Source organism: Microchirus variegatus, assembly GCF_963457635.1.
Source record: "Microchirus variegatus genome assembly, chromosome: 13".
Classification (NCBI taxonomy): domain Eukaryota; kingdom Metazoa; phylum Chordata; class Actinopteri; order Pleuronectiformes; family Soleidae; genus Microchirus; species Microchirus variegatus.
The window spans coordinates 3,436,123-3,505,417 of record NC_139814.1 but is presented as its reverse complement, the minus strand read 5'-3'; the positions used below and the strand labels follow the sequence as shown (position 1 = coordinate 3,505,417).

Genomic DNA, 69,295 nt, shown 5'->3' with positions numbered 1-69,295 from the left:
AGGGGGGAGCTGTGCTTCTGAGTGCGGGTGTGCTGAATATGTCACTTCCGGGTACTGGCCAATCACAACACACTCTGTCTTCTGGGTGCGAGTTGAGTCTGAAATATCGCGGCTGGGAAACACCGTCAGAAAAGAGGATTTCTATCGGCTCGTTTACAGCAACTAGGAGGTTTTTGAGCATAAAAACAAGTTAATGTATGTAAGTAGACCTCCATAACTAACATATATGTGCAACAGGACCACTCTATGTGAGCTTTAATAGTATTTTTAATTGTAAACCGACAAAGCATACGGTTTCTGATGATCAGTTAAAGATGAAGACAGGAAAATAAAGATTTGCTATCAGAATGGCTGTGATGTGGTCGTAGGCTCAAGGCTGAATGCCACAGATATGGGTCATAGGTTTCACTGGCTGAATTACAATTGTTTTTTCAAGTGAGAAAAGTACATGATTTTAATACCTCTGTGCAGCTGTTCCACATATCCACACCCTTAACACTTTGCCCATAGAATGGTCCTATCACACATACTGTATGTGAGTTATGGAGGTCTACTTGCATACATTAACTTGTTTTTATGTGCCCGGAGCAGGAGGATTGACTGGAGACAGGATCCTTACGTCACGATTCCAGGCTTTTTCAGAGCACTAGCCCGAGAATACTATAAAACCCTAAGTTCTCAGCAGTGGCTCAACTGTTTGTTTCACACTTTAGGGCTTCATAAGCGAGGTAATGGTGCAGATACACACCAAAAACAGCATTAATTGGAACTTCTGGTCTATGGGAGCTCTAATGTTTGTCCTAAATGCTGAAATGCTGTCCATCTGTCTTACTCTGTCACTTAAACTGACCAGTCACCGGCATCGGCTGGGTCCCACGACCTGTCCGTTCACAGGCATTGGTCGCGATTCCACAACCAGCCTGGGCCCCGGCTCCAGGACAAGCCCTCACTAAATATCCCTTTACCATAATGCTTGATGTGGCAAAAATCATGTATTTTAAACTGTCTACTGTGAAGGTGAGGGACAGGTTGAGCTACTTGGTGCTGTCTTTAAGGACCATAATTCATAGCTGGCCTCCACCGCTGAATACCCGTCTCCAGCCCCCAGGGTTCCTATGCAGCATGGAAGAGTATGGAATTCAATTTGAGTCATTTCCAGGTCTGAAGGAAAAAGGGAAAAAATATGGAAAAATGTTTGTGTTGTTTCCAGACTATTATCTCACGTTGTTAAATATATTAATATATACAAATCAAAACAAGTTACTAACACAACATAGCCTACCTGTAGATGATATGAGACTATATAGATATAGATATAGATAATATAGATAGAAAACTCACTCAGCAGTTCACTCACTTCACGCTTACTCAACAGCCACTCAGAGAGTGAGAGAGTATGGTCTAGTTTGATGTTCATCATGTGTCTCACATGCTGTGGAGAAGCTGTGTGTCCAGACACTGACAGACCTTTAGCTGCAAACAACATCATGTCTCAGCAGGTACTGGAGTAAGGTCTTTGGGAGCAATTTCTGCGCCCCAGAGTTTTGCTATCTTTTGTATTGGAAGGGTGCTCCTGTGTGCATGTACCATTATAGCGAGAGTCCATCGTAAAGCTTTGTGCACCCCAAAGGAACAGGAAATACACATGGTAGTCACGGACTGTATAATGTGTAGCTCATTTATTTAAATTTTCAATGTTTTTCTAAATTATTTTAGAAGATTCCTATCTTCTTCTTCTTTGTGTGAGACTGGCGAGGTGGCGCCCTAGCGCCCTCTATTTAGTGTGAAAATTGTGGACTTCCCTGATTTAAGAGGGTTTGTAGAATCAGTGATGAATGTGAGAAAATAAGGCATGTTCAAAAGACAAGAAATATACTGCTTCAAAAAGATTGTGTCAATGATGCTGTTTAAACCTGAATCGTGGCTTCAAAGGGTTTCAGTCCCTCTTCTGTTGAAGCAGACACATATTAAAGGTAACAGTGCACTATGAAATGTGAAGATGGTTTTAGTAAATGTCTATGCTCCAGTTGTACAAAGTGAATGTTTACGCTGTTTGAACATGTTGTGTGATGTTTGATTGTTCTGATGTGTACTTTTTTATGGGAGGTGATTTTAATTAGACAGAAACCATTAGGAGCCACAGCGTCATCTGTGAGACTCAGGCATCTGATAGAGACGCATGAGCTCAAAGACGTGTGGAGAGGTTTTTATCCCACAGAGAGACAACACTCCTGGGGTTTGTTTCACAAAGCAGGTTCAACAAACTCTGAGTCTAACCCTGAACTCTGAGTTGATCTACTCTGAGATAAGAAACTCAGAGTTTTCACTTTCAGAACAGCTGATTTGAGTTAGTTTGTTTAACTCAGAAGTGTTTTATTTCTTTCTGCAATTCCTTGAGACATTGTCTGAACAATCCGACAAACAACAACAACACCAACATCAACATCAACATCGTAAGAGCTAAAACAAATCTGTAAATTTACTGTGTGTACAGGTGACGCTCCTTGACCTTTCTCAGGATTTAACCCACAGTCCACCAAGCATAGCACCCCAGTGGCCGAAAGATTCTAATCAATGAGAGCATTTCCACTGAGCGCTGCGGCGCGTCTCAGCAGCGTCCCAGAAGCGGCTCGTCGAGCAGATCACACCAGACAGCAAGTCCAACACAGAATCAAAGTAAAACATTTCCGCCCCCCTTTCACAATAAAACACAATACGCAGGTCATATAGTCTGTCACAACTTCACATCAACATTACGTCGTGACCGGTGCTGTCAGGTCAACAGTCAATTAATCAGAGCGTCTTGGAGAGTCATAATGTACGACGAGAGACTGATTGTTGAAGTGGAGAAACATAAAATCATTTATGACACCAGATCAACAGTTCTTCCACGTCGGAGAATGAAAAGAAGCTGTGTTGTTGTTGTTGTTGTTTACTTTATACACACAGTCTATCGAGGGATCTCGCGAACTCGCATCCATTCAGGATTATAGCGTAAACTTCCGTGAATACCGCTGACTCCCAAGGCACCGCTGCGCTGCCGTACCGCGCCCGGTGGGGATTGACGTTGGGCAGAGGACGAAGCAAAACCGCGCCACTGACGTTGCGCTGCTGTAACGCGCCCCGTGGAAATCCGGGTTTACCACACCAACGAATGTAGGATGTGACTGCTTGACTTAAACCTGAGATCCAGTAGCCGTTGGCCCGCATTTCATTGATGGTGAAGCCTTTGCCCTGGTGCTTAACTCTTTCATGATAGTGTGCTATTATCAGTTTTGTGACATAGTGCTGTCTGGGGGTGACTGCCGGGTGTTTGACTGTTCTGCATCTTGCCGTTCCTCGACTGTAGAGTGTGCATTTTATTTGTCCTTGAGCCTGAGTCTGAGGCATGCCACAGCACTGACAGACTTCAACCAGGATGAACATTTCCCCAGGCGATCAGTCAGACTCACTTCTCCAGTAGTCTTTGTCAACAATGATTGAGCCTCTCTGGGTCTCCTATTGGAAGGTCCAGAATCACTGTCACTGAAGGAGGTATTTCCCTTTTCCACAGGAACTTGGGACCTGTGAGCCAATCAGATGACAGTAGTCCATCCACTGTTGTTCCCCTACATGCATGGTATGCAGGGTTTTCCTTGGTGGAGACATACAGGCCACTGCTGGGATGTTGTGTTGTTGTGAATCTTTTGCACTAGATTTGCAACAAAAGTTGCAAGGTGAGTCCAAAATAACTCTTCCACAATGCTATGAGTTAGCTCTTCTCTGAGCATATTACTCACTGTGACTGAGACTGTTGCTGCTGTGAGCTCTAACCTTGGAATAGTGGAGACATTTGGGGGCGACAAACAAGCCTTTGCCATGAAAATTAACTTGGGTGCATGGAGGACTTAACTCAGTTAACTCAATTAACATGGACAAATTGGAATTTATCCGATAAATATGACTCAAGCCACTCAAGTGACATTTCTTTAAGTCTGTTCCAATCTCTGCAGTGGCATTTTATGATCAAGTGTATTAAACACAGCAGGAAGAGTAAAAAGACTAAAGCATTACCTGAGACTTTGAGAAGTTCATATGCAACTTTTACAGATCTAATCTAAATGCTGACAACCGTCACACAGGCTGCTGTCACGAGTTTCCAAAAACATGGACCCAATAGAAGGGTCATAAAAAAAAAAAAAAAAAAGTGTATTTGAATGAAAATACAACTAAACAAAAGAGGCAAAAACAAAGCAAAGTAACAGGAGAGGGTAAAGGTGAAATATGAACACAATTTTAGAGATGATAATTGGCTGAAACATCTGGGTCAGGGGTAAAAAAATTTTAACAGCGGTTTAATTACCTTAAACCTTAAAAACCTGCATTACAAAGCCGCCTGTGAATAGGGATTAGGGTTCGGCTATCTTCATTTTAACAGAAATGTATATTCCTGTTATGATATTGACTCTTATTCTAATGAGGAGATCGGAAAAAAATCACATTTATAAGGATTATAAATGTGAATTCTCTTTCGGCTTCTCCCTCTCTAGTGGTCACCACAGCAGAATCACCAATAGCAGATTTTTGTTTGCTGGATGGATGCACTTCCTGATTCATCTGGGCTTGGGATCAGAACTAGTACGCATCCAGTGTGTGTGTGTGTGTGTGTGTGTGTGTGTGTTGATCCAAGGACCCCGAGGTTACTGAAGCCTGTGTCATCAGGGATGGCTGATCTCTTCTGTACACTCCAGCCTGTGTTGGCATTCACTACGTCTCCACCCCTGGAAGTATGTGCTTCAAATACGCTTTACAGAGTGTGCCTAGCACCCAGGTGTTTAGGATTGATGACTCTAAAACAACACATGGAGATGCTGGGTTGGGACAACACTACCTAATTTAATGGTTGTGGCAATGATTTTTGGTTGTATGGTTTTATGTTTGTTTTATTGACAGAAATAAGAGTTTATGAATGAAAATCAAGAAATTGGTTGTAGGATTATAGGAATAAAGTCAGAGTTGTGTCACCATTAAGTTCATTTACACTCCATTATAACCTAAATCAGATATATCAGCCCCAGTCCTCACATTTTCCTCTTCCATTTCCAGGAATAAGCCACCGAGTAGTTACAATGGAACAGGAGAGAAGCGCAAACAGCACATGATAATGGTGAGTCGCAAGTCTGGAACGAGTCAGTAGTGTAGAGGTGTGTTTGCAGACTCCCCCTCACCCTCCTCTGATGTCTGTGTGCCTTTGTTAATGAAGAAATTCTGTTACCTCTGTGAGACATTGCTCTCAGCTGAGCAGCCTGTGCCGTGGCCTCTCAACCCCTGCACAGTCATACAGCTCTCACACGACCACCGCAGTCCCAACAGGGCTTTGGAATTGGTCATTTAAAGTGATACAGGGCATTATTTTCTATTTTCGACTCGCAAGCGCCCCCACAGTTGCAGAGTGTAATTGCACTGCCGTAAATACCACTCAGACACCGTGACACGCCTCCACCCCAACTGCTCCTCAGATCGGCAGAAAACAATGATGTCATCCGACAAGGTACAGGAACATATACTTATCTCACACAGTTGTAGTAATTGTAATATAATTGCCTCCACGCTGTCCTCCACTTGCACTTGCCAATATGACCAACAGAGGCCGCCAGAGCTTTAGAGGTGAGCTCATAGAAGCTATGACTGTGAGGAGAGGACCGAATATCGAATTATGTGCTGACGTAAACATTCATCTACATCATGTACACTGCACAGCACGTGTTACATGAATTATCGTGGATATCATCATATCATATCGTCATATTACAGATATTGATCACAGATTATGACATTTGTAGTTCGTATATTTGTAGTTAATTCAAAATGAATAACTTACAGTGGTTAGAATCTTTCACAACTTTCTTTCTCATGGTTTTATCTCAGGATTCTGGACACTCTCTCACCTCTCACACACACTCTTCACAGTCAGAGACCACTTGTATGACACATTTTGTTATGTACCTAGTGTATCATGACCTAAATAGTTATAGATTGTCATTATGATATTTGTGGTGGAATTATAGTTCAAAATAAATGACCTCTCTTTTGTTATGAACTCACTGTAAACACCTTCCTAAACACCTGAGGGTCCATAGATTCCACTATATCTACAGAAGCAAGTGGTACATGGAAAATTTGGTACATAGTAGTATATACAATTAGAGGCAGGTATGTATTGTTACTACAGGTGATATTTTACTGCCAACAGTGGTGGAAAGTCAAGGAACAGAACACTGAAGCAGATTGAGTCCACTATTGATCAAATATAAACATGTTATTCTACAAAGAGACTGTGAACAGTTTGAATTTCTCAATGAGTTTTAGCTGAGTTGAGTTCTGTTATGATTATCTCTTAAGGCCACATTATACTTCTCCGACTGCGTAATGCGTTATCCGAATGCGTAACCACGGAGACCACTCAAGCCTTCATACTTCTCTGTCGTGGTGACGGATATGCACTGCAATTTCCCGCCCGATCAGTAGGGGTCGCTAGGAAACAGTGGCCGTTTCTCACTTTTCTGTGTCACTGAACGCAGTTTTAAGATCATTTGAGGCGAGAAATTGGCCATTTAGAGTCTAAACATGTGCTGTGTGTGTTTAGATATGACGTATTTATAGTTTGGCAGCGACGTTGTCTGCGGTGATCAGCTCCGCGTCTGTGGACGCTCGGTGCTCACTGTGAGCCGGCACAGAGCAGCTTAGCTCGGCCTGTCCTGAGGACCAATCGCAGCCCTTGCCGTCTCCGTTGTCCCTTGACGGAGTGACAGACACTTAAAAAATATTTTGTGCAGTCGGAGACGACGCAGAGGCTCTTCAACAGGCTCTGTGTCGACACAGAGGGCTCTGCGTAACATACGCAGAGCACTTTACGCAGGAGTATAAATTGGGCTTTAATCACAAGCCTAAACTATCCTACACTTCAGCTGTGTGTGGTGTCAGTGTGTCAGTGTGTCTTGAACAACACCCCTGAAGTCCTTTTCCACTCTGCAGTCATACAAACAATCTGAATAACAGCCAAACTCAAGTGAGTGAAACAACTGAAGACATAACGAGCCAGTGTTATATCAGTAAATGTGACCATCAGAATATCTCACCACCTAACCCTCAAGCAGACTGTGGTGAAAGTAGTTTCAAGTTTGATATTCAACAGATATTCACGCTCCACCTCCAACAGCGACTCATCCATCACTTTTACTGATTTGCTCCATGATCGCAGATGGTTATATACACTTGTTACCTGACGTTTGCTGCAGGATTATATTTTACAGCACTCACAAGACCAAAAAACAATACTGTGAATATCACTGGAAGCAGCTGCTCTTCTCTGCCAGTGTTTACTAAGTGACATGTTCTTGCCTAAACCCAAACAAAGCACTGTTTCAACCAGGAGCCTGTGCACCAAACTAGGATAAGGGATTAAACCAGGCTATATTGCTTATGCTGGCTAAATTTAGCCTCAAGTCGGTTGCACGAAAGCATTGGGGCATAAATTAGCATAGCAATTTATTCTTTGTTAATCCTGCTGCTCAATCTGTCCAGTCAGCTGTTTATCTGCTCAGAAATAAAGATAAACGTTACATTATTATTATTTTTATGTTTTCTTATTCACATGGACATGAAGTGAAACATGTAAATAAAGACATACTTTACATCAGAACTCTATATGTGATTTTTCTGCATATTAATACAGGAAAACTTTATCTTTCATTCAGCTGGTTTTAATGCAGATAACGTCTATTCAGTAACTGTAAGCACAACACCCTATAGCACCTCCTACTGGCCATAAACTGCTATAACACAAAGCTCATGTTGTGTCAGCACAAACATGAGCTTTTTAAAACCATCATTTATATGATACTAATTTTCATGTTTGTTTACTGTCCTATTTTTATGTGTGTGTGTGTGTGTGTGCGTGTGTGCGTGTGTGTGTGTGTGTGTGCGTGCGTGCGTGTGTGTGTGTCAGCTCACAGTCTGTTTCTCAGGATGATTTAAGTCCAGCAGATGAGTGATTGTGTGGAGGGAGACGAGGACAGAGTCTCCAGGACAGGATGTGGACCATCACCATAACTCATTTGATAATGAAGATTATTGAGTTTAACTCTCTACTGTCCCCTGCAGGTTTAAGAAATCACGGTTTACACTAATGTTCTTGCTTTTCTATCATTATTGTTCTCTTCCATGCAGACGATACACTTTCCTTCACAATCATCACAGTTATTCTAGAATGATTCAGTCTTTCAAAATAAAGTTATTCAATTAATTCCAGTGAAAATCACTGTTGTTGTTCATTTGTCAACAAACAACATAAAGAAACACTGACATTTTCAGTTTTTACCAAAATTGTGCAGACATATTTAAAACTTTGTAGTTTTTCTGTGACTTTGCCTCTTGTCTTTCAGCAGATGTTGTTCAGTGGTTCTAGATGAACATCAGTTCTGATTCAGATGAGTCTGAGGAGGAGATTTGAACCTGTGACTGAAGGAACCGATGGAACAGAACCCTCCTGAACAGGATCTTCACTGAATACATCACAGAGGAACAGAATACTCTCCCAGAGCTGCAGCCTCCGACCCTCATAGATATTTTGCTTGAAATATTTAATATTTTAATTATATGTGTGACAATAAATTGTGAAACACAATTTCCAAATAAAAGTGATTGTTTTAACATGCAAGAAAACATAGATGAAATATTTGTTTATATATATATAGCCAACATCACAATTTGCCTCGCAGGGTTTTACAACAAGTGACACCCTCTCTCCTTAGACCCTCATCAAGTGAGGAAAAACTACACACAAATTATTTTCACAGGGAAAATATGTGAGAAACCTCAGGAAGAGCCACAGAGGAGGGATCTCTCTGAGACCAGGACAGACAGACGTGCAGTAGGTGTCACATACAAACAACTCAACAGATAACAGACAAAACTTCATACTTACAAAGAAAGGAAAGAGAAAGGATAGAGAACAGGGGTCCGTTTCACAAAGCAGGTTTAGTGAAAACTCTGAGTTTTCCGTTTCACAAAGGGAGGTAAGTCAAACCAGAGAAAGAGGAGTAACTCTAGCCTGTTTCACAGAGAGAGGTAACTTAATCTCTCGGTCAGTTACCATGGTAACATGCTCTTTGAAACTAACCTGGTCGGGACCAGGTTTTTCTCCGCAAACCTTGAGTTTCTCTCTGTCTCCGCCCTCTTTCAGACACACACGGTATTTGATTTCCTCATTCATTCAGTCAGCAGAGTTTTAGCGTAGTATAGTTCTGCGTCTGTTCTGCGTTTACATTACAAGTTATATTAGGTGGAGACTATTTTCACAACCATGTCCTTTTGACAGTGATCCTGTGGATGAAGGTGCAGCATTACTGTGCAGAGAATTAAATATTCGTCAGGAGATGATTATCAGACCTCATAGATGTTCTTACATTTCCAGACACTTTTCTTTTAGAGCGGAACTGTTTTACGTCACAGTTCATCATTTACATTCACAACCTAATCCGTCCTTACATTTACAACATTAACAACAGAAGTCATGCTCTCACATCACAGCAGAAATGGTGTGTTGCGCTGCGGTTTAAAAAAAATACAATAATTTTTACTTACAAATGTACACATTTAAATTTACGCATTGACCTGAGCAACAATATTCTCAGACACCGTCTCCCTCTCTTTTGCTGCTGTTACACTTCCTTCTAAAAACATGCTCAAACTCACCGTATGAGCTCATTAATATTTTCCAACTCCAGTGGGTGAAGAACGTCACCCTCCGCTTCCCCGTTGTCATGGTGACTCGTTGAAATGGGGCTCCATTCATGCTGTCTTTTTATACTTGTGGTGCACGCGCTTAACTCCAGGTGAAACTACTAAGAGTTGAACAAACTAACTCAAATCAGCTGTTGTAAAACTGAAAAGTCAGAGTTTCCTTTCTCAGAGTAGATCAACTCAGAGTTCAGGGTTAGACTCAGAGTTTGTTGAACCTGCTTTGTGAAACAGATCCCTGGTAAATTATTTGCCAAGCTGCAATATAATTTCTACAAAAAACAGTGATTGATCTGGTTAGATATGTTGGACTGCTATTTTTTAAACAACTGTATGTGCTGTATTCATTGCAATACTATCACATAAATATCTATACAATTACAATAAGGTCTGTATTCTAAGGCTACGAAAATCCATCCATCATCTACCGCTTTATCCTCCACCAGAGGGTCGTGGGGGGTGCTGTGCCTAACTCAGCTGACATTGGGCGATAGGCGGCGTACACCCTGGACAGTTCGCCAGTGCTACGAAAATCATACAATAATTATTATAGGTAATTATACAATACTGGTGTCATTTGTATGGATAGTAAATTAGATTTTTGCTAATATAGCCCCAGAAATACTGCAAAATGTAACTTTAATGTTTAAATTCCTTTATTTAAAAAAAATCCCAACATCTTTTAGTCAACATGCAAAGAGATGTGTGCATTTAAGCCATCAAACCAGTCCCTAAACACAGTTACACAACAGATGCCATATCCAATAATATGGGGGCAGGTTGCCTCACTTTTCTTTCCCATATTATCCTCCAGTTTTTGCAGGTGAATCTGAAGAACGCGTCATCCTTCAGCTGAACTTGGCTTTAGAGAAGTCCATCTCTGGGTGCTGAGACATGAACCTACAGACACCACAAAATATCATGCAGTCTCATCAGTTCAAACATACAGTAATGTGCAAAAGTCTTCAGCCACCACCAGCTCGTCTACTCCACTCATTTGGACAGTCTGAATTAAGTGTTAACCTGAACCTAACACAATACAAGTGCTGCCTTATTGGGCCCATGTTTCAGCCTCCACTGTCCAGCCAAAGTTAGTGTTTATGCCAGTAAAGGTCCTCAAGAGTAGTAGCAAATATTACACACCTTGAGTTTCCAATAAAAATAAATAATTAAATAAAACACAGAGAAACAGAGCCAAGTAACAGAAATACATGAGCTTCTATGAAGAATCTCCCAAAACACCAGCTGACAGAAGATACGATGTATGCAGTCTGATGACATGAGACAAACCAGGTGTTAACTGAACCACGTACTGTAATATTTGGCAGTAATGTAACAGTGAAAACTCACTTTTTAAGAATGTCTTGTTTCTTCTGTTCTTCAGATGTAGGCAGACCCATTGATTTCTGCCTCTGGTCATACATCATCTTCTCCACCATACCACGTGTCTCCCCGTCCAGATCGGACAGCTGCTTAGTGGAAATACTTGTCAGTAATCTTTTAGGCATTTCACTGTCACTTGCAAATACCTGATATTGGCAAACGTTACCTTTGAGTTCTCTGGGGAGACTTTCTTGGTGTTGATTTCTGGATCTGTAGTAACGATCTTGGTCCACCACTCCATTTTATTAATCTGACATTAAAAGGAAAAATAATTATGAAGATTAACACCACAGCAGACCACACAACCAGAAAACAATTTGGTTTTATGTCATTACTCCCTGTCATTCAGTTGTGTTGCCACAGTTGTAACGCTCAACCCAGCACTCAGCATGAGCCAATGACACGCTCACTCATGATTGGTGACATATTGACAAGTGACAAAAGTCCACATTTTGGTGTGCCCTTTTATTGTCCAGACCATAAGGAGTGTCTGTGTACTGGTCACACATATTGACCACCACTCTGTCATGCTCCATGACTCTGGTGAGTTGAAATACTCAATCTGAGATTATAGTCAATAGGACTGGCCAAGTGACACTGGACTACTGGGTTTGAGAAAAACAAATCATTCCATAAACAAATGCATCAAGAATCTGAGCAAATGTCATGACATTCTATTTTTGTTCACCATTTCAAGTTTGTGCGTCTTTATTTTTGTTGAGTATACTTAATTTCAGCCACAGTAGATTCTCGCGTTTATAATGAATTATAAACCTCTTTCACTTATCAACTGTGTGATTTGGAGCATATTAATTCGATATTTAAGCTTTGAGATATCTGTGATAATTCGTTTCAGGTATTCAACTGTGATAAATGTTGTGTTATTAAAGCAACCGTGTGTGTAAAATAGGTTTTAACGAAGATAATCGTGATTAGTCGACAAATCCAAAAAATAATCAATAAATTAGTCAACAACAAAAATAATCGTGAGTTGCAGCAATAGTTCTCTGACAATATCAACATGGCAGCGTGCACGGAAAACAGCAAGAATGTTGTCACAGGAAGAGCTGGGCGACAGAAGGAACAAGTGGCAAACTGTAGATCACTTAAAACTAGTTAACAATCCTAAAAACGTGGGTTTATCTCCAACAACTACCAGGGAAATGTCTACAATCTCAATATTTAACAGTGGAGTCTGGTGTGTTTATGGACCAAGCGGCGAGCCGAATAAATCCTGCTGCTGTATGCGACTGTTTCAGACCGAGTCTGTGCTCCGGAGACCTCCGTCACAAGGATCAGATGAACAGTGCCAAACTGTACTGAACAAATGCTTTAAATTACAGAGTTCCTACACATTTTCCATTTCAAAATTCCATACTATTCCAGACTCAGAGGACTTTTCAGTCAATATTAAACATCTGAATACCAATTGTTAAGACACTTATTTTGTAAATAAATGGTTTTAAAATCCTTCACTAATTTTTCATGAAGCCAGCCCTCGGAAAACTTGCATCGACCCATGACACTGTCGTGGCCGACAATAGGCTGGTTTGACGACACAGATGGAAAATAATAAATAAATGAGAAGAGGCCAGTAACAGTAACCATGGTAACTCGACACCATTCTACAGCCAGCTCGATTAGTCTCATATCATCTACAGGTAGGCTATGTTGCGTTAGTAACTTGTTTTGATTAGTATATATATTAATATATTTAATTTTACAACGTGAGATAACAGTCTGGAAACAACATAAACATTTTTCCATACTTTTTTCCTTTTCTCCATAAAGACCTGAAAATGACTCAAATTAACCACTTCTTCCCTGACCCTCTTTTTTGAGTCCCTGCTCGAAAATGGCATGGCCAAACTAAATAGAGTCTGCAGTTACAAGCTCTATGTGGATTATCTTGGTATCAAAATAACACTTGTGAGATTCCACCAGAGGTGTAAGTTTCACTGTAGATGGCACTGTGTCAGAGTAAATGTACATGGAACACAGCATAACTGAAGGATTTTTTTCTCTTGCCTAAAAAATATTGCATTTTAAAGCAAATATCACCTTTAAAATATGCAGTATGAAGCAGAGTGAAATTACAGAGGTTTTAGTAAAGAGATGTCTGGGCGTTATCTCTTTCGGCACAGCTTGGCACCATCTGTGCCAAATTATTAAAAACCCATTTAATTTTATTTATATGTCACTACAGATCTAAAAAGAACTTGTTTTGAAAAAAAAGAAAGAAGTATGATAACTTGCTGTAAATCAATGCTCCCTGTGCGGTGCGTAATAACTCTGTGGCTCTGTAGCGTCTTCAGTTACGCAGCGCCATAGCTCTGGCTTACCTTGGTCAATTAGGGTGATTAACAGCTCGTATTAAAACTAAACAAAAAGAATCAGACTCCAGTCTCTAAATGCGTGTGAATCACTTAATTAGCGAGTCAAAAGGACAAAAATGCATATGACGCATTTGTGCGGACATTCGCCTTTCTCTAATCAGAACGATCTAATGTCGCTCTGTAATGATCAATCAGATCGGGATTTGTTTCCAAAGCATGCTGGAAAGTGTAGTTCTTCATTAGAAGTGGTTTTGTTCTGGTGGAAATAACTTGTTTTGATAAACAGCAAAGGTAAGACGACATTTCTGCTTGTATTTCTTGAAAGTCAGTTGTTGTTTTGCTCTTATTTTGGGGCTGGATCCGTGAATCTTGGTCGTAGTGTGATAAATATGGTACTGCTGGAATCTGTAGATTCTCCACTGTCCAATCGACACATGTTTTTTTTGTTTACATAACCACGCTGACGCTCCAGTGCCGCTTTTCAATGTGTGCACTGTGACGGTTTTTTTCCGCTCCTGCTGTTTGATCCATCTGTGTTTTTACTGTGTTTCATGAACATAAGAATGGTTTATATGAGCTTTTAGCTGAGTTTCTGACCTTTCTGTGGGTATGCAGCATGTCTGTGTTTGTTAAAGTTAGATATGGTTTTATGACGCGAGGAGACTGAAGTGAGTGATGAGATCCTGAGGCTGCTTAATTCGGACAAATTAGAGGACTTTGATGGTTTTAGTGCGCAGGAGCAAGATGAAGAAGGCGATCAGTGACTTTTTAATGGTAATGTTGTACTATCCTGGAAGTAAGGAGTGGAAAACAAAATCGGAATAATTTTGTTTGTATAAAACATTTGAAAAAACACTGATCAATATTTTTATGGACCAAAACATTACTAACTTAATCTAGAAAATAAACAGATTATTTGATTATGTAGAACTGTTCTATATATAGTGAACAGTTTTTTCTCACACACACACACACACCACATCAACACTTCTTACCTTTTCCAAGTGCACTATAACCACCTTGCCATCATCAAGGAGCCAGGAGCTTTCTTCTACCTTCACCTCATTGTAGAGTTGGCCTTCAATAACAGGAGGGTGACCTTTCAGGCCGACTCTGATGGTGCGGCGCTGGATGTCTACCACCACATCTCTCCCCTTAATTCGAAACTTTACATCAAAAGGCACCGACAGCTGTGGCAGGGGGTTGAAAACGTTAACTTGTTAGATTCTGTTAAGTTCACAGGCATCAAGATTTTCAGAGCGTGTAGAATTCAACACAGAAAAATCCTGTTGCACTGTGTGAAACAACTACATGATCAACTATGCCATGAATCAGCACACTGGATTAAAATACAACTAATAGAAGATACAGTGACTACAGGCTAATTACAACAATGACAGTGTGGGTGATGGTCAAGTTACTTACAATTAGCTTTGGAGAACTTACATAAATAATGGCTAAATATAACATGAATGTGACATCCATGCTCACTGCTGATGCTAAGTGAACGCACAATGTGTACACAAAATGAAGCCTCTGCTGTCCTAAAAAATGTAAAATCACAAAAATCTTATTATATCACTCCATTTATACTTTATACTAGGGCTGTGCAATTAATCCCCCTCCCCTCACTAGTTCTCTGACAATATCGACATGGTAGTGTGCAGAGAAAATGGAGAGAGTGCCATCACAGGAAGAGACGTCCGACACAAGGATCAGGCCGAACAGTGCTGTAGATCAGTTAAAACTAGATAACAATCCTAAAAATGTGGGTCTCCAACAACTACTAGGAAAATGTCTAAAATCTCAAGAGTCTGGTGTGTTTAGGGACAGTGGCGATCAGCGAGCTGAATAAACCCTGTCACTGTATGTGACTGTATCAGACTGAGTCTGTGCTCCGCAGACCTCCGACATAAGTATCAAACCGAACATTGACGAAATGTAGATCAGTTAAAAAGACTAAATTATCCTAAAAACGTGGGTTAATCTCCGACAATGACGAGGGAAATGTCTAAAATCTCAATATTTAATGGTCCACGACCAGCAACACACTGCCACTGTATATCAGTTCACAGACTGTGCTCTGGTCAAGGAGGACAACCTGAACAACTATTTTTAAATAACGGACACTGAAAACAACTGCTTTACAAGTCACTTGTGTGTGTGTAACGTCATTCATTTGCACATAGTACCCCATACAAATAATTATTTTGTCTTAAAGCTATACTTACCTTTCTTGCATCTTTATACTTTTCTTTTGTAATCTTAAATTGATCTATTAAGCGTATGGCACTGTAAAATGTAAGATAAACCCACCAGGTTTTGAAACTCATCATTTAATAATCATCATATTATTATGATAAAAGTATGACCAATTCAATTATTCGGACCGAATAAAATAATTAGCCTAGCTTCCTGTCCATTATCTGTCGCGCGCCTCGCCAATCGCTGTCACAGCTTGCGAGTCGCGCGCATCTCTGACAGAGCAGAGTTGCCAATGTGGCGACTTTGTCGCTAAATCTGCCGACTTTTTGTGGTGTTTGGAGCCTCTCATGTGAAAGCACTTATCACTCTGCAGTTACTGTGCTCAACAAGCAGTGTGTGTTGTCGGGATCACCTCCCAAAGTACAGTAACCTCTGTAGTCCCAGCCTACAGTCAGAGTAGAGACGAGGCTGCTTATGAACTGTGCATGGCCGCCGCCAGGCGAGGCTTAGAGGGTGGCAGAGTCGTTTATGGTCAAATTTTTACTAAGTGCTGTGAGACATGCAAGAAAGGCAAGTATAGCTAACAAACAAAAAAAAAACGATTACAATCGAAAATCAGATCTGGGGATTTTATTTTTAGGCCACGTCGGAAGAAGGGCTGCAAAACTAACTCAATGGTAGAACATACTGTATCTCTTCTGTTCTTTGTCACAAGTTAGTCATACTGAAGGAATACAAAGAATTTTAAGTGAGGACAAAAGAAACTCACATCAACTTCAGACAGTGTCTGTGTCCACTTGTAATTGGGAAGGTCAGCGCCGTTTCCTACATTAGGCTTCAGTTTAGCTTTGTCCTTCTCATCTTCCTCTCCCTCAGAGTCAGACTGTGGACAGAGACATTAACAGAAACAAGAGTCAGGGACCGGATTTGACATGAACATTTCCCTTTATAAAATAACATTTCTGTTCCCTCACCCCCTTCTCTCGTTCTGCATTCTCAGGAGGCTTGTCTCCGTTTGTTGATGAATCTTCGATTTTCTTTTCTTCGTTCTTTTTCTAAAACGCACATCACACAAACAAATAAATGTAGCAGCATAATTACAGTTGTGTCATACCATCAAAAGACAGAGATTCAACCTTCTCAAGTTCAGACTGAAGTTTCTCTGCTTCTTCATCTGTCAGTTCCTGAATTCTGGGGCAGTCATCCTTTTTCATGTTCCTCTGTTCCTCTGCGAGCCTGGCTGCTCTCTCTTCTTTCTCTTTCTTTTCCTTTTCTTGTTTTATCTGCTTCTCTTTGTGGCTCTTCAGCGCCAGATTACTGTGGTGGGCTAAAGCATCCTTCACCAACTGAAAAAAGGAGAAAATTGAGGGACATATTGATATATGTCCATGTTGATATATCAAAAAACATTTTGCTTTACCTTACGGTCCGTTACTTACCTTCTCTGCAGCACCAGAATCACCACCTGTGAAGAAATCTGTTTTGCGACGGAGGAAGCTGAAAAATGTGTTTACCAGCTGAAAAGAGACAAAAAAACAGATGACAACTAATTGAACAGAGAAAGACGATATTTTGCATATTCCCATTCATTCACCGACTCAGTCACACAAGAAATGATGCTGATGCTTGGCAAAGACATGTATGTTAACGAGACAATAATTGTAGAAAATTCAGTCACCTGACGCCATGGAACTAAGTCCCAGTAGTTCATGCTATAAACAAATATTACATTTTCCCCCAACATATATTTCCAGGAAAACAAACCTCCAAAGCAAATAACCGTACGCACTGCAGTGAAATCATTTTCATGTTGGATATTCAACAGACATTTGCTCCAGATCCAGTGGCATGCTCCTCCGTCTCTCCCCGGAGATAGGTGCACGATAACGGCTTGTTCAAAGTACGACCCATCGCTCTTGACTTCTGAGGTCTCATTTAGGGACCGTCAACAAATTACCGTTTAAATGACAATATTTACATTAAAAATAGATTTTTTTTTAAATATGGGAGGTACTAAAATGGAATATAAGAGGTCTGTCTTGACCCGGCAGTCTAGGACGATGGTCTTGTACTGATTAGAAGTCTTTAGGTCACATGACCTGGAAGCTATTGAGCTGTAAAATGCTAAAATTTACATTGAAAAAATGGTTAAGAAAATATGGGATGTATTACAGGGATGTATTACAGGGATCGTACGGTCATGAACAACCTGGAAAAGTTTTTTTAGGTCCTTTAAAAGTTAATGAAAAACAACATTTCCTGTAAAGTTTTGGAAAAGTCATGGAAATATTGCATGGATAATATTTTGGATGCATAAAACATGAATGAAATTATGTAATGTGCGATTAAAATTGAAATTGACACGGAAGTGTCAAACGGAAAGAAGCAGATCACTGGCGTCGTGCTTAGCGACCCTCCAGTCCTCACATGGATTTTGAGATGCTCTATTCAACGACAAAATGCCAGGAAAGTGTAGTTTCAACGAGTGTGATATGATTTAACTGCGTCTATGCAAATAAGGCGTACGGAGACGATCATTCAGTCCTGGCGTGTGGGTTTCGCGGGCTAACACACAAAAGTTAACGGAGAAGCTATGAACACAAGGCAACACACTTCCGGGGGCATTCTTACTCGGAGGTAAAAAAAACCAAACAGGAGACGTCTATAGGGGACAACAATTCCCAAACCCTGGTATTAATTATTCATAAAATATACAAAAATCGTTAAAATGTGGGAGAAAAAGGTGCGTCTCATACACCAAGTGTAGCTCTACTGTCCAACACTAAAATTCAGTTAAAAGGAAGCTCATGAGGCAATACTGACATTATAATTGATGAGAAATTATACTGTCAGTATTGCCTCATGAATTTATGAGAAATTAATTATCATGAATTATAATGTCAATATTACCATGTGAGCTTTTCATGAACATTTTAATGCTTTTCGTATTTTTTTAAGCGAATTTTTAATACACAATATACAGTAAATGCGAGCATTAAAGCTCAATAGCTTCCAGGTCATGTGACCCAATGACTTGAAATCAGTGCAGAAACATAGTACTATGTTGCCTCCTCAAGATACACCTATTTTAATTGCATTTAAATGCTTCCCAAATTTTTGATAGTTTTTATAATGTAAATATTAGCATTTTAGCTCAATAGATTCCAGACCATGTGACCTAAATACACAAAATGAGTGCAGAAACATAGTACTAGACTGCCTAGTCAGGTCACACCTCTTTATATTACATTTAAATACTTCCCAAAATGTTAATAGTTTTTATAATGTAAATATTAGCATTTTAGCTCAATAGCTTCCAGGCCATGTGATCCAAATACACAAAATGAGTGCAGAAACATTATACTAGACTGTCTAGTCAGGACACACCTCGTTTTATTCCATTTCAATACTTCGCAAATGTTTTTTTTTTTTTTTTTTTTTTATATATAAATATTAGCTCAATAGCTTCCAGGCCATGTGGCCTAAAGACTTCAAATCAGTACAGGACCATAGTACTAGACTGCCTGGTCAAGACACAACTATAATTTTCGTAACTCCTATATATTTGATATATTTTGTGATTGTCAGTTGAACGGTAAACGGTAAATGAGACCTCGGAAGTCAAGAGCGATGGGTCGGACGTGATCGTGCAACCTTCTCCGGGGACAGACGCAGGAGGGTGCCGCTGGATCTGGACCGAATGTCTGTTGAATATCCAACATGAAACTATTTACACCGCGGTCCATGTGCGCAATGACATGTTACTGTGATTGACACATGACAGCCAAACACAACACGGCGCCTAACAATTCAATTATGAATATGAACCAATCAGTGTAATATGTTGAAATACTTGAAATCTACAGCATTATAGATGATGCTGATCTTTACGACAGTTGGCATACGTAATGATGCTAGAGTTGCTAGCTTACAGGCTATATACGTTGGCTTCCACAACGGTTGGGAAGATTCAAAGCGAGTGCATTACCTCCTGTACCCCTCCTTCGTGTTGTTGCGCCATAACGAGCAACATCCCGTCATACTTTTCTTCGTCGTCTCCCATGTTCGTGGTCTCTAAAAAGACTAAATTAAATGTTATCCGTGAGGATGACAAGCCTGAAACAGAATGAGCAACAGCGTAACTAACGCCTGCGCTTTCGCCACGATACTGACTTCCGGGAAACAAACCCCACCTCCTCCTGTCTGAGGGCCAATTGGAGGAAGACATTCTGTATGACAGCTGTACTAACCAATGAGGTGAGCACCTTCTTCTTCTTTCTCACATTTTTGGAGGATTTGCCGCGGATGGCAAATAACGATTTGGTGCATTACCGCCACCATCTGGTATGAAGAGTGTCAAAGTGTGGATCAAAATGTGGCTCAAAACTGCTTAATATTACTTAAAAAAAATAAATAAAAATGTATATATACATATATACGAAGGAGTATAAGGGCCAAAAAACGGGACAAAAAAAACACAAAAAATAAAAAAAACGGCAAAAAAAAAAAACTCTTCTTTTCTCTCCTCCTTCCATTGTTTTTGCCACCTCTCCTTTAGTTGTTGTTTAATGATGCTCTTCATTTCCATTATGCTTAATTGTATTGCTATTAATATGTTCTGTTACTGCCACCTTATCTCCTATTTAGTTTCTTGTAACCCCAGTGTGTGCTAGTATCCATAAGAATGCAACTGTGAGTTGCATCATCTGAATTCTGTATTTCTATGAGGATGTGTGCTCTGCTTTCTGAGTGTGTATATTTGAATATAACTATATGGTAACTATCTATATAGGCTTGTATTGAATGTGGATTCTGGCTCAACAGTCCTTTGTTTTTCCTCTCTAACAATGTTAGGTCTATGGTGGCATTTGGAAGTATCCATGGTGCTATTGTTGATAGTGGTACTGTTGGGTGGATGCTGTTTGATTTCTCCTTTTCCCAACATGGTTTTAATGATGATTGTGATTATGACCCTGCAGTCTGGTCAAGTCAATTCAATGACTTCTGTATTCTTCTAAGCTCTAGTGGAGTTCATTTCTATTTGGAGTTTCAGAGATCTGTTTAACTCCATTATTGTAAATGCCTTTTTTAATAAATAATTAGTTTTCTTCCTGTTGTAAAACCTCTTTATTTTCAGCTCATGTATTTTGCCTCCCTCTCTTCCCCTCTTCAGAAATATTGTCTGAGCTGTGCACTTTAACAAAGGACTTTGCTAGCATTTCTAATGTATCTTCATTCGTAGTTGCTTTATTTCACCTTCAATTAAAACTGGATATTCAATTCAATTTATTTGTATAGCGCCAAATCACAACATACATTGTGGTGACTATCCAAAATCCAAAATGTATTAGTCACCTGATGGTGGTTTGAGGAAGGACTTTGCTCGAGTTTAGAGGAAAAAAAGAAAAGAAAAACTTTGTCCAAGGTTGGTCTCTTTAGGTGATGTCCCCATTTATTGCAACAAAAAAAGGATTATTAACAGACAGAACAATTCCCATGTAGGTGATGTGGATTGTAGCAAACAAAAGGTTCCTGTCTTTCCTCTGGCTGTCGGTAAGAACTGTGCACCCACCACCATCCAACTCAAACTAATGACACCTCATCTCAGGCAGCTGGGCAGCTGCTGTGTCAAACAAACAAGAGAAAAAGGTATACTGCACCCTTGTGGTCAAAATAAAACTTGCACAAGACACAAACTAAAAAGTGTTCTCCTACACACCGGCCCCATAATTGTGTTGGTGTGCACTTACAATTACATGATTAGAAAATTACCCTGGCGTAATTTTTCATTCAGATTTGTCACGTTACATTGAACTTCCTGTTTCGGGCGTTCCACTTCCTGTTGGGAGGTCATCTTTTGCAGACATGTTCAGTATGGGTCCCTGGTCTCACATATTGTGTTTCGTGCACATCGGTCAATGTACAGCAAAGTTAGTGGGCTCTTCCGGCCAATGGAGTCGAAGTCCGCACTGGCGGCCATCTTGTCACAGTCAACTCGCTCACCCATAACATGTGTTGTAGTGGTACATGGACTTTTTAAATAACCATAACTTGTTCAATTTTCTACCGATTTTCAAACGATTTGGTTTGTAATAAACGTCAGAGATGTAGTTATTATGACACTGCATATTTATGAATAATTATAACCATGGGCTTTAAATAACATTAAACAGAACAGAAAGGTGCAATGAATGTACACACACACACAAGGTATTTATGTTAAATCAATATATGGGCTCCTAAAACTCAGGATACAGAATGGCATGATATATATGTATACTTTTATATAGGAATATTTCTAATATAATAAAATCATTTGAATTATTACATGTTTAGTTTAAACAAGTAATAATTCTAATTATTTGATTATATTAGTAATATTCCTATTAAAATCATTTGAATTATTACTTGTATAGTAATAAATTCAAATTATTGCATTATATTAGTAATATTCTTTTTATAAAAATTACATTTATTTGCAATAAAAAAAAAAGGTGCAAGATTTCCCTTTACAAATATACAAGAAATGCTGCATGTTGAAATTCCCTACTCTGGAGGTATACAAATGAAGGACAGAAATACAATTTAAAAAATGACCCAAAAAACATTGTGAAATCAATAATCAGTAAGTGGAAGGGAACCAACAGTGTGGCGCAAAAAATCAGCCCTGTAAAACCAAACAAAATGCCAAAAACAGAGAGATACACACACACCAATTATCATATTTATGGGGTAATTGTATGTATGTATGGATGTAATTTAAGAATAGAATAGAATAGAATGCCTTTATTGTCATTATACAAGTTGTACAACGAGATATACTTGACTTCACCTTGAAAGTGCATACAGCTAACAACGAAGAACAATAACAACAGCAACAACAACAACCAGAGTATGGGTCAAAAGGACATTAAAAAGAAAAAGTGACCCTAGTTAACATGAGGTGGGTTTTCAGTTTCAGCGTACTACATTAAAGGGATAAACAGCCATCAAATTCTTATTGCACAGTATGAAATAGCAAGTCTATAAGAATAAGAATAATCATAATACTAATCATAATCAAACTAAAAGAAACATTCAGTGATCGTGTAAACAAACATATTCTAAAAAGCCTTGTATCAACAACAATCTTGCAATACTATTATGTCATAGCCTCACTGTTCCTGTGTAACAGGACCTGTATCGTGCATACTTCCACTAAGTAACTAACGATTATCCTAAATATAAATCATCATTTTACAACATCCTACAGGTGAAAGGTAGGGGTTCTCGTTTGAAGACAACAGCGGTTAGCGCATCCGTAGGCTGCACAAAAGTCTGCCATCTTCCCTGGTCAAAGTCAGCAATTTCTTGTAGAAATCATACTGTAAGATGTTTTTAACAAACCAACCCGATTGGAAATCACGTGCAAATTAAGTTCATTATTGTGGTTAGTAAAACCTTGGTACAGTGGAGGAAAGTAATTTCGGAAGTATTTGATCCCTCACTGATTTTGTAAGATCATCCTCTAACAAATAAATGAACGGTCTATAATTTTAATGGTAGGTTTATTTTAACAGGGAGAGACAGAATATCATAAAGAAAATCATATAAAACAAAAGATTTTAATTATTTTGCAATTCAGTGAGTGAAATAAGTATTTGACCCTCTATCAAAACATTACTTAGTACTTGGTGGAGAAACCCTTGTTGGCAAGTACACAGGTCAGATGTTTCTTGTAGTTCATCACCAGGTTTATACACATCTCAGGATGAATTTTGGATCAATCCTTTTTGCAGATCCTCTGAGATTTTTCTTGCCATGGTTACTCAAAACGCTTAGAAAAGTCATAGCACACCATTCCCGATTCAAACCGCACGTTTTGATGTACGTGGAACACAGCATAACTGAAGGATTTTTTTCTCTCGTCTTAAAAAATATTGCATTTTTAAGCAAATATCACCTTTAAAATATGCAGTAGGAGTTTAAAAACACATAGAGGTCATGTAACAACATGTGGACATGAACTGTGCAAAGTCTGATGCTGCTGAAGTGAAGCAGAGTAAAATTACAGAGGTTGTAGTAAAGAGATGCGTTCTCTCTTTTGGCACAGATGGTGCTAAAAAAGAACTTGTTTTGAAAAAAAAAAAGGTACGAGAACTCCATACGCTGTAAATCGATGCTCCCTGTGGAGTGCGTAATAACAACTCTGTGACTCTGCAGCGTCTTCAGTTACGCTAATCTCTAATAAGAACGATCTAATGTCGCGCTGTAATGATCAATCAGACCGGGATTTGTCCCTAAAGCAAGCTGGGAAGTGTAGTTCTTCATTAGAAGTGGTTTTGTTTCGGTGGAAATAACTTGTTTTGATAAACAGCAAAGGTAAGACAACATTTCTGCTTGTATTTCTTGAAAGTCAGTTGTTGTTTTGCTCTTATTTTGGGGCTGGATCTGTGAATCTTTGTCATAGAGTGAAAAAAAAAAAGGTACAGCTGGAATCTGTGGATTTTTTGTTTTGTTTACATAATCACGCTGACACTCCGGTGCCACTTTTCAATGAGTGCGCTGTAATGCTGTTTTAACTGTGTTTCATCAACATAAGCATGGTCTATATGAGTTTTTAGCTGAGTTTATGACCTTTCTGTGGGTATGCAGCATGTCTGTGTTTGTTAAAATTTGCTTTGGTTATATGATGCTTTTGTCGCCGCGTGTGATGCTGCCCCCGGTACCAGGGGCAACCGTGAAGAAGAGGTTAAAGAAGGATGACACTGTGAGTCTTCAAAGTGGGCTTGGTTTTTCTACTTTTTCCGTCCTCTTCCCATTCATGTCATGTGAAATTCGTTACGCGAAACACTTATAAAAGTCATAGCACACCATTCCCGATCAAACCGCACGCTTTGATATAACACTTGTGAGGGTTTTCTCAAAACTGCGGGACGAGTTACACGGCAAGTTTTTACTGGAAGAGGAATATCAAGCGGGAAAAAAATGCAAGTTGAAGACCAATAGATGCTTGCGGCGCAGGCACCTAATTACATTCAAAAGGAGCCAAATCATGTGCAAATCTTCTTTCTTCATTCGTCAGAAGTCAATGTCCATATTCCAATCTTTATCAACAGACAGCCCGCCCTACTCTGTCTGTGATTGGCTCACTAGTACTGGCCAGCCAGGGACAGGCTCAATGTAGTGAAAGGGACTGCGTAAGAGTCGCTGGTCAAAATGTAATCTCCACCTGAATGTGGCCACCAGGTGTCCTCGTACCTGCGTTATTTCTATGCATGTTCCGGGGTACCTTCATGCACCCCGGAAACAGTATAGGGGTTACCTCACCTCTAAACCCGACCACATCCTCTGTAGTGAAATGACGTGTTTTCAGTGATTCCAAGACTCTCAGCTGATTTAAAGCCAAAGCTACAGGTCTGCTAAATGACAAGTTTAGTATAAACCTGACATGTTCCCACTTTATTTTATGTGACAAAACCACTACAACTGTGTGAGATAAGTAATAATCCTTGAAAACATGAAAGATTACTGTACCTTGTCGGGTGACAACGTGGTTTCGTTGTGCCGATCTCAGAAGCGGTGGAGGAGGAGGCTTGTCGAGGTGGTATTTACGACTGTGGACGGCGCTTGTGAATCTAAAATCTAAAATAATGCCCTGTATTTCTTTAAGATATGACTATTCATAATTTGGCAGCGACGTTGTCGGAGATGAACAGCTCCGCCTCTGCAGACACTTGCGCACAGTGTCCAGCACTGACGACTGAGAAGGTTAGCGCTAGGATACTACAATACATACAATATATACAAGAAGGTTGTAAAAGGAGATTTGTCAGTGTGATCAACACTGGTTGTAAAAGAGATGACCTGGTAGGAGTTGAACTGACATTCTATTTTTTATTGAACATTAATGTAAAATATGAGGAGTGATTTTGAGTCATTAAGCTATGTCACATGACCTGGAAGCTATAGAGATGAAATGCTCATATTTTTATTAAAGATAAACAGAAAATCTCTGGATTATTAAAATGCAATAGAAATGGTTGTTTCTCAACCAGCCAGTGTAGTACTATGGTCCTGTCCTGATTTAAGTCATCAGGTCACATGACCTGGAACCGTAAAATACTAATATTTACATTAAAAAAACTGAAAACCGAAAGTTGGTCCATACTCTAGTATCATCGCAAAACGTGGGTAATTGCAAGGCAATAAAAAGTCATGTGTCAATATGATCCAATATGAGATAAATGCATTTTTTTTCCATTAAGATCTGTAGTGATAGCTCCACGGCACAAAGAACAAATCAGGAAGCAAAGAACAAGTGAGGGAGAGCAAAGAATGAGTGTATTTTCAAACAATAAAATCCCATATGTTTGAATGAGTAAATCAATATTTTATTTGCTTCTTAAAAAGCTTGTTGAAAACAAGCATGTTGCTCATTGGCACTACGCTGCGTACTGTCGCCGTTCAGTGTGGTTGAACTTCATGAAACCACCTGAAAACCACACCAAGCTGCTAGAGTCACAAAATAAAATAATCAAAATAAATAAATACAGTTTAATATAAATTTCATTTTATTACAACTGTCTCTTTGTAAACAGAAAAGATAACTATATATACATAAATGTGAAATTTAATTATTATAGATTTTCTTTAATTAAGCGGATATGGACAACTTTTTTTTATAAAAAAAAAAGACAACTGTATAGTACCGTTGTACTTTTTAGTAAATCACAATTTCATGTCAGAACTAAATTTAAATATCCGTTGCATAATAAACAGCTCAATAATTTGAGATTCAGGTTTCATAAACGGTTCCTTCACGGGTGGGAGGTTAATTGCCATGTTTATTATGAATGAGCTGCTCGTGATACTGGCCTGTAAGACATGAATCAAGCAGTTCTTAAAATATACACATGTTTTTACCAAAGACCTGAGTTCACTTTAGTCCTTCAGACAATAGAAATTGTAATAGCAAAGCCATGGTCTTGACAGAGATACCATGGTACAGCTGGAGATTCCTGTGCATGTCAGTCCCCTTTCAATGTCTAATATGTGATCTTGTGGACACAGCATGTCAAATCAGCATGGACTGGTGGTGTGCAGCTGAGGAATGAAGACGTTAGACACCTGAAGAGTTAGTCTCTGTGTGGGAGGCTGAGTAAGATGTTGGAGAGCTAGAACCTAAAAACAAACAAAAAACTGTTATTAGTCTTGAAACAGGAACCTAGGGGTGGCAATCGTACAGGATTGGCAGGAGTTACTGCACATTCTTTTCACAAATGGTTTGCAATTATACTGCTGTAGGCTGCTAATGTTTCTGTGATAAATTATACTGTGAGGAGTCATGAAGTGGTGACATTGGGGACTAAAAACAGTCGCTGAATATGTTTAGGGTGCTTGATGATTGTATCTCATGTCAGGGTGATATATTGCAAAAAATATGTATTGTGCCATACCGACGGCAAACTGTGAAAGATGATGAGGTGAATATTTAAGGCAAAAAGAACGTACTGTACATACTTTCTGAAATGGAGCACCTCATATAATCTTACCTCAACATATAATGTAGACCTCATTTTCAGCAAAAACATCCAAGTAGACATCTGCCATTATTTTTGTACGAGACAGTTTGGCATAATGGAACAGGAAAGATTTTGCCCCTATTGGCGCTTTTCCATTCTAGCACAGTTCAGCTCAACTCTACTGCTCGCGTTTTTGTTGTTCAGTGAGACACAAAGCCTGCTGCTGTCGCACTGCTCGCCGCTCGAGTTGAGATACTGTTGCAGTTCGAGCTCAGCTGAGACGAAGCGAGGATACTGTCGCCAAAGGTCTGCTGTCACTGTGCTGTGTTGCTTTACTCCAGATACGATGTTGCGCTGGCCGAAGAGTCTGAGTGTACACGCCCATGAGCAGCTCCAGCTGCGAGTGTGGTTTCTCCTGCATGAAACGGGTGAAGTCGGACTGGAGGTCTCGCCTATCCAATGACACTCTTAACAGTCTTAGGGCTGTTAACAAATATTTGAACATTTGTTGTTATATGTAATATATATTCGGTTTTAAAAACAGACATTTGGAGGTGAAAATTAATATTGAATGTGGAAAAACCCATCCATGCAGTGAGTGGGCGCGCACTGCATGTAAACGTTTCATTAATGTTAATATATTTGTTTCAATCACTGAATGAAGCCTCTCATATTTGGGACCTTAAAATGCTGCACAGCACTCAGCATTTGTTTGTTTTTGCATTTAAACCACTGTGTGCGCAGAGAGCGTGAAGCCATGTTGACACGGAGAGAGAGAGCGAGAGAGAGCAAGTGAGGTCTGCGGTCTTGGCCATTAGATGACTTAGTTATTTTTGTCTAGGTAATATGTTGTGAAATATGTTAAAACCTACCCCTAACCCTTACATCCAGTGGGTATGTAAAACAGACATAATTATATATCCATGGAGATCCTTTCCATGTTGGCCAGCATAACGACTGCTTATGAATAAAATGCAACGACAAACTGTATGGGCACCCCTTTGATAGTCAATGCAGTAAGGTGCAATGACGCTGTTATTGGGATCCCCCTCAAGGAGGCCCCTCTCAGTCGTCGCTGACAGCAGCCAGTCAGGTTCATGATCTCTGCAGCCAGCAAAATACAAAACCTCGGCAGGCCAAGACTACAGACCTCTCTCTCTCGCCCGCGCTCTCTACACATACTGATGTAACAGACAAATGCTGAGTGCTGATCAAGAGTTTTGTGCAAACAATTTAAGGTCCTGACTCTTGTCCCAAATATGACAGGCTTCATTCAGTGATCGAAACAAATATATTAACATTAATGAAACGTTTACCTGCAGTGCGTCGCAGGTGCGCATTTGAATATTAATTTTCACCTCCAAATGTCTGTTTTTAAAACCGATTCGAATATACATTCGAACATAGAATATTCGTTGACAGCCCAACTACACAACCTGCACTCTTTATATGTTGTTAGTGAACAATGCATCCTTTTTCTGCATAAGATGGCAGTGTTTTATTTTCTTTGTGATAACTGAAAATGTTAATGCGTGTGTGTGTGTGTGTGTGTGTGATTTTATAGTACAGTGGTGTTTTTTTTTGCAAATGTTCATAATGTTAAAATATTATGCACAGTATATGCAACAGCAGTATTTTATACGTATATAAAGTTTGGGTGAAAGTTTGGGTGAACTTAAACTGCCAACTTGTACGCTTTACATGTGTGGTGCACCAGCACCTGTACCGGTACCGATATCGGTTCAGATGTGAAAGGTACCTAACCCTATACATCACAATCAGACATTCTTGGAATTGTTGTCTTGCGGAGCACTTTGTCCCGAAAAAACGTGAGAGTGCAGGCGAGGGCAATAGTATCTGGAAGAGCGGAAGTCGCAAAGTGTTCTATTCTAGGCTGCACAGAGCAGCACAGAGTTCTACACAAACTTCCAGTCTCAGAGGATTTACGTGTCCAGTGGATACATTTTACTTACTATACTTCACTTGCTGTACCCTGATCACCACCACTCTTTCCTTTTTTTAATAAAAATAGAAATGTATTTGCTGTATAAACAAGAAATAAAAGTGCAGTACAGTATAATAAAATAAAACTCTTCACCCTGTAAAATGAAGGAAATATCAATAAAATCAAATGAAATGGTTACCTTGTGTACCTTTACCTCTATTTAAATTTAAACTGTAACCCTGTAACCACCGAAACGATGTTGTGATGACGCATGCAAAAAACTGCGGCCAGCACGCGCCTGTCTATACCCGCTTAGAGTCTGTCCAAGATCACTTTGGAACACCAATAAAACGATTCCAACAAGACGTGAGTACATGGTGGAACAGCACCTATTAAAAGCTGGAAAGTCTCTTTGCGCAAAAGCGAAACTTGCCTGCAGTGCAGAGCAGATTATGAACTCCCCGCAACAGAACTCTCTTCTCTCTCTCTTTGAGCAGATAATTAAAGAGATCAGCTCATCTGCTGCATCTGTTATTCCCTTAATTACAGCGCTAAAGGTCTTCTTCACAAAGATTGAAACCACGGAGTGAAAACAATGAAAAGTGCGCTCTTGAGAATCTGTCAACACGTTTTACTAAGATCTACTTGGATTCCCTGTATTTCATTGTGACTGTACTCGATCCTCGTCATAAAGATCATTATGTATGTGTCATGTATGGATGTGGGGATACAACTGCGCATAGAGAAATTATCCAGTTTGTGTTGGATACGGAGAGTCCGCTTACAGCGGCGCACAATGCAGGAGAGGGAGAAGAGTGCAGTCAGCAGGGGTGATGCTCAGAAAAAAAGGCCTGCTCCAGGTGAGGGGCACCCTCTATAATTGCAATGCCTTGACTTTAGTGCTGTAAGTACACACAGTCTCAGCCATAACAACAAAATGAGATTTAAAAAAAAAAAAACAATGAATTGGCAGAATTAGCATAATAATTAATTAGTTTAATTTTTTTCCATTTTGAGTTACTTGCCCTTACTTCATAAGTCATCATAATGGTCCTTCAAAAAGCCTCAGAATGCGCAATTTTGACGGCAAATTTTCAAAAGCTCCGCATCCCCAGGTATCCAGAGAGCAAGGGAGGACACCCGCTATAAAAAAATCCTACCTAAAAGCCTACCAGGGAACTTGGTAAACTTGTAGAAATAGGCTATAATATGTCTACTATAACATTCGTTTTAAACCCATACATTGTTTATATTAATCTGATTCACTGCAAATGTAGATTTGATGCAATGGATGTATTATAAGAACAGGATAGAGCCACCACCCTTTGGCTCTGCTCATTCCTATGGAGCTGCCAAAAAAGTTTCTGACTTCCTGGTTTATTTCCGGATTGTGTGCGGCCCATAGAGCACAGTAGTGTTGAAAATGTAATATGTAGTGTGAAATGTAGAATGTCATGACATTTGCTAAGATTCTTGATGCATTTGTTTATGGAATGATTTGTTTTTCTCAAACCCAGTAGTCCAGTGTCACTTGGCCACTCCTATTGACTACATTCTCAGATTGAGTATTTCAACTCACCAGAGTCATGGAGCATGGCAGAGTGGTGGTCAATATGCGTGACCAGTACACAGACTCCTTATGGTCTGGTCAATAAAAGGGCACACCATATTACAGCTGTGGCAACACAACTGAATGACGCTGTATTCACCAGACATGTCACCTATCCAACACATTTAGGATGTTCTGGATAGGCGTGTCCGCCAGCGGGTTCCAGTTCCAGTTCCCCAGAACGGCCGCCAACTTCAAGTGGCTCTGCAGGAGGAATGGGACAACATCCCCCAGGCCACGATCGACAACCTGGTGATGTCCATGCATTGCCGGTGTACCGTTCTGCGTGAGGCTAATGGTGGACACACGTTATTGAAGTGTGTGAACTTGGATCATCAACCTCCATTGTGTTCTTCCTGCCATTACTCCAGAACTTTTGTTTTGAAATTGATCCTAATGCTCGCAAATGAAAGCAACTTTATTGAAAAAGTTGTAATGTTATTTTTGGATAGTTACTCTGTTTTGTCACATAACAATAACTACAAGTTTTTCATCGTGCATTTATATTTTTGTTGAGTGTAGTTCCCTGGTGTCCTAATGAACATGTCTGTGACATGCTTTGGTCAAAATACCTTAAAGATGAAGCACCATAGCAATTCAATCACTCTGCCAAAACAGCCCTGTTGAGAATGGTTGGTTTTGAGATGCCTGTCTCTTTAAATGCAAATGAGACACAGGAAACTATGTCAGCGTCATTGAGGCTCCGGCAGCTAACAGCACTGTGCATTTGGAAAAGAGATAATTTGCTGACTCTAGCCAGCACATTGACGTCATATATAAAATGAATCCCCTGAGGCTGTAAGTTTGTGTAGAACTCTGTGCTGCACTGTGCAGCCAAGAATAGAACAATTTGTGGACTTAAACATAAACTTGACACGATCAATTCAGTTTTAACACAAAAGGTTATTTTTTTTAATTTTAGATCCCACCCTCAAATGTTGCCTGATTGGCTTTCAGGGGGTCTAGCCCGCCCCCTCATATACACCCCCGCTATATTTTGCGCAGTGGTTATAGATCTTATTCTGATTAAACGTGAGTGTAAACGTTCTGGATGTATCAGTCATGTGTATCATAATATAGACTTATTTCTTACCTCCGTTGTTTCTCCACATCTCCCTTGCACACTTATCAGAGGAGGTCAGTTCTGATATTTGGATGTTTGGATTTGATTTGTAGTCATCTTAACAACAGAGTGAGAAATGAGAGTAATGGTTAGCATAAAAACAGTTCAACAAAGGCAACATTGACATTTCTGGAATTTGAGACAAATGCTGTCCTTTAGATGTTTTATTGGATGTAAATATTTATTTCCAGCAATGCTGTTTAGAATCGTAACAGATTAGTTACACTGATATGATCTGTTATTTTAATGATAATAGAACATAGTAGTGATAATACAGTAGATCATTTTTAACATGCCAATGATTAACAATTGGCTGGTTACATTGACAGTTGTGAATTTAATCGATTAGAAAAATATTAATTAACTGACCTTTTGAAGGCTCAGGAAACCTTTGCAGGTGTTTTCAGTTGATTAGCTGATTGGAATGTGACACTATAAAGTTACAATATTTAACTTTTTCACCATATTCTCATTTTCTTTCTTGTTAAATGTGAGCCAAATCATCACAATTAAAAGAACGAACGACTTAAACTTCTTCAGATTGTGTGTATTGAATGTATATCATACACAAGTTTCACTATTTTAGTTGAATTAGTGAAATAAATGAACTTTTCCACAATATTCTAATTTATTGAGATGCACCTGTACTGTATGCCACCCCTGAACCACACCACCATATTGGTTCAGGCAAGACAGGATCAAATAGACGTTAACAGGGAGTTGAATTTTATTTCTGGTTTTAAAAACCATGATAATGTTAACATTTCTCAAACTATTTGAGACAGTACTGATGATTTCAGTTGATGGGCTGTAATCCCTATTGAGTCACTTTCGCAGTGAAAATAATGAATTGTCTAATAATAATAATAATAATAATAATAGTCATAATAAAATAAATCTGTCTTTCACTGCGATGAAAACACAAGGAAACTATTTGGTTTAAGTTTTCTGATTGTCTTAATTTTTTCTCAATGATGGTTGATGGTATGACTAACACAGGTTATTACATGTGTTATTATTATCATATACTAAGGAAAGAAAATAAAACTTAATTTAAAGTGAATAGACCAAACAATCTCCAAATACAAGATGACAAAGACTACGACAAAGATAGCTACAACAAATGCAAGCACAGGAGATGAAGACTACATAATTGTTTTCACTGTGTTTGAATATACAAAATTGCAAGGTTAGCGTTTTGAGATTTTTCCACTCTGGGATCCATTTTCCAAAAATTGTGTTTCAGCGCTCCCAAAATGCAAGTTCTGTGTGGATGAGCAGTGTGTAAAATACCTGTAGGAAATATGCGCGAGCAGCAATATAACTGAGAGTGAGCACACAATTTAAGCATGAGCAGAGCAAATTTGAGCGAGAGTTTTGAGAGACAATATCACAAAATCTGAACGTGAAATCGGGGGCACATCAACATGTACAGGTTGTGTTTTGATTGTGCTTATGTTACAATGTTATATTATTATTAGGGCTTTCAAAATTAACGCGTTAACGCAGGATGATTCATTTGTGGAATTAACGTGTCATTTTTTTTAACGCATTATCACTTTCATTGCGCTACGGGTAGACTTGCAGTTTATGAACAGGCAAGACAGGCAACTGCTTGGGGCCCAGAGCCAATAGGGGGCACCCGACACTCTGAGCCTGAGGGCTGTTGCCTAAATGCATCAGTGAGCAGCTGCATCCCCGTCCCCCTTAAACAACAATGGTTGATTTGCAATGACATCTCAGTAGGAAACCTCCCTAAAGGGGCCCCACGTCACCTCACGTTAACCTGTGGGAAGTTATCGTTCTGCAAGTTGTAAATGAAGCTGAAGGAAAATGAAGAGGAGTTATCAATCAGGAAGTTAGAAGAGGAAGAAAAAAGAAAGAAAGAAAGAAAGACAGTTGAACAGCAGCTAACAGTAGCGTCAGAATGCTAGCTGACGCTAACGCTAACTAGTAGAAGCAGTGCTTCAAAGGTGCTGATGAGGAATGCCCTGCTGTGGGTTTAGTTCCCCCAAGAAAACTACTTAACTTGAGTTATTTACAGTGCAATGTATACTTTTTTTTAAGTTTTCTTTTAAGTTATTCACAGTATTATATTTTCTCTTTAGTTTGTATGTTTTTTTTTAAAGTACTTTACAGTACTTTATTGTTCTTCACATTTATATTTTCACATACTTTATTTATCTCTCCGTTCCTACAACAGTATAAAGAGAAAATTTGAATTGTTCTGCCATATTTACGAATGGTTAATTAATTGTGATTAATTGTGATTAATCCACAGCTACCCTGTGACTAATCTGATTAAAAATTGTAATCTTTTGACAGCCCTAATTATTATGTTAATAAATTATGTAAAGTTGTAATGTGTGTTTTGTAAAGAATTTGATGAATGTATGATAAAGGAAAACTGGCTTACTATTATTTCTGCATGAGAAGGAGTCGCTGTCCCTCATCGTCTCATTCCCACTGTCCGATAGCGTCCTCTCCATCCTGAAAGGCACCGGCCTCCTCTTCATGCTCTTCCTGGTGCTGATGCGGATGATGCCTCGCACTAGCCGGCACTCAGCTTCTTGCTCATCCATTTTATGCTCCTCTGCCAGTGAATTGATGAGCTCATTAACGGCCTTGCTCTTCCTCAGAAACACAGAGTCTGAGGTGCACCTGGCCAACTCTTCAATCTGATATTCAGAGTAGAGCTCCAGCAGCTTCTTTGTAATTAGAGAGTCTACATCCTCCTCGCCATCCTCCCAGTCATCAAATCGCATTGAATCATGCAAGGGTGAACTGTTGTGCTGGGTCTGACCACCAGCCACATGCACATATAATAGAGATTTGGTTTCTGCATCTAAATACTCCCTTGCAGTTTCCACTTTGACTCCAGCAATATGGACATCCCCTAGCCAGTATGTCTGATCTTCCTCTTTGTCATCTGCTGGGCTCATACTTTGGAGACTCACCTTCTCTGGTTTATCTGGAGAGCTCTGCTTTGACACCAGGCATGGAGCAAGACTGGAACGCTGGCAGACCCTGTACAGGCCACAGGTCAGCACATTGCACATAAACCTCCTGCAGCTTCTAAGGGAAGTGCAGGGATTGCAGGTTTGAGCCACAGAGGAATGGTCAGCCGTGCCATGCATGAAGTCAGAGGTCTCAGACTTCTTCCCATTTGCATCCTTCACAAGAGTTTTGTGGACTGCCTTTAGCTCTTGAGTCAGCAGCCTGTCTTCCACTGGGTCCACACAGCGCTCTTCATACGACAACCTCTGGCTGCTGCTCTGGCTTGACCGATGTCTATAGCTGCCAGGTGAGCTGTGTCTCAGACTGCTTGTGTTCTCAGCAGACATGACTTACTTGCTCTAAAAAGAAAAAAAAACAGGTTCCTCTTAGATGTAACTACTTTATAGAGCTGGGCAATATGACTTGACAACAACTGCTATCAAAGTTTGTTATGACAAATCAAAAATGTCTGACAAGCACCTGAGGGCATTTGTCTTTAAAACAAATGTGAAACTCCTATTAGTTTCTTATTGAGGGCATACAAAAGCAGGAAACAAATAAAATGAAATAGATAAGCGAGTCATTGTCATGGTGGCAGCCACAAATACAGCAACTCTTTGTATATATATATATGTATATATATATGTGTGTGTGTGTGTGTGTATATATCTATATATATATATATATATATATATGGGTGTGTGTGTGTATATATACACAGAGAGAAGTGGCTATTGAAAGACTTTGTTTAAATAGCCAGACTGATTGATAGGCATTCAGTGACATGACGGCTGCGAGTGAGCAGTCCATGTTTGACACCGTGCAGTTTAATAAGAAAAACAACAACAACAACAAAATGGAAACAAAGATATGATTTAGTAATTACGCTCGTGTGACGTCACATTAGGTAATTTAATTATGTAAAAGTATATTTTCACTTTCACGGCGCCCCGTCACTCCTGCTCACCTACTCCTCCATTTAAGGACTTACGAATGTTTATTAACTTACAGCGTACAGGTTTCGTCCAACGACCTGGCCCCGAAATGATGTTGTTTATTCTTCTACATTCAAATACAGGCCTTTTAATCCACTTTCAATGTCACATATGAACTCCGACATTCAGTTGCAGGTTCTCGACCAAAATCCACATAAATGAACCTACATGGTGGAGGAAGTGCACCAGGTAGTTACAACAACAATTTGGAATTCCGGTGATGACGTTGAAATAAAGTGCGACTATGAATTTGGTCGATAAAAATTGTGCGTTTTCCTGCTCTCCGTGGAAAATAAAATACCGTGGACTACAAATAAATTATATAAAACCTGTCAAGAAGTCCGCAATCAAATAAAACGATGCATCATCCGTTTTTAAAATAAGAAGTCAAAATGTATTCATTTTTTACACTTTTATTTTGAAATAATTTCCGGTCACATTGTTGACGGTAAAGTTCGCAGTACTGAGGCGCTGCTTACCGGATATGTCACAAATAAATAAATAAAACACTTAAGGATTGTTTACCATTTTGTTGTTGACCGTTCAACAAATGAGAAATACAGAAATTAATATTGATAGACATCATACAAACATATAAATGTGTTCACTATGGGTATGAAAGCCACGACCATAACAACAACATAATAGAGTTTGAAAGTAAAAACCGGAAATCAATGTTTTCAGAGTGTTGAGAATGAGCTTGATCAAACAGTTAGCTAAACAGTGCAATGTGCCTAACGAACATGCGAACAGTGCTCACGGTGTTTGGGGTTTTTTGATGTTAAATAACCCACAGCTGGCTAAGCTGCCCAGTTTGAATGGCAGCGCTACCAAGCTAACCATGGTTAGCATGGTTTATTACTACTTACATCCGTGCTGAGCATTTGGGACGTACTTAAACTACCTAAACGTAGTCATCGGGGAGACGGGAGTATTTACATCAGCCCTTGTAAACGACTAGCTGGTTATTTTTGCATCGCTAAGCTGCCCCTCAGGACACGGATGATGAAGCCCTGTTACTGAGCTGTGACAGCCAGAACAGCCAAACTTCACCATAAATCATGGACAACTGCGATCAGCAAATCGTCCCACAGGCTCTCCCGACGAGCACGGTCACAACGTCCCCTCAACCTCAACATGGTCACGACAGTGCCGAGACCGATCAATCAAAGAAACCCAAGAGGAAGTGGGAAGTTTTCCCCGGGAAGAATCGCTTTTTCTGCGGGGGACGGATCATGGTGGCTCGGCAGAGCGGGGTCCTGCCCCTCACCCTGGGCCTTATTGTCGTCACAAGTGGATTATTCTTCACATTTGAGTGAGTTCTAAACGAGCTTTTTGTTGATATATCGAGAGTGCTTTGGGTCATTTAATAATGTATGCAGTAAAAGAACATCATCTGTTTCACGACGCTGAATTGGCACCACATTCGCCTCCGGTTCTCTTAAAGTTTCGATTCCACCTTAAAAAGTGCAAGTTTCAGCCACTGGGTGGCGCACTATTCTGCAGAGCAGTGCTGATCACACAGCTGGGTGTTTTTTTGGGTGTTTTTTTCTCCCCACAAAAAATTGCCAGCAGAAACAGGTGCATATAGATACAATAAATACAAGTATGCTGATGCGTACTTATATTTATTAAACAACACACAATGGAACAAGACATTTAAAATCAACGCTAAACATAAAGACATGAGAGGAGACAAGTTATAAAGAAAAGAAGAAGCGTGAGATTATGACAGTCAGTTGACGTTAACACTTTAAATGAACAACATTCAGTAATATTTAGTCATTTTAATTGTTAATAATTACTATTTTTGATCTTTTTTGTTCTGTGAGAGGGAGATTGTTGAGATAAACGTTTCCATTTCTTTCATAAACAGTTTTTTTCTTTGTGAATGTGAAACTTACTTAACAGTAGAATTGTGTCCGTGTCGATTGTGAGCTTCAAACTTTTCTGTGCAGTTATGCTGTCTTTGTGCATATGTTGTGTATTGAAAGTTCTATGATGGTTTCATCCAGAATAACTTCAAAATTGAATATATGGGTTGTTCAGTTAATTGTACCTCCTATATAGGCTAGGCTTTCCAGTGATGCCCCATATGTCCATATTTACTGTGGAATTTTGGAGAAAATCCACTTCAAAAATCAACATTTTGACGTTTTTATTGCAACAATTGCTGAATTTGCACCGCCACCTAATGTACAAATAAGGTTTCCCTTCTCACCTGATTCACATACTACAGATCCCCACCTTTCCATTAATGCCCCATATGTCCATATTAAATGTGGAATTTTGGAGAAAATCCTTGTTAATGTAATTTTTGTCAACATTGACTTTACAAGTTTAAGTTCCCTCTCATATACACAACGTGCCTGGACTAATTTCATGGTGAGTAAAATGTAATTGTAATACTTCTACTGAAGTATTGGGTTTACATTTGTTTCAGTGACTTTCATTCAGTTAATAGCCTTAAGGATTATTCACATTTAGCTCATTGCATGCAGCCACCAGCTATATGGCAATGAAAACGTCAAAATGTTGATTTTTGAAGTGGATTTTCTCCAAAATTCCATAGCCTATATAATAGGTACAATTCATCAAACAACCCATATATATTCAATTTTGAAGTTATTCTGGATGAAACTGTCATAGAACTTGCAATGCAGTTAACAAAAGAGCTTTGCTTTTCACATCAAGCAATGTGTGGACGCCGAGTTCAATATTGACCTCGTCAGCGAAAATGAAAGTTACACTGATCTGCAGAGCTGTCATTTCAATTCATAAAATATGCACAAAGACAGCATAACTGCACACAATCGATGTGGACACAATTCTACTGTTCAGTAAGATTCACATTCACATGTAAATTCAAAAACTATTTATGTTATATCAGTAACATTATAACAGTTTATATCAACAATCTCCCCCTCACAGAACAAAAAAGATATCAAAATTAGTAATGATTCAAAATTTAAATGACTAAACATTATTGAATGCTGTTCTTCTAAAGTGTTTCATTTTTGTGTTGTTTAATAAATATAAGTACGCACCAGCATACTTGTATTTATTGTACCTATATGCACCTGTATGTGCTGGCAAGTTTTTTGGGAAAAAAAAAAACACCCCCGGCGAGCAGCTGTGTGATCAGCACTGCTCTGCAGAATAGTGCGCCACCCAGTGGCTGAAACTTGCACTTTTTAAGGTGGAATCGAAACTTAAAGAGAACCGGAGGCGAATGTGGTGCCAATTCAGCGTCATATATGTTTCATACGTCACAGCAGATGTGGATATAAAATATATTTATTGTGCAAGATACAGTGCCTGGTAAAAGTATTCACCCCCCTTGGCAATTTTCGTATTTTGCTGCCTCACAAAACACTGGACTCAACATGGATTGATTGAGGATTTGCATCATTTAATTTACAGAACATCCCCACAACTTTGAAGATTTTAATTATTTTTATTGTGAAGCAAACAACAAATATGACAAAATAACAGAAAAAGTAATTGTGCATAAATATTCACCCCCCCGAAAGTCAATACTTTGTAGAACCACCTTTTGCAGCAATCACAGCTCCAAGTCTCTATGAACTTTCCACATCTTTCCACTGGAATTTTTGTCCATTCCTGCAAAACTGCTCCATCTCCTTCCAGTTGGATGGTCTGCGCTTGTGAACAACAATCTTTAAGTCTGACCACAGATTGGGCTTTGACTAGGCCATTCCAACACATTTACATATTTCCCCTTAAACCACTCAAGTGTTGTTTTAGCAGTGTGTTTGGGCTCATTGTCCTGCTGGTGAACCTCCGTCCTCCAATGGGGGTTAAAAAAATCCAATGGGGGTGAATACTTTTGCAAGGCAATGTAAATAAGCATAAAATGAATAATAGCTCTAGGGGGAACTGGCATAGAAGTCAAGGAGGTAGCAGATTTTTTTCTACTATCCATCGGCCTGTTTGCCAATATCTGATAATACATTTTCAAGCCAATGTCTGCCGATAATAGTGTGCATCCCTACTGTAAATAAACATTGATAGAGCTTATACAGTCACAATTGTTAACTCGCACCGCAAGCGGTATTAACGGGTTCAAGCTTGAATCGCGCGAGTCGTTGTGCGCCAACCTCGACATGTGCGTCTTGAGCTCGTCTCTCGTTCATTCACTGTCCGAAATACTCGTTATTATCAGCACTGTCCCTGCGCATGTTGGGCTGTGGAGGCAGAGTAATGTTTTACTTTCTGTTTAGTGCGTTACACTTTCTGTTGGGAGGTCATCTTTTGCAGACATGTTCAGGATAAGTCCCTGGTCTCACATATCATGTTCCGTGCAGATTGGCCAATGTACAATAAAATTAACAACAAATTGATACTGTCTTTCTTTATGCACCTATTGAATGGGTCACCTCAATCGCCCAGCCCTAGGTATTAGTATTATCACATTTAGATTATGGTTCAGTTTGGTCCAACACAACAGAAACGAACACTGAACTTGTTGCTTTTCCTCTGCTTCAGATAACGGTGTTTTCCCAAAAGGGCTCACCACCCTCTTCAAATTCATAATCCACCCACACAAGTGCTATGATTGAATCCAACCTGTCATAAATCCCCGCTGTTTCTTCTTTATTTTATATTCTGAAGATGGAAGTTGCTGATCTGACAGCGTCCCCATCAGCTGAATCAGGGAATCGCGCATCAAGCGCAGCTTGAACTTTCCCAAAGTTGTAGACCTATGTGTTTTCATTTAAACATGTTTTTATATGAATTACACAATTACAAGGCAATCGGAATATGATAATAATTGTTATTAATCTTACCTATTTCGGCCATGTACGTTCATGCTGGCCACAGGAAATGTTGTGCCACACTACAATTATTTTTCCTCGCGGTTTGTCTAACATTCCATTCACATGCTTATTGTTATTGTTAAAGTCAATATATATTTTATTTATTGATCAAAAAGGTGGAAAGTGACGGTGACCAGTCTGGTCAGCTCCCTGGGGAAATCTAATTGTGAGACCCCCTCTGCCAAAGCGCATCAGCAGGCGTATCACCGCGTTTCAGCACTACGGTGCTGATAAAAACAACTTGCATACAGAAACAGTAAAGTTAGAGATTAAAAAATAGATTAACGCGATTAAGAAAACATAAAGCACTAAATATGACTCTAATTAATTAATCGCAATTAACGTGATAATGTGACAACCCTAATTGTATTGTTAACTGTCTTTTTTGACACACACTGACACACATCAGTAGTTTTAACAAAAAGTTAAGACTACTTATTTATACAAGAAATTGTTTAGAACACTGTAGAAAACTTCTGCCTTAATGATCCTGAAAAAGTGACTGAGCTATATGCCAATTTCCATTTTGTATATAGTAGATAATAATAAAGAGCTACATTATAATACATACAGTCATGCATGTATGTTTTGAGTTTATGTTGACTGTTGGCACCCTTAATGTCCAAAATCAGTATTGAAAAACACAAAGTATTCTGAGAGACAAAGCATTTTTTTCATCGCACAAAACCCTCAAAGTTTCTCTCTCTCTCCCTCTGTGGCCATTGCAGCTGTCCCTTCCTGGTTAAACACCTGACCAGCTGCATACCTGTTATTGGTGGAGTCCTGTTTGTATTTGTGATCATTACCCTGCTCCAAACCAGCTTCACTGATCCTGGCATCCTACCCAGAGCAACACCAGATGAGGCTGCTGACACTGAAAAACAGATTGGTAAGGCCCAACTCTGGCATAATATTATGTGGATGTCTTGGATGTTAATTTTTTAAAAAGCTCATTGTTTTCCTTGTTTTCACCTAGAAATCTAGACACACCTAGTGGTAGCAAATTTAATTTGTAGCTAGGGTACGTCAAAAAACTCCTCGCTAGCTCCCGAGCTGCAAAATCCAAACTCTGGTTTGGCCCAATCACATGGTGTATGGAGTCGGTGGGCTGGTTTAACATAATAACGACAGAGTAGCAACCATTGTGCATGTAGTTCCTGTCGGTCTCTGCTACATAAATAAAGAAGATGACTGCTGCTAGCGAACAGCAGTCTTCGACTCTGCTTTGGCCTTGTCTTTTAACTATTTGGAGTTAAGCTTTTTTTAAAAAAATGATCAAATAATGGTATTGAAGTCATTCCTTCTAAAGAAGTTTTGCCGAATACAGCAAAGGTTTAATTTACCAGCTCGTTCCACTGGTGGCTAAACGCTTGGGACTCACTCAAAACCCACTGGTGATTGTTGTCTCACTATTGATTGCTCTTATGGAGGACCAGGTAAACAAGGCTACCAAATTTGGACTCTCAGCCCTGCAACCTGGCAAATGCGACTAGGAGAACATTCGAAGTGGCCGCTGCCAATATACAGGATTCTGGGAGTCCTGAATCCTGGCTTCTACAGAAAAAAATGGGGAGACATGTTGGCCGCCAAGGTCTTCCAAGACAACGTATTAGGGATTGTGGTGGATGAGGTTCATCTCACTTACAAATGGTAAGTATGTTTCAGCGATATTCAAAATGTAATCTGAACTGACTGATGTTGGGGGTATGCTACAGCCAGAGCTACAACAACTATAACTACTCTGATGTTACAGTTCTATAACGCTCTGATGTTACTTTACAGCAGTGACATCACAGAACCATAAAGTAATGGATAGTTTCATTCAGACCTAAACATTTTGTGTTGTAGAATGTATTGAGCTACTTCTGCAGTCATTGATGTTGTCACATTGGTTATATTTTTACATTTAAATGTATTCTGATATGTCTACCAGAGGAAAGGCCTTCAGAGAGTGTTTTGACAGGCTGGGAGAACTGAGGTCCATTGTAAAACAGGGTGAGTATGGAAGTTGTGAGACCCATGCCCATGATCCTGTCTTCAGCCTAGTATAAACAATAACACTAAGGCTTATATGTGGCTGGTCCAATAGCCACTGAAGACATATTGGTTATCAGTATCACCTCTCTCCTCAAGAAGGCCTCCAGCTTGTTTACCTGCCCTTCCCTGATAAACACTTGGTGCAGTGCTGAAATGAACTCAATTCTTTACTGAGAATGGCTAAGGTTGATACATCAACAACAATAGTCCAGAGACAATCATTTACTAAAAATCTGATTTGTTACATTACTGAGCTCTTATCAATACATTAATATATACTGACAACGTATTGTAGGTGTTAATGCAGTTGCCTTTGTCCTTCAGGTACAACTACTGTATTTTGGCCTTGACAGCAACAGTGGACCTGGATTCCTGAGCAATTATTAAACACAGTTGCATTTGAAAAATGCCACTCACATGACCATGAGCCCAAACTGAACAAACATTGTTTGACACTGTCTTCAGGTACTATGGACTATCTGAACTGGATTGTAAGGAAACTGAGGCCCGAGAATGTCGGCAGTGATCATCTACTGCTGTACACTAACGACTAGGGATGTCCAATATTGGCTTTTTACCGATATCCAATATGTCGATATTGTCCAACACTTTCCCCACAAAACTAATTTTAGGTCACATCACGTATTGTGGAATTAAAACATATTGCGTACTTTTGTTTTAATGCCCCACTGGATGCATTCCACAAATAAAGAAAAATCAACTTAAGTTATGGAAAAAGTGTTATTTATTTATCACATTTTCTCCCAACTATACAATATAAAAAACGGGCCATTTTTATGAGGTACAAACAACGCTTTAGAAGTGCGAAGTTAAGTGCAAAGAATAACAAATATAGACAATACTATTACAGGGTTTTCCCTGTTTTTTTTTTTTGACCAAGTTGGCAAAGGCTGGAGACGCTGGGTGACGTGCAAAGTGTTTGAGCCCACCTTTAGTGTGTTGTGTATTAAGTGAAAAATTTTGACCAAATACAAAAATAACTTTATAATATTTATTTATTTTGGATCCAGGAAATCTACCTAGGAACAGATTGTACAATTTTTCCTTGCGTGTCCCTCTCTGCAGCTCTCTCTCTCTCTCACTTGTTCTTGCTCTCATCTGCCTGTCACACATGAAGTTGAAAACTGACATTACACTCTTCTATTGACTTCTAGATTTTGTCACAGACACAATTATTTTTACTAATTAATTTTATTGATATTTCTATTGTCAAGATCATTGGAAACCATCATTTTCTGCCCTTTTTCAATCAATGCGGTGGCTAAAATGACCCAGGTGGCCCGTCTTGCCTTTGACAAGAAAGGTAGAAAAAATAAAAACGGCTTCAGTCTAACAAAAACAAGTTATTAGTCATAAACACGTTATTGTATTTAAGTAGACCTCCATAACTCGCATATATGTGCGATAGGACCGCTCTATGGCCACTTAAGAGTGTGCCACCACGTTTTACTCGGATCCCCTGCACTTCATCGCTACTGTACTCGATCCTCGTCATAAATATAATTATTTGGATGTGGATAAAGCTGTATTTAGAGACATGATCCGGGCTGCGTTGGACACCAAGAGTCCACTTGATGAGGGAGAACCACGCAGACGCAGTACGCAGAAAAAAAAGGGCTGTCTGTCTGCACCAGATGAGGGGGCACTACCACTTTTTTTATTTATGTTGATTTATTTTACTTAAATGTGACCAGCACTGCATGGCTTGTTTTAAGATTCACTGGCTGATTACTTAATTAAGATTTAACTTAAGTGAAAACAATTGATATTATTCATTTTAATTTCAAGAGTGTGTCTTTTTGTAAGACTCTATGGTAATACATGTCTTAAAATAACACATAATTTCAAATTTCCTGTCATCTTTAACATTCTTTTTTTACAAAAACACAGTGGGCTGCCGAGAGGCCCTACCACCGGGCTTAGCAGTTTTTCTGGGGGAAACCCTGAGCATAATATGTTCCCTTTAAGATGAGGGTGTGAAAACACCTTTAAAAAAGGGCATCACTAGTTGCTTGAGGAAGGTGTTATACTCACGCTCAAAGTGTTCTATAAGGACATTTGTGTTTATGTCCTGGTAGAACACATACTGCCACTCAGTTATTTTGTGCAGCTCTGCTGGTTGTGATGTGGCAATACCTGAATATGAAATGTCTCAACAAGACCTTCATGCCACAGTCAATATCAGGGAAGTTACAGAGGATCAAATAGAGTTGATTAGAAATCTTTTGTACAGGTACAAGCTCAGCTTAGTCTGACACACACATCTGTACACTAACAGCACTGATTGCACTGGTTTTTAGTAACAAGCTGATCGACTTCTCAGAAATGTTTGCTCTTCCTTTCATAATGGACAACCTACCTGTGTTTAGTAAAAGGCACGGACAGAAACTTCTCAGGGTATTTTTTTTATATCTTTGGATTCTGAATACACTGAAGTTGCTCTTCCTGCAGACAACATTGTGGTGCCTGACCAAGATTACACAGGTCACTTTGATGATGACTTATCCAAACACCCTATCACTATGTAGCACATCAGAATCTGGGTTTTCATTTCTGAGGAGTTCAGACTGATGCCTATAAGCAATTTGGATAATATCATTTGTATATAATTGTGCATGTGACCACCGACCTGTTTTTGATAGAACTGCCTAATGCTCCCCATGTCAGATGACTGCATGTAAATAAAGTTGGAGATTCATATATTTGCTTTTCTTGTCAGTGTTTATTTCACATTTCCATCTAACCAAAAAAAATGTGTGAAAACGAAAATTTAAAAAAGCTGAACATTTATTTACATGTACAGTAGTAATCAAAAGTCAGCAGTCAAAGTCAAAGTAGGGTACATTTTATTTCCAAAGGGTGTGTATACAAGCTTAACGAACAAAAATAAGTGTGTCATGTACTTTCAGATTTCAGATTACTTCCGATTTCTCCACTGCCAAAGATTGTGCCTGGTGGATTTTGAACCTTGCCTAACAATAAAAGTATATCTAACTGTATAGATCAGGGGTCACCAACCTTTTTGAGACAGAGAGCTACCTTAAGGGTAAAGAATAATATGGAGGGCTACCACATTAACATTTTTTTTTGTTTACCATTTAAATGATTAATATTATGCATTCAACTGCATACACATTAATTCCAGTGCTTACTCCTAACGATAACCAGTTTTTATAAACAATATCAAAGATATTTTACTGAGCGATCATACGGATACATGCAAGTGAGGTGAAGTGAAGTGAGCCCGCGGGCACCGTATTGGCTGCCTGCGGGCTACCAGGTGCCCGCGGGCACCACGTTGGTGACCCCTGGTATAGATTATTCACAATGGGTCTATAGACAAGATAGAAAAACGCAAATGTGTGTGATTTACTTTTAGAGTTTTCTCCAATCTGTCTGTTTGAGCCTCATCAACTGCCACATTTCTTTGTATTTGATTTTGCACAGTAGTTTCTTGTCAAAGTTAGGGTAAGCCTGAAATTCCCTCTATCATGTGTTCTTGTTTGTGGTCTTGGTTGGTCAGTGGCGTATTCCCAGGCAGTGTTTCAGAAGGAACATCCAATTTGTGCTTGTTAAGCTGGTGGTTGTCTCTGGCTTTGAGATATGCATGTACCTGTTGACACCCCTGCACTCAACAAGGGTACTGCTTTGTCTTAGTCAATGTCACAGAAGCTTTGCAGAGACCAGTCATTGCCTCTATCACATCCCCAAACAGTGATACACTTTTCGACCACCTCAGCAGATTTTGCATGCAACCATGTTCGCCTTTTGATCCAGATGCAGTTTCCTCCAGAACAAACACTACTGGGATTTCTAAGTCACATGGAAGAAAAAACAAACAAAATCAGCGAAGGTTATCAATCTTCCCTAGACTAGTGCTTTAAGTGGGCCGGTACTTAATTTTAGCCTCAGATTGAGCCCTGCCAATTGTGTGTGCCCAGAACAAACATCTTGATATAGATCTTGTTTGCCAGGCTAACTCCTGCAAATTTATGATGCTGAATTCAGACCCTCATTGAATTTGATCCCTACATTCAAAATGCTTCAGTTCAGCTAATTTCTTTATCTGTTTCGCTTTGCTCAGTAACATTTGATTATGTCAAACTTATAGGATATGTAACCAACTTGAGAGTCACTGAAGAAAAAATATGTTGGACCAGTGGGTTGGGAAAAAGGACACAAAAATGAAACTGGAGTAACAAGTTGTGTATTAAAATACAATTAACATATGCAGTTAATGCATTAGTGCAACAACACTTTAACCCTTCAAACTGGTTAAATGTTCCTTGGTAACAGTCTCAGGATCCTTATGTTACTTCAAGCCAGTTTCTGCTCAATTAGTGGTAGTCTGTCAAAATCAAGTCAAGTCAGATGTGGGGCTTAACAGTCCTACCACACAATCAGTGTTGGGGTAGTTACTCAAAAAAAGTAATTAGTTACTAGTTACTCGTTACTTCTGTAAATTGTAATGAGATTACTTTACTAGTTCCTGGATTTGAAAAGTAACTTCACTCCTTATTACTTTACTTTCCTGTTTCTTAATTTACCGTGTAGATCAATGTGCGAAATACCCATTAATAATCGGAGGGTCCCATCTCCCAATTGTTCCACAATACTGTGACACCACCCCAGGTGCCATCCTGCAGTATTAGCTATCTACCCTGTCAGTTGTGGGCTTGTGTGGGCCTTTTCCACAACACAATGTGGAAATTAAGAATAAAATAATTGACATGTTGTCTGGTTATAAAGGATAAGAAGGCATGCAAAGTGCATTAAGTATGTAGATTATATGTAAAACGGAAATTACAATAATCTTTAGGAAAAAAAAAACATGTTTTCCAATTACATTGTAACATGTTTTGTTTGACCCCCCTCAAATTTTGCATTCGAGGCTTTCAGGGGGTCTAGCCCCCCCAGACCCCCCTGTATTTCGCACAGTGGTGTCAATACTTGTACAAACATCACTTTGCCTGCCCACTTAGGGCCTGATTTACTAAGATTCCAAATAGCGAGCGCTAAATTGCTTGCGCGAGCAGAAAGACTGCGCCCGCTACTGGATTACGTTTTGCGGGTGAACTACTAACATTGCGGCCGCAATTGACTACAGGCGCAGAAGTGGTTAAGACCGCCCTATTTAAATGAGGATTTTGCGCGAGTCAAGAGTTGTCAACATGGAGAAAGAGCAGACTCAACGGAAGCGCTGAATTAAATTTGAAGCCACTCAACAGAAAGTGACGTTCTGCGATGAGCAGATAACTGGGATCGAGGCATATATGACATATTGTTCCCCGGGTCCATAGGACCTTTTTATATTATTATTATTATTATTATTATAATCCTGCGTCGGTATTTTGGACAGCTCCATCATTACCTGACGTATCAACAAAGAAAACTATGGACTATGGATGTTGCCGTAAAAAAAAGAAGAAGAAGGTGCTGCGCTCTCCTCCTGACTCACCTGCAGCTCACTGACAGCTGCCAGGGAGCGAGTTCTGCTGTTTCTATGGATCTAATGGATGAGTGACTTTCTTGTCAATAAGTAAATAAATAAATAAAGCGGATCATCAAAACGGCTTTTTAGTCCCAGTCCGTCCCTGGTTTCATCTGTGTTAATTCAGTCAGGCTGAGTTTCCATTACGCGTGCCAACAGCCTTTGATCTGACGTCAGAGGCGACGGGACAATCGATATAGATGATATATCTATAGCTGATTCAGATAGTTACATTAAATAGTGATTGTTGTGATTATTTATTGCATTTAAATGTGCCTGGAACTGGAAGGGTTAGGGTTAGGGTAACCTGCCTGTGAGGTTTTGGTGACGTGTGCGCACTGTGCCGCCTGCGCTTCGCCGTGTAGACCAGGTTAGAGCTGGACCCGTTAAGGTAAAGCGGGGTTCCCCGTTCCTCCGGTCTTAACCGGGTAACATAGGTACGAGCCCTCCTTGAACCACAAACTGCAGACCAAGGTAAGCCCATACCAGTACAAACACGCATTTCTCCTCTGAATATCTATGTTTAATTTATTCAGATATACCAAATAAGAAATGAATGTGCGTCATCTGTGAACGCGTAGTTGAACATGCTCTGGAAAAGCGTAATTTCCTGATTTACAAATATATATAACTATAAATAACCGCAGCCATGTGTGTGCACCGCTGTGCCAGTTAAGACCTGCCTTTCAAACGTGCTAAATATAGACGCAAATATAAACACCGCAATCAGTTTCAGGTTTGATAAATCACTTTGCGCGTGCTAAAATAACATATTTACATTTTCTCCTCACATCACACGCAAAATAGCGTGTAAACGCCCCATATTGCATATGCATTAAGGCAAGAACGCTAAATGAGTTGCGGGTGCTATTTTGCCCGTCTGAGGGATGCGCTCCTCGTTGCGCCCTGTTAGTAGATCAGCATCAACGCTAATCTGCGTGTGCAATCCAGTTTGCACACGTTTTTGCACGCGCAAAGCTTTAGTAAATCAGGCCCATAGTGTTTATTGTATAATGTATACATAATGGCATGTAAAACCATAAGGTCCAACGCAGACTGGATCATTTCTCTACGTCTCTCTATATCCCCACATCCATATGACACATACATAATGATCTTTATGACGAGGATCGAGTACAGTCTCAATGAAATACAGGGGATCAGAGTAGATCTTAGTAAAACATGTTGACAGATTCTTAAGAGCGCACTTTTCATTGTTTTCACTCCATGGTTTCAATCTTTGTATAGAAGACCTTTAGCGCTGTAATCAAGGGAATAACAGATGCATCAGATGAGCTGATCTCTTTAGTTAACTGCTCAAAGAGAGAGAGAAGAGAGTTCTGTCACAGGGAGTTCATAATCTGCTCTGCACTGCAGCCAAGTTTCACTTTTACGCAAAGAGACTTTCCAGCATTTAATAGGTGCTGTTCCACCATGTACTCACGTCTTGTTGGAATCGTTTTATTGGTATTGGTTTTTGCATGCGTCATCACAACATTTTTTTCGGTGGTTACCGGGGGAAACAGGAGGAAAAAATAGGTTGTCTTTAGGACGTCCTGCCTAAATGTAGGGCGTCTAATATCTTAATATTTTCAGGACAGGATCCAGGATGCCCGGGTGCCCTGCTGGCTAAAAGCCTGTTTAGCGCACCTCCATATCCATCCCCATTTCCCTCCTTCGCACCAGCAGCTACGTCACTCAAATCAATCTCCATGACAACAGTGCCCAGGCAAGCACACACACAAGCAACCCGCATGCACACACATCACTTAAACGGATCAGAACTTTACACACAGGCAAAGACAGCATGGGTAACGCAGAAAAGTGCATTACTATTGTCAAGTAAAGTAGTGTAGTTATCGATATTTATAGTGTAATGTGTTACTTTACTTTGTTACCCAAAAAAGTAATATCATTACTGTAATATGTTACTTTGTAACTTGTTACCCCCAACACTGCACACAAGTGTCACCAGGTGAAGATAGGACGCAGTTTCAGCCTTCTCTAGTCCAAAATGCTCTTCAGCCCCTTCCTCGAGTTAAGTGATGGGTTCAAAGGAGGCTCAATTTGAATTCCATAAATCCAGGGAATCTCAAACATCTAGCTTCCACAGAAACATAGCTGCTGTGTGTGTGAGCTTCTTTCATTTTTGCTTTTTAAAAACTTTTATTGAAGATCAAACAATAACATGATATATTACATCTCTACATCACGTAAAAATAAAACGAGTGGAGATGCAAAAACAATAAACACGAACAAAACAGTGTATAAAGTGCAACAACAATGTAAAAAAGTGCCCAAACTGTTAAAAATACATACAAAAGGTCCACATTTTAAAGAATTAAATTGTCTTCTTTACACCCCGCTCTACTTTAAAAGACATGACATTTACATTGCGAGCTGATTTTTCAACGTCTGTAGCTCTGGCTTTAGGTCAGTGTGGCCTAATAAAACCGATACCTGTTGGATGAACTGAAATATGAGCTTCATAGTTTTGAGGTGATTAAGATTGCATACACGAGTCCAGGTGCACATTGCTTTTTGCAGACTTTGAATGTTGTCCACCTTTTTTTTTAACAAAACCTGTGAAAAACAATGCCAATTAGAAAATGTGTCTGGAACGACATTGGTCTGTTGTGAAATCTGTGTCAACAACTGTCCATCATTCCCTCTCTTGGATCGAAATAGGTGGAGGAGATGAGGGCTGTGCCGACTCCATTAACACCTGAAAAATACAGTGAACAAAAAAGATCAACTGAACTATACAAGGCAGCTAAGCCATCTGCAAAAACAAGTAGTGCTGAAAAACATCCATGAATTTCCTTTTTATATTACACATTTTATAATAATATAAAGATAGTTATTTGTTTTATTCTCTTTCTTATACATACTTGATCTTCAGCTCTCAGAGCAAACTTCTGACCTGTCTTCTGTTTCAAGAGAGGTCCTTCCACAGCATCCTCACACCACAAGGATCCGTAAAAATAAAGAAAACGTTTAGCTCAACAATGTCACTGTTAAATACAATAAGGTAACAGAACCAAAAGCGTGTGTGTCAGGGTGAGTGAGGTTCAGGTGTAGAACCTCTTGGACACACTTTACAAGACGCTGGTCTTGTCAAGACTCATGTAACCAGGCAGGCAGGTTTTTTAATTAGCCGCCTCCCCTTTCTTATACAAGTAAACATAGCAAGTTATCTCTGCTAAACTTGATAGTACAATGAATCTTTCAGCTAAAAAGTACAAACAACTAATGTTGTTTAGTAATGATAGCAGGTTTTTACTAAACATAGAACGATAAGTAATGATCACTCGTAAGTTTAATTAGAAACATAATCTGGGTTTACAATGTATGTATTTGAACACAGATCAACAGAGATCTATAAATTGAGCCTTCTGTAGGACGTTTTAACAAAGCATTTGCACATAATAAAATGAATGCACACAAATATAAAGGAACACCAAACCGTTGTGACTTAATTCAAGTCCACAAATTTCGAGAATTCTGGCAGCTGCCACTCTTTATTTCCTGCTCTATGTCATCACAAATACGTCAAGCTACAGGCATATTGATGTTACTTCCTGTCTAGCGGTATACACATTTAAAAATACAGTGTATATGTTACCAAACATTACATCTCTCTTTAACAAAAAAGTAAATGAATGAAAAGTAAGAGCCAAGTTGTAGCTGACAGGAACCAGTCAGAAATCAAATGCAGGGAACTATAACCATATTTGCTTAGGCCTTATAGGGTGAGTAAAAACATTTCAAAGACATTGTAGTCCAAATTACTGCCATGACATAATAAGGTAAAGATTAGCAGTATCAATATCCCAGTGTTGGGCAAGCTACTTGGTAAATGTATTTTAACTACATCAAAGCTATTCTTCTTTTTTAGATTGGAACAACTTCATTCCAAGTCAATAAAATAAAGTCAATAAAAGAGCTAAGCTACTGAAAATGCTGCTACTTAGCGACGTTACTGCCCAACACTGATTATACCTGCACTCTTAAATTATTTCTTAAAACATTTGTTTATTATTATTATATTTTCCATCACAATCACAAGTCCAATACCTTCCTAATAGCAGGCAAAATCTCATGCAGAGACAAGGTTCAGTGGGGTACGGCTCCCGTACTGGAGAATGGTGTGGGTTCTGAATTTCACACTGACCTCACTCTGTTGTGTAGCAGGTACAGATGTGATTTCTTGCGCCTCAGTGCACTGTAAAAAAATTAGAAATATTTTTTTTAAAAAGTTCCATCAACTAATATTATTTTGTTACACAAACTTGTAAGTTAGAGTTGTGCCAACTCAAAATTCTCTTTTCAAACTGTTAACAACGGATAATGTTAAAAAAAAAAAAAAAAAAAAGTATTATAAAATCAATTTAATTTTGACTTAGCACAACTCTAACTATCAAGTTTGTCTGACAAAACAATATTAGTTGATGGAACTTTTTTTTCAAACTCGAATTTTCTTTTTTTAACAGTGTGAGGCAGTTTCATCCTAGTATCTATCCATCATCATTTCTGATAGCTGCGTAGTGTTTCTGCAAGCTGGATGACTGGCTGGTTTCCATTGGCCATTTTCTTGCTGGAATGGGAAAGGTGGTGCAGTGTGCAGTGGTGGTAAGGGTCTGGCAGCTCTGTCGTAGGGTTTCTTCTGTCTGCGTAGACATTCTGCCCTTCTGTCTTGCACAGTGTTCTGTGGGGATACTGTTGGGATGCCATTGCTTTGCTGTTGTTGGTACAATGGGACGTAGTCTGGGGCTCATTAGGATTTGAACTGGTGATTTCTGGAGTTCATTGGAATTGTAGCATTCACATTTGGGTCTGAAGTATTAACAACAAGACGATTTTAAATAAGGCACTCATCCTGTTTCCAAACAAGTTTTATTGATGAACGTCTCTATTTTGACAATTTTAAAAGACAAATATTTCACTTCTTGGTGTAATTGATATTACATTGGCAGTGATGATATCTTGTTGACTCTTGATTGATTGATTTTAAGACTGAGAAAAGTGTAACATGTCCTGCTTCGTCCTTTTCCAAACAGATACTCTAGCAGTTATGTTTATTGTCAGTTTCATGAGTGTATGTATTTACTGGAGCTGCACGCACTGACGTGCACTGACATGTGCACTGACATGTGCACTGACATTGGCATGATATATGTTCCTTTCTGTCTCTATTTTTCTTTTTCTGTCCTGTAGACGATGGAGGAAATACAATCTATTGTCCTCCGCCGCGCACCAAGGAAGTCCTGATCAACCAGCAGCTGGTCAAGCTCAAGTACTGCTTCACGTGTAGGATGTTCCGGCCTCCACGCACCTCCCACTGCAGCTTGTGTGACAACTGTGTGGGTGAGCAGCAACATAACATCAAACAACCATATATAATAAACAATGGCTGCATGTGGGCCACAGTGATATTATAACCTCACTCAGCAACACATAATCTATTCCTCTACATTTAGTTCTTCTCTGGTGCACTTCTCCTTCAGAGCGATTCGACCATCACTGCCCCTGGGTGGGCAACTGTGTAGGGAAACGCAACTACCGCTTCTTCTACACCTTTATTGTGTTGCTCTCCTTCCTGACGGCTTTCATCTTTGGATGTGTGACCACACATCTAGCGCTGAGTAGGTTTCAGGATTTTACTAACCCTAAGGCTAAATTCTTATATAGACGCTTTCATTTGAAAACAGCATTGAAGTAATCTCTGTCCATACTAGCACACTCAAAAGCATATCACGCAGCCATTCATAGACTGACCATTTATGTGACAGGGTAAGCCGGAAGCTGATTCTCTCTGAATGTGTTGCTCCAGGCTCTATCCACAGGGTAAACAAAACAGTCTTTTTCTTTATGGTTTTGAAAAAGTTTTCCGTTAATACAGCATCTTTTCAAGAAATGTCTTCATCCACATGAACTCCCAAAACGGCTCTAAATGCTTTAGTATACAGCAGGGGTCGTGAATTATGATTTAATGAGGTCTGGATAGAGGATATGTCCTCATGTCCATGTTTAAGATGCATTATCATTAGTTACACATTACAATTAATTTATATATATTGAAGTAGCATTGTCATTGTATCAATATCTGCACTGTGTGAAGTCAAGGACTCAAATAAAATGAAGAAAGCTGTTGTTTTAATGCCATTTAAACAATATTTATTTTCAGTGCAACTCTGGAGGATTATATACAATAATAAATCATAGATAAAATAAATAAGAAACAATGAATAACAAAAGTAAAAGCAAATTAGACATCCAGCTGAAAACAATAATAATAATTTTAACAAATTAAAACAAAGACTCGGCTGCATATGAAAATCAACAAGATTGTCATGTTCAGTTAAGACAGACATCACACTGCACAATGACATTTTTACTTTGCACGTCTTCCTCGTCACAAAAAGGTAAAAAAAAAATTAAATAAAAAGATATATAACTTAGCACAGTATCAGAAAATCTGATAAAAAAAATACCATTTAAGTTAAAATGTACAGACTAAAAATATAACATATGTCTAAGAGTGATCTTAAATTAAGGGAAACACTTTGACTAAAGTATAAAAATAGGCCGTGTTGGTGTAAGTTACAAAGTAACGGATTACAGTAACGATATTACTTTTTTGGGTAACGAAGTAAAGTAACACATTACACTAAAAATATTCCTAACTACACTACTTTACCCATGCCGTGTTTGCCTCTGTGTAAAGTTCTGATCCGTTTAAGTGATGTGTGTGCATGCTGTTGCTTGTGTGTGTGTACGAAGCAGGGCTGTGGGTTATGAATCCGCACTTTCTCGACCGCAGCTTTCAGTTTGGGATGGTTTATCTCCATCGGAGGGTCGTGGTGCTGTGCCTATCAGCTGACATAGGGCGATAGGCATGTCACCTATCGAACACCTTTGGGATGTTCTGGATAGGCATGTCTGCCAGCGGGTTCCAGTTCCCCAGAACGGCCGCCAACTTCAAGTGGCTCTGCAGGAGGAATGGAACACTTTTAATGGACAGATGTATGTGTCACGCAGACGCTGCACACGCGTTGTTGCACATACGCCTACGTGACGGGTGAACCACGCCTCAAATACGTGACACGAAGACCACGTGTGACTGTTAAGTAAAATTCTACATGAGCGTACAGACACACGATGTGTTTGTGGAAATCAAATAGCGAGGGGTCATTCGTGCCGTGCCACATGTGAACGCAGCGGACGCCTGTGCGCACGCTCGTCACAATTCAGTGCAGTCCAAGTATTACCAAGAGAGAGGCTGTTTCAGTCACATGTGCACATGTTAAGGCGTCTGAAGCGTTGGCTTCAGTACAATAGTGACACATTCGTTAACGCCTATAGCGTGTGCACGCCTACAATATAACCCATAACATAATTTTGATGAAAGAAGGCATGTGAGTGGATGGGAGCAGCTGGGCAGAGGGATTTCCTGGGAGCACATGACGTCACTCGGGATTCCCATGTTTAAAATTTTTGAAACCATGATTTCCTGATCATCACGTTAGATATGAAAAAAGAGGAGAGAAAAAAACACATTTTACGAGCACATGGAGGTACTAGTGCAGCTACCTCCACAGACGCATCCCACAGCAGCGGATGGGGCGGAACCGGGTGTGGTGCAGGTAGAGCATGGATGTATAATATGAACTGGATAGAGCATCACCCCCTCTCCCTTGAAGACAATTTCTACATGGTGGCCACTGTGGGTACTGCAACAGAAAACCCCATGGTGCCTAAAAGCAATTTTCCCATTGACCACAATAGTAAAAGAGACGCCTGTAAAAGTGTCCACAGGACACCTCGAGACATGGACACAGGCTTTTATAAATCTTATGGTAGTGACACTACTGTGCATGCTCTATGGGCCCCATAACCTGGAAATAAACAGGGAAGTCAAAAACTTTTTTGGCATATGCGCTGGGTGAGCAGCTTCATAGGAATGAACGGAAGCGAAGGGGCGGAGCTCTATCCAGTTCATATTATACATCCATGAGATAGAGTGCTGTAGTGCTGTCCATGGTGCTGGATCCTCAAAACAGGCAATGGCCGCGTTTCCCAGATTCGTTAAGAAGCTCTTAGCGCTAAGATCTTCTTTGGAGCGCTCTTAAGAACACTGTGAAAGAAGAACGTGTTTCCCAGAGTCGCTCTTAGCTTAAGAAGATCTTTCACTAAGAAGGAAACGTAAGATTGAGCTGACCCACTCTTAACAGCCTTCTTAGCGATCAAATGTTCAGTGATCATAGCCTGCCACTAGGGGCGTCTAGATTTCTAGGCTACAGTGATCAAGCCGCATCAGGGAAATTTATATCCTCCACTTTTTGAAATAATAAAACAATGTTCAATGTTGAAATGCGCTCATAGCTGTGAACCACTGGCGCAAAAAACATAGGCTAATAGTAGAGAAGAAACACTGTTAAGAGCCAGCATCTCGCTGCAGGTGCAGGTGGTTATTGCAGGCCGCCTGGTTAAGCCTCCCCGCATGCGGACACCGGGCCCTGCTGGTTGGCGCACGGGGACAGGGCACGGCTGTGTGGGGTCGTCCTCTCCTGTGGGCGTGCATGTCCCTGCTCTGCTCCCGGATGGCTCCTCTTCCTCACTTTCTGAGAGGCCCTCGTCCCCCTCAACATCAATGCTCCCTGTGATGCCTTCAGAGGCCGTCTTCCCGATTATGGACAGGACTTTCTCTTCATCGGGAGTGAGGGTCGTCCCACCTGGTGCTCCACCAACAGTGCCCATGGCTTCCCTCCTCACCTGGGCACTCTTCTTCTTGGTCTGGCTTTGGAATTCCTGCCACTTCTTTCGGACAGCACCCCAGTCACGCAGGCCACATGGGCTGGAGGGGGACGTCTTCTCCGCTATAGCCTGCCATACACGGTTCTTCACCTTGATGTTTTTCTTTCCTTTAGTTCCACCAAATAAAACTTCACGGTGCTGCCACACCTCGTCCACCAACACGCCCATCTCCTCCGCGGTAAACGACGGTGCCCACTTGGTTCTTTTGCTGCCGATTTCTTCCATTCTCACATGTGTGTGCCAATATTCACGGGGGTATATATGCGCTAATGGGCTTGATTACTACTTGGATACACCTGATGGCACACACACACGTTAATAAAAAATTTACTTAATGCTATATCCACGTGCAAACACTTTGTTTGAGCAGGAGAGACGGGCGTGCGTACCATAGCATTAATTCCTGCAGGCGCCCCTGAGTGGGGGGACCATGGGGCGCTGTGTGTGACTTATGTGCTGATAAAGCGGTGGGTGATCGATTTGCCTGGCATCGATTGATTCAGTTTCAGCACCACCGTGGTGAACAGCTCTCGTTAAGAGCTTCTTAAGAAGCTTCTTTGGCTTGATCTTACGGTTCTGCTAAGAAGGCAGTTAAGAACGTGTCTGGGAAACACCCGTATCTTAGCGCTCCTTCTTAGCCATTCCTTCTTAAGAGCCTTCTTAAGTCCTTAAGAAAGATCGAATCTGGGAAAAGCGGCCCTTATGAGTTGCCGAGGTATTAGATGATCATAAATAAATACGTCATCGGTCTTGAAAGGTTTAGTCAAGGTGGTTGAATTTGAAGCAGAAGCAGATCTTAAAGACAATACTCATCTCTCCAACTCTTCCACAGCTGGTGAAGAAGTCTGTCTCGATACGGCCACAGTTTTTATTTTATTTTTATTTTTCAGAACAGTGTGCACATACAATAATCATTTAAATAAAATTAATAAAAGTTGGGTGTCAGTACATTGAGACAAGAGTGCGCATAGGCGTTCGCTCGTGGCATTACACTTATCACCCGTCACCCTTCATTATTTGGTGTACTCGCAATAAGTGTGCCTGTACGCACACATATCACAGGCGTGCTTTTCAGTCTTTATGCAGGCATAGGCGTCGTGGTTAAGGCGTTTTAGTATAGTGTGCTAGCATAAAATGCCCCTGACACACACACACACCATCATAACAACCCCCCTCCCTAAAATCAAGCATCAAAAAACCTAGTCAGCATGCACACTAAATCTGCCGAGTCAGCATTCACACTAATCGGAACTGGCAAGGGAGGTTCAACGGTTATACACAGAAAAAAAACACATGATCATGATACACACACACACAGAGAACTACACATGATCATAACAATAACATTACAAAAAGTTCTAATCATGATTTTTTTTTGTGGATTAAAGAGGAGCCTTAAAGCTCACATAGAGTGGTCCTGTTGCACATATATGTTAGTTATGGAGGTCTACTTACATATATTAACTTGTTTTTATGCTCAAAAACCTCCTAGTTGCTGTAAACGAGCCGATAGAAATCTTTTCTGACGCTGTGCTGAGCCGTGATATTTCAGACTGAACTCTCACCCCCAGAAGACAGAGTGTGTTGTGATTGGCCAGTACCCGGAAGTGACATATTCAGCTCTCAGAAGCGCAGCTCCCCCTTCTGGAACGGTGGATGCACTGCTACTCATTATCAAAACATGCATTTCGATAAGTTTACAGATGACTATTCTCACGCTGATAATGATAAAAGTCACCGCACATACATAAATTAGTAATCTATGAATTGTTGACGCGAAGGCAGTTTGCTCTGCGTAGTTCATTCAAACAGCTGTCTTGAATTAGTGACCAATCAGCCAATCAGAAAATAGTATTCACTTTTGCTAGGCAGAATGGACTCGCTATGCTCTGGTTCACAGCTCATGCTTCCACACGGCTGCACAGCTGGGTGTCGCAAGACTAGGTTTTACGATGGTTGTTCTTGTACAGAAATACATTGTTAATGTTGTAAACACAACGAACAAAGCTGCTTAAATAACTGCAAAACTTTTGTCCAGCAATTTACATTTCCAAAATATCAGGGTGGTGCAACCATAAACAGTGGACTTTATTTTGAAGTCAAAAGACAATAGCTGTAAACTGAATTTTGCATCAGCCTCGGGACTAAGCTAAAAGGATTGTAGATCTCTGTCAAATACTAATAAAAATACTAAAACTACTTTCAACTATATGTAGGTTGGTACACTTTCCATGTCAGGTGGTCTAACCAATGTAAAACTAGAACACAATTATTTTTATCATAAAACTCTTCATTATTATTATTATTTTTAAAAAGTGTTCTGTTTGAACTTCATGACAAGGGTAGAAAATGATGCTTGCATCCAAACAGAATCTGTTTAATTTGAGTTTAGTTGCAATTGTCACCAAAAGGTGTCGGGTTAGTTATTTATTTAACAATCAAATTATTGCCAACACCTGTTGTCCCCCAACAATCTCCAAACACGAAAAAGATGATGATTACAAATAGAAACAGTGAATGCAAGCAGAGCAAGAGAGAGGTGGAGCTATGACATCACTGTTTTCCTAAAGTAGTAGTCGTAGTAAGGACCCACCACTTTTCATTTTCACGTGTTGGGCTCTTTAATCACAGCCCGCGTGTTTTCAAACTTAAACTGATTTTCTAAGACAAAGTGGTAGTGTGGACAGCAGGCTTCTCTGTTTTTAAATGAAGATGCTCTAGTGTGACTGTAGCCTCACACAGAAGCTGTCAGTGACTGCTACTTTTTTGTTCAGTGTGCTTTCGTCTCTTTCAGTGGCTCAAGATGGAAAAGGTCTGGTGTTTGCTCTGAAGAAGAGTCCAGGAAGATATCCTTTTTGTTATGAATGCATTTAAAAAAAAAACTATATATCCTGAGTAAACTGGCATTGTGAGTTAGTAGGCTTTATTGTTTCTACTCCCCTCACATGTACTAATGTTCTCCTTAATGCAACCTTTTACTGCAGTAGAGCTAGTAATATGTTTTTTCTCAGTCTGGTCCATCTTGGGTCTTTCAGGCTTCCATACATATTTAGTTGCTTCTAACGTGACCACCAATGAAGATGTGAGTAATGCTACAATGTTTGCACTCTTACTTTTACATTTTATGATGTTTGTATAATTCAAATAATCTCACATTATAAGTTTTAAGAATGAGCTCCCATGCACTGTTAAAAAACAAAAGCTAAAACAAGCATGTGTGTGTGTGTTTGTGCACTTTTTTGTACAGATTAAAGGCTCCTGGTCAGGGAAAAGTGGAGAAGACATCACAAACCCATACAGTCATAAAAACATCTTCATCAACTGTTGCTCTGTGCTCTGTGGACCCATGTCACCAAGGTTGGTCCACAGTCTCACATTCAATTCATTCAAGGGGCATTCTGGGATTGAAATAGTTCATCCTTGAAATTCAGCAATGTGAGCATCCTTCCTTGACTTGGAAAAACTCCCTGTGTGTCATGGACTTTCTGACTGGCTGCCCCTAGGTGGTGAACATGCACAATTACATCTTCTCTGACGCTCAGCATTTTGTTCAGGGGTCTCAAACTGAAATGACCTGGGGGTCTGTTTAGTGCAGGTTGGGCAATATGATCTTAAACCGTTTCGTCGGTTTTGGAGGTCCGTGCTCTCGGATTTGTGGACTGTTCGGCTGACACGGACACTGGAGCCCCACAGCGGGGAGAACACACGCTGCTGCCCCAGGTCAACACATGCCGTCGCTGGGGCTTGTGCTCTCCCCGGTGGTTCAGATGACACAAACCAGCGTGTGGTTTGTGTTGGTCGAGCAGTTTACAAATCCGAGAGCACGGATGTGGCAGTGTGGTGTTGTGAAGGCAGCGGCTGCTGGAGGAGAGTGGCTCAGCCGATGATCAGACAGGTGGACACAATCAGGTAATCATTCAGCTATTGAAGCACATTTGTAACCTGGTTCTGATGGCTTGCAGTAGGCTGGGTCCAGACACAGAGAGAGAGCCACTCCTCCCTCTCCTCCAGCAGCTACTGCCATAAATTATAAGACATCTTGATCTTTACTGAGAGAACAGAATTGTGTCTTAGAGCCACTCGTTTATGCACTTTTAACACTCGCCCTAGTTGCTCCTCGGTCTGGCAACCTCGAGTCTGGAGGGGAGGCGGCTACGACTCACCACAGTATTTTGAATTTGAGTGTAGTAACAGTGCTTGGCCACATTCTTACATATGGCGCCTTTAAAAGTGGATATCTGTAACATTTTTATCAACAATCTCTGCTTATATGAATGATTGTAGTTCTATCAACATGTCATCACTGACTCTAACTGTCCTGTATAAACTTATAACAGTTGACACAGTTGTTGTATATCTGCTTCTGGTCTCATTAGACTCATTCTTCTGTCTCTACCTCACCTCCAGAGGGCGATGTCTCCCATTTTTCCTTTCACCCAAACTGGCTGAGGCAGATGCTGCACATCTTTGAGAGTTTTTTTTCTCTCCACTGATGCCTGGTGCTTGCTTATTGTGTGAATTGTTGGGCTTCTCTGCTCTGCATGATGTTGTCTATGTACAGAGCCTTGAGATGACTTATATTGTGATTTGGCACTGTACAAATGAAATTGAATTGAATTGTTTGTTGGTTTTAGTTAATTACTTACAATCAAATGACTATGTGAAGTGAGCAGACGTACTTGACTGACTCCCCCCCCCCCACACACACACTCAGGATTAAATACATGAGATGATAATACACTTTTCTTTCTCCTGTTCTGTTTTAGCTTAATCGATAGGCGAGGCTTCCTTCCTGCCCAGACAGGTGGCGAGGACAACAAGGTCCGGTCTGTGGCCGTTAAAAGCGAGATAAAGATGGTAAGAGGAGCTCACTGTTTGTTGTTGCAAAGGAAGCTGTTGCCTGCTTTTGGATCATCCCTAAGCAAAGTGTATTAACAATTCACTGACAAGCTTTTATTGTCAGTAAATTTGTTTTTAAAAAACGACTTTAAAAAAGAAGAAAAGTAAATTTGAGCATTGAAGATCAGTGGTGGGTCAAAATCAGTGTAGGACAGTAGAGCTACACATGCTGTATGAGACACACACATTATTTATTTTTTTATTTTTAATACACAAAATACAGCAAATTTGAGCATTTTAACTCAATAGCTTCCAGATCATGTGACCTAATGACTTAAAATGAGTGCAGAAACATAGTACTAGACTGCTAAGTCAGAACACACCTTTTGTGGAACTACTGTAAGCATATAATTCACTGTAATCTTGTTCCCTCTTTTTTAATATTTGACTAAATTCAAAAGAACCACCACTTTCCAATAAAACCTCCATGGGGATTAATGTTTTCGTTTTTGGGCCTAACTTTTTTTTTACCAGTTTGTAACTGTTCTAATTTAAGGGCCTGACCTCTTTTAAACATTCTTTTGAAGAACCTGAGCCTTCTATCAAAGTTAGCCTGGCATTGCTTGAATTCACTATGCAAGGCCCTCCTCTTGCAGGGTTCCCCAGGACCACATTTAAGAAACATTCTCTCTGCAGAACGCAACTTCAACCATAACTCATTTCATTCATTATTCCAATCAGGTTGTTTAGCTCTGTAATATTTCTTTGTAGAGCCCAAAGACAATATGTTTTTACAGGACAATATTCTCCATTTCAGCATGTAAAAGATTACAGAGATTGGTATAACACTGGTCCATCTTTTCCTGTACAATCTGTAGTTGGCCTTTAACCTCCAGTAGGGCCGTTTGAAGACAGAAAATCAACAGGGTAATTCCTGTTGCATCTTTTTGCATGCTGTGAACAGTCAACATTATTCGGAGTATTAACTACTTCCCCTGCTTGAAAACGTAAACAAAGAACTGATCGGTCAGGGAGTCTGCTATGATCATCAATCAAATTAAAACTTTCTGGACCAACCCTGTCAATAAGCTCAGAAGGGGAATAAACATTAAAGACCAAGACATGTTTTCAAATTCACTATGTATGTAATCAACAGCTTTGGCCCTTACCAAGATAGAAGTAAAGTTGTCAATTTCAGGATTTAACCTCCCGTTCAGGATACAACATTTAGAATCCTTCGAAAATTCCATAAAGGTATGACCATGCTTATTTACATTTGTGTCCAAAGTTATTCGAGGAGAAATGTCATCTCCTTCCACACAGTCCTTAAGCGCCCGGTTCGGCTGTTAACATCACCACAGATATAAATTTAATACACATTGGCCGCGTTTCCCAGATTCTTTAAGAAGCTCTTAGCGCTTAGATCTTCTTTGGAGCGCTCTTAAGAACGCTGTGAAAGAAGAACGTGTTTCCCAGAGTCGCTCTTAGCTTAAGAAGATCTTTCACTAAGAAGGAAACGTAAGATCGAGCTGACCCACTCTTAACAGCCTGCTTAGCGATCAAATGGGCTGGAGGCTATAACCTGCCATACACGGTTCTTCACCATGATGTTTTTCTTTCCTTTTGTTCCACCAAATTCACGGTGCTGCCACACCTCGTCCACCAACACGCCCATCTCCTCCGCGGTAAACGACGGTGCCCGCTTGGTTTTTTTGCTGCAGATTTCTTCCATTCTCACATGTGTGTGCCAATATTCACGGGGGTATATATGCACTAATGGGCTTGATTACTACTTGGATACACCTGATGGCACACACACAGGTTATCAAAATGAACTTAATGCTATATCCACGTGCAAACACTTTGTTTGAGAGGGAGAGAAGCGCAACTAGGCTACTTGTTGTTTTCTTTTTATTATTTTTTCTTTTCTTTTTCTTTTATATGGTTATATGGTTATCAGCACATAATGTGAAGCTAATCCACTAACTCAGTACTCATCATGGATATCGCAAGTTCTTATAAACAACGACAATATAAAGGATGGAGGATGGACGTAGTAAAGCTAGAGGAGTTATTCCAGATGGGCAATAACAAGGTAGACAACTCGTGTGCTTGTCAAAACGCCATACGTTAACGGCGCGCTAGAACAAATCTAAAGGTAACTTAGCCTTTATAGGGCTGTGTAACGTTGATGGTGGTGCGTACCATAGCATTAATTCCTGCAGGCGCCCCTGAGCCTAATTGCACCTGTGTGGGGGGACCAGGGGGCGCTGTGTGTGAGTTATGCGCTGATAAAGCGGTGGGTGATCGATTTGCCTGGCATCGATTGATTCAGTTTCAGCACCACCGTGGTGAACAGCTCTCGTTAAGAGCTTCTTAAGAAGCTTCTTTGGCTTGATCTTACGGTTCTCCTAAGAAGGCAGTTAAGAACGCGTCTGGGAAACACCCGTATCTTAGCGCTCCTTCTTAGCCATTCCTTCTTAAGAGCCTTCTTAAGTCCTTAAGAAAGATCGAATCTTGGAAACGCGGTCATTGTATAACAGTATATTATATACTATACTATATAGCAACGCCAATAAATGGCTGAAGTAGAGATCTGCACCTGGTAGATGATTCTGGGGAATTAAAATGAAAGAATACTGCGACTCTCTATGCTCGAAGCATAAACATAATATTCCATCAAATGTTTTATCAACAATGTAGCAGTATCCTGAGTTCACACTTTGACAGTGTCCACCCATTGTCATTCCAGTGGGCTAACAAAAACAGTTCATTAACAAACCTGACGGGCTGGGCAAGCACTTTTAAAGTTAATTCCCATCATTCGTTCGGCATGTGATTTCACCGAAGACACGTATACGTCCTTTGAAGCTGTCGTTATCTTTCAATTCCAACGTAGCCACTTTCTCCTGGGCCGAGCTCAGCTCCACTTTGACAATCCCCCGGTCGGTCTCCGCACGCCCGCAACCTCTCCACTGCAGCGGGGCAGAGCGCAGTGTCACATCCAAGACCGACGTACTTTAGCCATTAAATCCTCTCCCTCTAACTGAGGAAGCCCCACAACGATCAGCGAGACATCTGGATCAAAACTCTTCTTCTTCGCCTCTCTCTCAGACATTTTCTGCTCGATATTCTCTGCTCACACAGAATTCCCACCTCAGTGTCCAGATTTGTCTTCAGCCATGATCTTCTCCATCGATCCATGCTTGCTTTTCCATGCTATCAATTCTAGTGTTGACTTGCTTTTCTATGTCAGTCTGCATACGGTCCAGTCTTGCGTTAATTGCTTTCAGTGCGAAGGTCAGTTTTGACTGATAAATCACAGGTTTAGCAAAAGTTTGTTCAAAACTTTGTGAGCATCAACAGACGAAAACGCTCTCTCGGCCATCTCTTCTATAACTTCATTTGCTGATTCTTTTGTGAATCTTATACCTACATGCCACTCAACCCAAAACTTTAGTGATCTGAAGCAGCAATCCTGTAGCGTAGTTGCTGTTGCTGCAGTCACTGAAATCATTAAACACTGCTGCTCATCTTGTTACCTTTGCGTTTTTTTCTCACCTGTGCTTCGCTGTTTCTTTCTCTGCCCCACTCTTTCTTGTGTCTTGATACCCAGTGCACATACGGACCAAAGGGTCTGCTGGAGTCAGCCTTTCTCCCTCCGTTCCTGTCCACCTCGTGCCCTCAGGAGAAACATCAGACAGCTCCTACTTACCCAGACAACAACCCTGCAGTGAACTCTGACCTCTCACTCTCTCAGCTCTCCATGAGCTGCGAGGACCACCATATTGCCAACTCCCAGGGGAATTCCTCTCCTTCACATCAAACCAAGACTCGCTCAAAGACAAAGTAAAGGGGATTTACATGTTCCCAACCTGGGTTTTAAAATCCATGTCTTTACCTCTCTGGATGCTGCCAGCTTCTGCGCTTTGCACTGACATGTTTGCATTTTGCATGCTATAATACAGTGTAATAAAAGTATAAAGTCTTGAGTATTGTCATTGAGTGAGGGTGCAACAGTCACAAAGATATGTTATTACAGTCAGGTCCATAAATATTGGGACACAACACAATTCTCTTCTTTTTGGCTCTATACACTATTACAATGGATTTGAAATGAAACGGCCAAGAGGTGCTTTAACTGCACACTTTCAGCTTTAATTTGAGTATTGAGGCATTTGAGGTATTAACATCCAAATCAGGTGTCACTGTGTAGGAGTAACAACACTTTCTATATGTGCCTCCCACTTTTTAGGGGACCAAAATTAATGGGACAAACTAAACAATCATAAATCAAACTTTCATTGTTTAATACTTGGTTGCAAATCCTTTGCCGTCAATTACAGCCTGAAGTCTGGAAGGCATAGACATCACCAGACACTGGGTTTCATCCTTGGTGATGCAGTGAGGCCTCTACTGACACGCTCTTCAGTTCCTGCTCGTTCTTGGGGCATTTTCCCTTCAGTTTGGTCTTCAGCAAGTGAAATGCATGATCAATCAGATTCAGGTCAGGTGATTGACTTGGCCATTGCATAACATTCCACTTATTTGCCTGAAAAAAACTTGAGGTCTCGACTCGAGTTTCCTTTGACTGCCAGCGGCTCGAACATTTTCAAGTGCACCCTGTTCAGGGCTTCTTTGGTTCAGCACCATGGACAGCGGTAAGAGAGAGAGAGATACTCCTCATTAGCAAGAAGCATTTTGCTTATGCAAAGAAATAAATCTGTTTAAACACAAAATCATTTTGTGAACTGAAAAGGAATGACAATGCTGCTTGCGTGCGTGTGGGGGTCCTATCCTTGTGATAGTGGAGTGCAGAGCCAGCAGCTGGACTTTACAGCCAGGGTCAGTATTAGTATAGTATTAGTGTGTGTATAGGCAAACAAACAACAACCACAACGACTGTTACTCATTGCGTTATCACAAAATTACAATATTGAAAGTTGAAAGCGTGTTTCCTTTGTAGTAGACAGTGGCTATTACGCTTGTTGAAAATGTGTTACGTTTGTGGGATTATTTCCTAAGGAAAAGACCCAGGTTCGATTCCACCTGTGGTTTTTAAAAAAATACCAAAGAAATAAATGTATAAAAATATAAAAATGCTATTGTGGTAAGATTGTTTTCAATATTACCCAGCTCTACAAATATTATATAATTCACAAATGTAAATGCCATACTAGTAGCTCTGTAGCTCAGTTTATAATGTGAATTCTCTGAAGTTTCACCTTGAACTGAAAAGCAGATGGACAATCAGACAATCATCTGGAGTTTTACACATTTTACAGTGAAGACAAATTACCCCTCAAAGTTCAGGTGTAAGACTTACACCAGTAGAGAAAAAGAGCACTACTTTGACCACTTTAACGTGAAATAAGATTTTGAACATTTGGAAAAAAAAAAGAAAACTGCTGCTTCAGATACCCTGCTGAGAAGTGTAAAAATACTGTGAAATGACAGCAAATGAGAACACGTCAGCTGAGAGGACAAGCACTAATTCTGAGGATAGATTGCACACATGTTTGTTCAGAAATGTGGCTCCATGCTTCCTCAAACTAGCTCCCATTGTGTGTGGGCTAGGCTATGGTTAGCCTAACCCTTACCCTTTTTTAAACCAGATCTAAGAATGCATTCAGGACATATTGAAAAGCATCCAGACCTGAACTTAAAGCTCACATAGAGTGGTCCTGTTGCACATATATTAGTGCAGTTATATATTAGTTAGTTATGGAGGTTTACTTACATATATTAACTTGTTTTTATGGTCAAAAACCTCCTAGTTGCTGTAAACGAGCCGATTGAAACATCGAGGCTGACGAACAGCATTATAAAAGAGGATTTCAGAGTGAACTCTGACCCCCAGAAGACAGAGTCTTGTGATTGGCCAGTACTATTCAGCACATCCGCTCTCAGAAGCACAGCTCCCCCCTCTGGAACGGTGGATGCACTGCTCCTCATTATCAAAACATTGTTTTAACAGTGTGGTTGACCTACTTTCCATGATGACGTCGGTGATTGCTTCCACCTGCGCAGCTCCTCCCCAGCTGCTCCTGATCAGCGATCACGAGGACTCATAAGGCGGGGTTGTGCCTCTCCCGCTGCAGTTCGCCTACAGGCCAAAGATCGGGGTGGCTGATGCCGTCATCACCGGGCACTGACTCACCTGGAGGCCGTCGGGAGCGCTGTGAGAGTCATGTTCTTTGACTTCTCCAGTGTTTCAACACCATCCGAATGGCGCTGCTGCGGAGGAAGATGGAGGACGCAGGAGTGGGGACACAGCTGGCTGCATGGACCACTGACTACCTCACCAACATATGTGAGGGACTGCAGGTCTGAGGTGGCCATCTGCAGCACCGGGGCGCCTCAGGGGACGGTGCTCTCACCGCTCCTCTTCTCCCTCTACACCTCGGACTACACCTACAACTCCAGCAGCTGTGACCTCCAGAAGTTCTCCGATGACTCAGCCATTGTTGGCTGTGTGTCTGGGGGGGACGAGCTGGAGTACAGGTCGGTCATCAAGGACTTCGTGGACTGGTGTGAGAGCAACTTCGGTGAGCATCCAGGGCTCGGACATTGAGCTGGTGGACAGCTTCAATACCTGGGTGTTCATCTCAATAACAAACTCAACTGGAACACTCACATCGATGCCCTGTACAAGAAGGGTCAAAGTGGCCTCTACCTCCTGAGGAGACTGAGGTCCTTCGGTGTGTGCAGACTACTCTGACTTTCTATGACTCTGTGGTGGCCTCTGCCATTCACTGATGCTGTGGTTTGCTGGGGAGCAGGCAGCACGGACAAGGAAAGGAAGAAACTGAACAGGCTGCTCAGGAGGGCCGGCTCTGTCCTGGGCCGCTCGCTGGTCTCGGTGGAGGAGGTGGGACAGAGGAGGACATTATCCAGACTGTCCTTCATCATGGATAACACACACCTCAGTGCAAGACAGAGCGCTACCGAAAGTCCTTCATCCCCACTGCTGTTTGGATATTTAACTCCTCGTTTTAAATGTCCACTCACTTACCTACTTACCTCTGCTTATGGTGTAAATTTCAGTTTCTTTATTCAGGATTTCTCTTCTGTATTGAGTGCACATCTCAGTTTAGTCCCTTTCTACACTGTGTGTACATTTTAGGATATTGAGTATTCTTATCTTATTTTTATTCTTATCTCTACTTTATTAATTACTCTACATTAGAGTGTAATTTCATTTCATTTTTTACCATATTGTATTTTATTTTATTATATTTTTACTATTATCTTTACATTGTGTCTTTCTTTTTTAATTATTATTCCCTTGCACATTTCTGCACCTCTCGTCACCTTAACTGAGCCATTGTAAATGTGTGTTTCCCCCCAGGGGAGGAATAAAGTCATTCAA

At 40.2% G+C, this 69,295-nt stretch overlaps 3 protein-coding genes across 3 annotated transcripts; 1 reads left to right on the top strand and 2 right to left on the bottom strand.

The window, feature by feature from the left end:
• Positions 1–10,424: 10,424 nt before the first annotated feature.
• On the bottom strand, positions 10,425–19,830 carry nudc (nudC nuclear distribution protein). Its single transcript, XM_083900201.1, has 9 exons — positions 19,693–19,830; positions 17,144–17,221; positions 16,841–17,050; positions 16,679–16,759; positions 16,474–16,587; positions 14,495–14,689; positions 11,330–11,413; positions 11,131–11,249; positions 10,425–10,680 (listed from the first exon to the last, which is right to left on the bottom strand). Exons 1-9 carry the CDS (start codon positions 19,765–19,767, stop codon positions 10,629–10,631), a joined length of 1,008 nt encoding a protein of 335 aa, XP_083756327.1. The 5' UTR covers positions 19,768–19,830; the 3' UTR covers positions 10,425–10,628.
• A 6,916-nt stretch (positions 19,831–26,746) lies between these two features.
• kdf1b (keratinocyte differentiation factor 1b) lies at positions 26,747–36,019 on the bottom strand. Its single transcript, XM_083900321.1, has 4 exons — positions 35,892–36,019; positions 34,302–35,241; positions 31,856–31,942; positions 26,747–26,867 (listed from the first exon to the last, which is right to left on the bottom strand). The coding sequence occupies exons 2-4, from the start codon at positions 35,227–35,229 to the stop codon at positions 26,806–26,808; spliced, it is 1,077 nt and encodes a 358-aa protein (XP_083756447.1). The 5' UTR covers positions 35,230–35,241; positions 35,892–36,019; the 3' UTR covers positions 26,747–26,805.
• Positions 36,020–36,678: 659 nt separating this feature from the next.
• On the top strand, positions 36,679–65,836 carry zdhhc18b (zDHHC palmitoyltransferase 18b). The gene is made up of 9 exons (XM_083900030.1): positions 36,679–37,192; positions 41,447–41,607; positions 53,485–53,634; positions 53,775–53,912; positions 59,879–59,941; positions 60,069–60,166; positions 60,332–60,441; positions 61,851–61,941; positions 65,540–65,836. Exons 1-9 carry the CDS (start codon positions 36,939–36,941, stop codon positions 65,774–65,776), a joined length of 1,302 nt encoding a protein of 433 aa, XP_083756156.1. The 5' UTR covers positions 36,679–36,938; the 3' UTR covers positions 65,777–65,836.
• The last annotated feature ends 3,459 nt before the right edge of the window (positions 65,837–69,295 follow it).

Bases quoted from the DNA above. Each gene is read 5' to 3' on its own strand.
- zdhhc18b (XM_083900030.1), top strand. From the start codon at position 36,939: ATGGACAACTGCGATCAGCAAATCGTCCCACAGGCTCTCCCGACGAGC. The intron at 41,608-53,484 runs GTAAGGCCCAAC...TCTGTCCTGTAG, and splicing joins TGACACTGAAAAACAGATTG to ACGATGGAGGAAATACAATC. The intron at 53,913-59,878 runs GTAGGTTTCAGG...CGTCTCTTTCAG, and splicing joins GACCACACATCTAGCGCTGA to TGGCTCAAGATGGAAAAGGT.
- kdf1b (XM_083900321.1), bottom strand. From the start codon at position 35,229: ATGTCTGCTGAGAACACAAGCAGTCTGAGACACAGCTCACCTGGCAGC. The intron at 31,943-34,301 runs GTAAGCCAGTTT...TCTGTTGTTAAG, and splicing joins CTTCTCATGCAGAAATAATA to ATGACTACAAATCAAATCCA. The intron at 26,868-31,855 runs GTAAGAAATAAG...GTTTGTTTTTAG, and splicing joins GATGTGGAGAAACAACGGAG to GTTCTAGCTCTCCAACATCT.
- nudc (XM_083900201.1), bottom strand. From the start codon at position 19,767: ATGGGAGACGACGAAGAAAAGTATGACGGGATGTTGCTCGTTATGGCG. The intron at 17,222-19,692 runs GTAATGCACTCG...GTCTCTTTTCAG, and splicing joins ACGAAGGAGGGGTACAGGAG to CTGGTAAACACATTTTTCAG. The intron at 11,250-11,329 runs GTAACGTTTGCC...TCCACTAAGCAG, and splicing joins TCTCCCCAGAGAACTCAAAG to CTGTCCGATCTGGACGGGGA.